Source organism: Miscanthus floridulus, chromosome 17, assembly GCF_019320115.1.
Source record: "Miscanthus floridulus cultivar M001 chromosome 17, ASM1932011v1, whole genome shotgun sequence".
Lineage (NCBI taxonomy): Eukaryota > Viridiplantae > Streptophyta > Magnoliopsida > Poales > Poaceae > Miscanthus > Miscanthus floridulus.
Window position 1 is genome coordinate 92,128,954 of NC_089596.1, and position 70,472 is coordinate 92,199,425.

General features: G+C 46.6%; 5 protein-coding genes, 1 non-coding gene and 2 pseudogenes across 6 annotated transcripts; 3 read left to right on the forward strand and 5 right to left on the reverse strand.

Moving 5' to 3' along the window:
* The first annotated feature begins 16,767 nt into the window (after nucleotides 1-16,767).
* LOC136518709 (ras-related protein RIC2-like) lies at nucleotides 16,768-22,248 on the forward strand. The gene is made up of 2 exons (XM_066512396.1): nucleotides 16,768-17,189; nucleotides 21,804-22,248. The coding sequence occupies exons 1-2, from the start codon at nucleotides 16,957-16,959 to the stop codon at nucleotides 22,231-22,233; spliced, it is 663 nt and encodes a 220-aa protein (XP_066368493.1). The 5' UTR covers nucleotides 16,768-16,956; the 3' UTR covers nucleotides 22,234-22,248.
* A 339-nt stretch (nucleotides 22,249-22,587) lies between these two features.
* Nucleotides 22,588-23,225, reverse strand: LOC136518711 (uncharacterized). Its single transcript, XM_066512398.1, has one exon. It carries the CDS (start codon nucleotides 23,126-23,128, stop codon nucleotides 22,595-22,597), a length of 534 nt encoding a protein of 177 aa, XP_066368495.1. The 5' UTR covers nucleotides 23,129-23,225; the 3' UTR covers nucleotides 22,588-22,594.
* Nucleotides 23,226-24,398: 1,173 nt separating this feature from the next.
* On the reverse strand, nucleotides 24,399-27,042 carry LOC136518710 (ras-related protein Rab7-like). The gene is made up of 7 exons (XM_066512397.1): nucleotides 26,882-27,042; nucleotides 26,772-26,798; nucleotides 26,559-26,658; nucleotides 25,606-25,752; nucleotides 25,436-25,516; nucleotides 25,210-25,355; nucleotides 24,399-24,743 (listed from the first exon to the last, which is right to left on the reverse strand). The coding sequence occupies exons 1-7, from the start codon at nucleotides 26,932-26,934 to the stop codon at nucleotides 24,677-24,679; spliced, it is 621 nt and encodes a 206-aa protein (XP_066368494.1). The 5' UTR covers nucleotides 26,935-27,042; the 3' UTR covers nucleotides 24,399-24,676.
* Nucleotides 27,043-28,396: 1,354 nt separating this feature from the next.
* LOC136515979 (BTB/POZ domain-containing protein At5g66560-like) lies at nucleotides 28,397-30,161 on the reverse strand (annotated as a pseudogene).
* Nucleotides 30,162-30,879: 718 nt separating this feature from the next.
* LOC136517019 (proline-rich receptor-like protein kinase PERK2) lies at nucleotides 30,880-36,330 on the reverse strand. The gene is made up of 8 exons (XM_066510530.1): nucleotides 34,387-36,330; nucleotides 32,808-33,317; nucleotides 32,587-32,673; nucleotides 32,433-32,503; nucleotides 32,250-32,326; nucleotides 31,991-32,138; nucleotides 31,720-31,881; nucleotides 30,880-31,605 (listed from the first exon to the last, which is right to left on the reverse strand). The coding sequence occupies exons 1-8, from the start codon at nucleotides 36,209-36,211 to the stop codon at nucleotides 31,183-31,185; spliced, it is 3,303 nt and encodes a 1,100-aa protein (XP_066366627.1). The 5' UTR covers nucleotides 36,212-36,330; the 3' UTR covers nucleotides 30,880-31,182.
* Nucleotides 36,331-42,099: 5,769 nt separating this feature from the next.
* On the forward strand, nucleotides 42,100-42,772 carry LOC136519019 (uncharacterized). The gene has a single exon (XM_066512689.1). The coding sequence runs from the start codon at nucleotides 42,178-42,180 to the stop codon at nucleotides 42,577-42,579; it is 402 nt and encodes a 133-aa protein (XP_066368786.1). The 5' UTR covers nucleotides 42,100-42,177; the 3' UTR covers nucleotides 42,580-42,772.
* Nucleotides 42,773-45,233: 2,461 nt separating this feature from the next.
* On the forward strand, nucleotides 45,234-45,306 carry TRNAR-ACG (transfer RNA arginine (anticodon ACG)). The gene has a single exon. It is a non-coding gene; the product is annotated as a tRNA-Arg (tRNA).
* Nucleotides 45,307-64,494: 19,188 nt separating this feature from the next.
* On the reverse strand, nucleotides 64,495-67,864 carry LOC136516638 (transcription factor VOZ1-like; annotated as a pseudogene).
* Nucleotides 67,865-70,472: the final 2,608 nt, after the last annotated feature.

Below are 70,472 nucleotides of genomic sequence, written 5' to 3' on the forward strand. Positions count from 1 at the left end.
AGTATTTGAAGCAGGGGACACGTGGCGTGCATCGCACGACCGGACGCTGAGGTCTAGCGTCCGGTCGATCGGACCAGAGCGTTCGGTCGTCCCAACTTTTGCCCAGTGAAGGGGTAATGGCTCTATTTGTTCATGGGGTTATAAATAGAAGCCATGGTTGGCCTTGGGCCGGCAACTGAGCACACTAGAGCCTTGGTGGCTTGTGTAGTAGTGTTTGGGAGCCCTCCATCTCACATACACTTGATAGTGATCATTCGATTGTGTGAGAGAGCGATTCTAGTGCGATTGCATCATGAGGTTGCATCGAGTGGCACTAGGTGATCGTGTTGCAAGCCGGTGGTGCTTGTTACTCTTGGAGGTTGCCACCTCCTAGATGGCTTGGTGATGGTCTCCGTTGAAGCCCACAAGAAGCTTGTGTGGTGCTCCGAAGAAGAGCTTTGTGAGGGGCATTGTGCTCGCCCCGCGGGAGCTACGAAGAGCAACTCTAGTTGAGCGTGTCATTGAGCTACCCTCACTTTCGGGATAGGTTCTTGTAGTGCCTGACGTGCGGGCTTGGCGGGTGATGCCAATTAGCCGCCGAACCACCAAGTGAGCGGTCGACACAATGGGGACATAGCGTGTTGGCAAGCACGTGAACCTCGGGAGAAAAATCATCGTGTCAACCTTGTTCTTCCCATTGGTTTGCATCCTCGTTACACAAGCTTGTAATTACTTTCATATACATTATGCTTGTGTAGTTGCTCTTGTAACTAGTTAGCTTGTGTAGCTTACTAGTTACCTTCTTGCTTGTGTAGCATAGAAGTAGCTCCCTTGCGTGGCTAATTAGGTTTGTGTAACCTTGTTAGTCACTTTGCTTAGTTTGTGTAACTAAGTATTTGCGCTCTCTAATTTGGCATTGGTTGCCTTCTTATTGAGCATTGCTAGTGAGCTTAGTTGGCTTTGTGCTCTTGCTTACTAACATGTGTAGGAACTCCCTTGTTGCTTAAAGTACTAGTGGCATAGGTTTGTGTGCCCTTGCTCCTAGAATTGGTTAGGTGAGCTCTAGCTAGCCCGGCACCTTTGTTGCTTAATTAGTATCTTTGGAAGGTGCTAGAGAACATAGATAGAGGGGTGTAGTCTTGGCTAAACCGATAGTTCTAATTCTGCACTTATTTCGGTTAGCCAACGTGATTAATTTTAGAAAGGACTATTCACCCCCCCTCTAGTCCGCCATCTTGACCCTACAAGTGGTATCGGAGCTAGGTCTCTCATTTGTGGTCTTCACCGACCCGAGAGGATGGCGTCTAATGGGCTAGATGTTTATGAGGCACACATTTTTTATGGCACAAACTTTGCACTTTGGAAAAATCACATGCTTGATCATTTTCGTGTAAAGAGACCTAAATTTTGGTGGGTTGTCACAAGTGGTCTCACCCGTGTCTTGGACCATAGAAATCTCACCAAAGCTCAAAGAGTTCTCTATGAATTTGATGCACATGCTTGTTGTTTTCTAATGGATGCTTTAAGCTTTGATTTGATGAAACAAGTAAACATCAAGGCAACCGCTCGTGAGATATGGGAGTCTATCAAGGAAACCTTCGGTGATTCCTCCACATGGGATGATGGCAAATTTAAGAAGAAGGATGAGCCCAAGGAGGCACATGAGTGTGTTGAGCATAACCACAAATTGGTGATTGTGGAAGATTGCTCCACCTCATGGTCAAGTGATGATGATCGATCTACCACAAGTTCACTTGATAAGGTTGATGATGATGCCACAAGTGTTGTAAGTGATGATGCTACCCCATGCACACTTATTGGTGATGATGGTTCATGCTCAAGCCATGTTGAAGATGCTACTACAAGCTCTCCAACTATATAACCACATTGCTTCATGTCACAAGGTGACACTAAGGTAACAAATGATAATGTGGTTGACCATGTTGATTCATATGATGAGCTTGTTAGTAGACTTGGTAGCATGACCATGTCTTTAGAAAATGAGAAAGCTAAAACATTGAAATTAGAAAATGAAAACTCATTTCTAAAGAACTCTTGTGAAGAACATAAGAAATTACTTGATGCTTATAAATCTTCACATAATGAGCTAAAATTGAATCATGAGACACTACTTGCATCTCATGATGAATTATTAGAACAACATGCTTCTCTCATTAAAATGTTTACAAAGAAACTTAAAAATAATGAGAGCTCATCACATGGATCAAATGATAAATCACAAATTGTTGCTAACCCTTGTGATGTAGGCAAGAAGCATGTATCCACCTCTTGTGATGATTTATTAGATATGCCATGCTCTTCACATATAGATGCTTGTTCTACTTCCATGTCTTGTGAGACTAACATTTTGAAGGAGAACATTGAGCTCAAAAGTGAAGTGAAGAAATTGAGCAACAAGTTAGAGAGGTGCTACAACTCAAAAGTCACTTTTGAGCACATGTTAAAGACTCAAAGAAACTATGGTGACAAGTGTGGCCTTGGCTTCAAGAAGAAGATGACAAAGGATGAAAGAAAGAGAGAAAGAAAGATGAAGAAGCTACAACAAAGAAAGCTTTCTCATACCATGTGCTACCGGTGTCATGAAGCGGGACACCTTGCAAATGGTTGCCCCAACATTGAGAAGCTCAAGAAGATAAAAGAAGATGAGAGGCTCAAGCATGTCAAGTGCTTCAAGTGCCGCACTTGGGGTCATCTTACCTCAATGTGCCCAACCAAGCAATTGGTGAAGCAACAAGTGAAGCCTCAACCAAAGCCACAAGTTGAGCAAGTGAAGACACTCCAAGTTCAAATCAAGATCAACCATGAAGATGGTGGTGATTTGATGATAAAGAAGAAGAAAACAAGAAGGGGTGGAAAGGCAAGGCATCCAATGCAAACTCAAGATGCCAAGATGATGAGCGAGAATGAAGATGAGAAGAAAGATCATGCTCACATCAAGTGCTTCAAGTGTGAAAGTGTGGGACACTTTGCCTCTAAGTGTCCTACCAAGCTTGAGAAAAAGGCTCAAGCAATCCATGAGAGGCAAGGCAATGAGAAGCACCACATGAGCAAAGAAGAGAAGGCTCAAGCAAAGAGAAAGTGCTACTCATACCGGGAAAGGGGACACATAGCACATTCATGTCCCCTAGGTGACATTTCTAAGCCTATTTCAATTGTTGATAATAATGTGCTTAGAAAGGATGGTAATGGTACCTCTATGTTTGCTATTGCAAAATATCCCGCTACTCATACTAAGGCGTTGTCTAAGTATATTGCTCCTAACTTGAGAGGACCCAAAGTTGTTTGGGTACCATCAAAAAGTGGATGATTGTTTGTAGGTACCATCGGCATTGGAGGCTTGGTTCAAATGATATTCATCTTGTTGATTATGTAGTTGAGCCAAGTATTGCTAAGTGATGATTATTGTCCCAATGTCATGACAAATTGAGTAAAGTCCAAATGTGCTACAACATACAAGTGTCAAATTCAAGTTGTTGGTAATTTATTGGATATATTTGATGGGTTATAAATAATTGAGTTGAAGCTTGCAAGTTGGATGATCATGAGCTAACCAAGGTATATCTTTTGTTGATCATTTTATTTGGGTGCATATGAGTTGATTGAATTGGATAAATATGCAATGTTGCTTGCTATAAGATGATTGAATGGATAATTGATTAGTAGTCAAGTTTGAATTGATTTGTGTTGGATTAATTCATGAGATAACTTTTAGTAAGTGATTTGAATGGATATATGTCCTATGGAAGTATTCAAATAAGTTAGTTTCAAGTTTGATTCATACATGATGAAGTATAGCTCAATTGTTGAAATCTGTCCTATAATTGAGAATCTGAGCTAGCTATGATCTTAGCCATGTTTGAGTAATCAACACTTATTGGATTGGCATAAAAATTGGTGTACATGCTCTAGACTTATGGTATAAGATGCTGTACAAATTTCATGAAAAATGGATAAGAGATGCTTTGGTTTTGGAGTAGTTCTTGTCAGCTATAGTGCAGCAGTTTTCAGCATGTAGCAGTGGTGGAAGAATTGAAATCTGGTAGTAATCTAGAAGTCAAATAAAGCTCAAATTTTTACAGCTGCTAGATAACTTAGTGAAGCATAGCTCCAAATTTCGTGGTATTTAGATTTGTACTTTGGGAAATATGCTTATTCCTTTGAAGAGTACAAAATCTGTTAGAAAAGTGACAAATATTGGATTGATCTAGAGTCACTTTGGTTGAAAGGTCCTCAAGATGGAAACATGTTTAATAAGTAATTGAGGCACCTAAGTTTGGTTTTGAGATGATCTATAAGCATGACAAGAAAAGAGTACATAGCCATTTGATTGTGGAGTGCACTTTGCACACATTTGATACTCAAGATGAAGATCAAACTCAAGTTGAAGATATAGTTTAAGTTCTAGATATGATTGGAGATCATTTGGTAGAAAAAAAATGACTTAAATAAGTAGAAAGAAAATGACTTAAAAAAGAAATCAAGGTCACTCATTAAGTTAAGTCCATCACTTGGATCAATCAAATCAAGTCATTTTAAGTGAGTATCAAGAATGATTCTTGGAGAGATGTCACTTCTCCCTAGTGTAGGGGCTTGCCGCCTATGTGTAGGTGAACCAAGTGTGGTACTTGGAAGGCTAACATGGAAGTGATGATCCGAGGAACATTTGAGATGCTTAGTTGAAGCAATCAAAAGGGTTGATCAAGAAAAGCAAGCAACACCCAAAAGAGAGCTAGTCATGATATTTTAAGTGGTATTCTCAAATTGATACTCTCATGCAAGCAAAGATCAAAAGATAAAGCAAGCCAACCACAACAAGAAAGTGCACTTGATCATAAGTGGTATTCATTTCATATGGGTGAAGAATGAAATTCAACATGGTATCTATTGGTCTTCACCAAGCTTATAATTGGACTTTACATTGCTATTGGAGTAATAAATTGGAATCTATGTGACTATCCTCTACTCCAACATAGCAAAGGTATCATTGTAATGTGCATGATCATTTTATCCCTTACTAGTATGCAGTTAGTGCATATAGTATATGCTTCATAGGATCATGCATAACAAATGAAATGCTTAAATTCATAGCCTACCACTATTGTTTGAATGATTACTTGATCTAGTGGTTAGTACATGAATTTGTTCATGAGCTAGTGAACCCAAGTACTTGACTCAATTTGGATTGCTAACAAGTGACAAGTACAACATTGGTAAGATAACCCTTGCAAGAGGTGTGAAAAAGCTTGTCATTGGTTCAAACCGGACTTGGAAGCTTAGGCAAATCAATTTAGTTCAAGTCAATCGTAGAAGCTCATGATAGTGATAAGAGTACAAGCACAAGACAACAATGCAAATGGATATCTAGTTTGTTTGTTTCAAATGGTATCTAGACTCAAGTATTTTATCAAGAATCTACAAATGATGTCTAGATCAACTCACCAGTGATATCCTATAAGTGGTACTCATGAAGATAGCAAATGTTCAAGAAATGGTTTTTATTGAAAAATCCAACAAGTGGTTCCATACTAGAAGATTCTTTCAAGTGATATCACATCTACACATAATATCAATCATGCAAGAAAATGGTTCCACAAGTGATCCTCAACTTTAAGTGATCATCAAATGAAGAATGCATCCCTCACCTACAAGAGCTCAAGTGTATCAAATAGATGACCCATGCTATCACATAGGGAGAGGTGTCACACAAATTGGTATCAAGATCAAAGATCCTATGTGTGGTATCTCAAGAAGCCTTACACAAGATACAAGTGGTATGAATTACAAGTGGTATCTACAAGTGGTGTCATTCTAACAATCAAGTGATGTCCATAAAAAATGCAAGATTCAAGCCTCAACCATCTACCCCAAATGTATACCTTTGTATCAATGAGAAGCTCACCTTTTATGGAAATTGATGACAAAGGGGGAGAGATTGTACAAAGATATGAAAGCTTTGAAATTGAGATTATACAAGGGGGAGAGATAAGATATAAAAGCTCAAAGAAGTAGAGGTTGGACATAGATATGGACAAAGAGGGAGCAACATTGAAGAAAAAAGATGGATCAAAATTTCTTAGACAAGAGAAGCACACAAGTAGGGGGAGCAAGCTCATGAACTTTGATTGATTGCATTTGATATGTGCATATTCATGTGCTTGCTTGCATTGCATAAGCTTTCAAATTCAATATGCATGCTTGTGTGGTGTATGCTAGTTGTAGAACTTGAATGATGATTTGATAACTAGCATGCATAGGATGATAGCTAGACACTTGGTATGCTTTTCAAGTAATGCTAGTACCTTGCTTTTAATGTTGATCTCACAAGGTATCTAGTGCTTTTATTTCCAAGTGATATCTAGCTAACCATGGTGCTAAGGATGAACTTAAAGGTGAAACTCCGATTGGTACACGCTTTAAAGGTTTATTCTATACACCTTAGCATCATTTTGTAGTAATTACTCTCCCACAATTTTAATCTATGTATATGTGCGACCTTCAAATCAAACACTCTAGCACATATGTAGGGGGAGCTAATACTACCATCTTGGGTTTGTGGTACTTGTCCAAAATTATTTTCACATGGTAAAATTGCTTGGGCAAGCAACATAAATCCAAAAGAGCTTAATATCCATATCTTTGTAGAGTTGTCATCAATTACCAAAAAGAGAGAGGTTGAAAGGTCCTTGTGTGGTTTTGGTAATTGAGTGACAACCTAGGTGGACTAATTGTGTTTATGTGAGATACACAGGTGATTAGTCCACAGGTACATGTGTGTGAGCAACATATGCCATGAAGGTGAAAATGGCTTAGAGATGTTGCAAAGCTCACACATGTGACAATGAAGGAGCTCATTGCAAATAAGACATGACATTGAGTTATGTGATCAAGGTGGAGAAGATCAAGACATGACTTGGCTTGATGGACCGGTTGCAAGCGTGAAAGGCAAGTTGGAGGCTTTGGAGGGATGGACCGCGTGGCGGTGAAGCTTAAGCAAGACTTGGCACTGATGGACGAAGGCAACGGTGAAAAGCAAGTGATGTCAAGATCGATGAACCAATATGATCACGTGATGATATAAAGTGGATCATATCATTGTTGATCATGTTGGTGCATGTGTTGCATCAACATTGGAGGAGATGGAATAGAATGCGCAAGGCAAAGGTATAACCTAGGGTATTTCATTTCACCGATTCTAGGTGTGTAGAGAAGTTGATGACTGGGTTTAGGATAGATGGCCGTACTATCAAGAGAGGCAAACTTGTTTGCATATCGGTCATCTAGTGCCACTCGAGTGATCTAACTTTGCATCATCGCTAGGATTGAGTGGCGTGGCAAGTTGAGTGGCTAATCGTTTGAAAAATGATTGTGAAAATGCTAACACACATACACATAGTGGTGTACACTTGGTGGTGGTGTCACATTTATAAAGGATATGAAGTTGGAGTTGATGTGGATCAACTCGGCGTTGGAACGGAGGTGAGAAGGGTTTGAAACTCCACCGGCGGAGTGTCCGCCCGTAGAGTGTGGACAGTCCGACGGTGCCACCGGCGCCCTATACAGAAAAGATAAGGTTTCACAGTGTGGACCGGACGCTAGTCACGTGGTGAACGGACGCTGGGTTCCAGCGTCCGGTCAGTGATGGCAGACAGCGTACAGACGTCGGTCATCGACCGGATGCTGGCGCTGGAAGTGACCGGACGCTGACTGTGTGCGTCCGGTCAGGATGACGTGTGATGATGCAGGCAGAGCAGAGAAGCTGGAAGTGACCGGACGCTGGTGCTGCGTCTGATCGCGACCGACCGGACACGTTCGGTCATGTCTAGTACCTTACTGGAAACGACCGGACGCTGGGGTTGCTGAGTCCAGTCAGTTCAAGCTGCTGCGTCTGGTCGACAGATGACCGTTGAGATCGGGCGAACAGTATTTGAAGCAGGGGACACGTGGCGTGTATCGCACGACCGGACATTGAGGTCCAGCGTCCGGTCGATCGGACCGGAGCGTCCGGTCGTCCCGACTTTTGCCCAGTGAAGGGGTAACGGCTCTATTTGTTCATGGTGTTATAAATATAAGCCATGGTCAGCTTTGGGCCGGCAGCTGAGCACACTAGAGCCTTGGTGGCTTGTGTAGTAGTGCTTGGGAGCCCTTCATCTCACATACACTTGATAGTGATCATTCGATTGTGTGAGAGAGCGATTCTAGTGCGATTGCATCGTGAGGTTGCATCGAGTGGCACTAGGTGATCGAGTTACAAGCCGGTGGTGCTTGTTACTCTTGGAGGTTGCCACCTCCTAGACGGCTTGGTGGTGGTCTCCGTTGAAGCCCGCAAGAAGCTTGTGCGGTGCTCCGGAGAAGAGCTTTATGAGGGGCATTGTGCTCGCCCCGCAGGAGCCACGAAGAGCAACTCTAGTTGAGCGTGTTATTGAGCTACCCTTACTTTTGGGGTAGGTTCTTGCAGTGCCCGACGTGCGGGCTTGGTGGGTGATGCCAATTAGCCGCCGAACCACCAAGTGAGCGGTCGACACAACGGAGACGTAGCGTGTTGGCAAGCACGTGAACCTCGGGAGAAAAATCATCGTGTCAACCTTGTTCTTCCCGTTGGTTTACATCCTCGTTACACAAGTTTGTAATTACTTTCATATACATTGTGCTTGTATAGTTGCTCTTGTAACTAGTTAGCTTGTGTAGCTTACTAGTTACCTTCTTGCTTGTGTAGCATAGAAGTAGCTCCCTCGCGTGGCTAATTAGGTTTGTGTACCCTTGTTAGTCACTTTGCTTAGTTTGTGTAACTAAGTATTTGCGCTCTCTAATTTGGCATTGGTTGCCTTGTTATTGAGCATTGCTAGTGAGCTTAGTTGGCTTTGTGCTTTTGCTTACTAGCATGTGTAAGAACTCCCTTGTTGCTTAAAGTAATAGTGGCATAGGTTTGTGTGACCTTGCTCCTAGAATTGGTTAGGTGAGCTCTAGCTAGCCCGGCACCTTTGTTGCTTAATTGGTATCTTTTATAAGGTGCTAGAGAATATAGATAGAGGGGTGTAGTCTTGGCTAGACCGATAGTTCTAATTCCGCACTTGTTTCGGTTAGTCAACGCGATTAATTTTAGAAAGGACTATTCACCCCCCTCTAGTCCGCCATCTCGACCCTACAACAACGTTTTTGCAGGTACCGACGTCCTTTAGTCTTGAAGAAAGCAGCTCAACCTTCCACATATGCCTGACATTCTGCAGTGACATCAACAGTATTGCGGGCGTCCACCATTATCCTGTCCCCTTCGGCGTGGGCAACAAGGCTTAGAAACGTCCGTACTCTCTCCCCCTTTCACTTATAAAGCCATCCCATTCTTCTATAAAAGAGGATGTGCTCCCTCCAAACACAGGCAACTAACCCAAGTCGACCTCTTTAAGTTCAGACTCGTTAGATCGATAGCTGACAACTCCTCAAGCACACGCTTGGACACTTCGTTCATAGCATAGCTCATATCGATCTCGGCCCTTCCGACCGGACCGACCGGACACCCATCTCTCTCTCTCTTGTTTGTAACCCCACTACAGACTTCGAGCACCTGGGCTCTGGAATAAAGTCACCGACCAACCCACACTGGACGTAGGGCACGTTGCCTGAACCAGTATAAATCATGTGTCATTGAGTGCTAGGCCACCTCCAATCACAACGTACAGCAAAACTACAAATATTTACTAGTTGGTCACTTTGTGTACCGACAATACCTCACCAAAAGGCAGTCACGACCATAGCGCCGCCGACGAGGTAGCAACGACGTAGAGGCGTGGTCCAGTGGCGGCGGCGAAGGCGATGGCGCTTTCCGTCGCTTACAGCGCGCCCTTCTATATTTGGACTAGGGCTAGGACATGGTGGGGCACTGGCGGCTACGGTGAACCTCGTGTCTCGAGCCCCAACCTCCACCTCCTATTTATTGCGCTGCGTGACGGGGCCCCATCAGCCAGAAAAACGGCTGGACGCCCCCGATCAAGACGCGGATCAGGGGCCTAATTAACCATTGGATCAAATTGATGGAGATAACCTAACCTATTGTGTTCTGTCGTGCACCGGGAGCTGGTGGCTCGTGGTGTTGGCACAGACGAACAGTCACGGATTTGCCTGGGGCAGCGGCATCATCAGGTCAGGCCGTCAGGGAGATCAGTCGACGGCAAACGACAACTGTAAGGGCCCCCAGCTGAAGACACAGATGGCTGTGTGTGGTCTCTGTCTATGGGCCTTTATCCTCGTGGACTCGAACTCGTTGATGGGCCAGCGCCCAACCCAACCATCAGCAAGGGAGCTGAACCAGCAGATGGCCCAACGCCATCAGCACGCGCGGCTGTCAGAACGCAAAGTTTAATTGACGACTGGTAGCGCTCGGTAGCGACCGCACGACCTCTCCGAGACGAGCCCGGCCCAATACTTGTTCCACAGTACGTGCGGCCTATCTCCTTTCCGTTTCGGCAGCTCGGCCTCCTCTTTCTCCTTCGACACTCCCCGGTGGAGGCTGCCGCGGCGCGGCTCAAGCGGCATCGGAGCCCCGCCTCGTTGGTCCCTGAAGTCTTCGCCGCTCTGGGTGTCGCTGCCACTGGCAGCTGCGCCGCCTGGATCCGCCGGTCTTCGGCGCCACCTCCAACCGAGCCTCGGCCGCGCCAACTTCCTCGCGCCGCGTCCCGAGGACAGGACCTCGACGACGCGCTGGCCGCCGTGGACACAAGCTCCTCACCCGAAGCCGCCGTTGTTGCTGTTCGCGGCGAGCCGACGTCAATTTCAGGTTCCTTTTTTTTGGTTATTTCAGTTTTACAATTTCAGTATTATCTTTTAGTAATCTTCGTTGCATAGTTGTCAATTTCAGGTTCTTTTTTTATTATTTCAGTTTAATTTTGTATTATGAGTTTTGAGACTCAGTTTTTCGGCCTTTCAGTTTCAGATTTTTTGTTATTTCAGTTTAATTTTGCATTATGAGTTTTGAGACTCAGTTTTTCAGCCTTTCAGTTTCAGATTCAGTTACGACAGTAGATGGATATGTCAGTTTCAGTTTCACTTTCAGCTTCAGTTTTCCTTTCAGTTTCAGATTCAGTTTTGCTTTTAATTTCAGTTGGTCGCGGGATTCCAGCAGATCTTTAGCAACCGGTGTCCTCAAAATCGGCGTAGTACGCCTGGCCCAGTCGCCATCTCCCCGTGTACATGCATTCTGACGAAACGGAGGGAGATGGCGAGTCGGCGAGACGGAGAAGACAGGGCACACGGCAGAGCTCGCGATCGATGACGCTGGAAACGGACACCCCCAGCCCCGCCGTCCGATCAATTCGACGTGCGGCCCGGTGAGGAGGCGGCAGCTGCTAACTGGTGGCGGCTGGCAGCAGATGGATATATCACCTGAAAATAGAAAGGAGCGGGGGTGTGGGATTGGTCGCTGGTTGTCCGCAGGGGCTGGGGGTCGCGCGCTATGCGTCTGCGCGACCGGTCGCGGCATATCGGCGTCCCGAATCGTCGCCCGTCGGTGCGCGGTGGCCGGGTGGGCGAGCCAACGAGGATACCGCCGACGCCGGCCGAGCCGAGCAACCGACCGGCCCGCCGCCCGCGATCTCACGAGCGTATGCTCCAATTCTCCTGGTTGCGCTATCCACCTCACAAAAACCACGTGCCGCTAGCCGATTCATTTATGGTTTTATTCCAAAGTCCATTTTTCAAAAAAAAAAAAAAACTAGTCAACTTAGACCGTGCACAATAATTTTATCTTTTCCGTGTCCGGCTAGGCAGAGCTTCCGAGTTTGCCACACCCAAAACCTGCCGATACGGATCCAACCTAGCATGTTGATGAAATGCGCTCATTGACATGAATGACATTGACAATAGGCACACAATCTTCAAAATTCGCAGCAGCCACAACCTAGCGCTGCTGTATCGATTTATACAGCGACAGTACGTACGATCGCTGAGAACACTTTTATTCCAAAAACTATTTTTTAATTCATCACAAAATATCTCATTTATTAAGTATATTTTTATAAGCTTGGTGAACATAATATAAGTATTAAGTATGTTTTTTGTTACATATATTTTAGAACAAAAGAATTCTCCCCACAATCCTTTTGTCGGGGCTATGATACTCCGGATATCTCAAGGCACATATTAGATAGCCGCTCGGGCGGCCCACGGTACGCTAGCAAGTATAAGCCCAAACGATCGAGGCCCAGCTAAGCTAAGCGGATCGGGCCAAACACTAAGGCCAGGGGTCGCCGCGACCCCTCCATCTGCCTCGGCAGCCGCACGAGGACTCACAACCATTCCACGTCCCAGCCCTTGGGAAGAACGGGGAGAGATCGAGTCTAGCCAAGCGTGCCTGCTCTGACAGGAGCAGTCACGCCGGACTGACCCCGCAAGGTCGATCCAGTCAGACTCCATCCCTGCGCCATGCAGCAGAGATAAGATAACACCGCCAAACGGTGACAGCCAGTACGGTGACCCATCGCCCAAATACGGCCCGACGAGACACATGTACGACTCCACCCACTACGGGATAAGATCCACGACGGTGGCCTTGAATTAGAGGCCATCCAAGCCAATAGGGGCCATGACCCCGGAGCCCGGAATCGTGGCCACCAACTCCACAGGCTAACAAGATGACCAACGACCTGGGGGCGGCTACCAACTCCTGTACGACGCCCCCGGGAGATCAGGAAGCGATGACGAAGGCCACGACGAAGACCACGTCGTGCAGGACGGCTGACGAAATACCGACGTGCCCACGGTGCCACCACAAACGGCACTATGGCACCACGTCACACCATGCCGCGACGTGGACACAGGATCATGACGACAACCACGTCCAGATGTGCACCACAAGACGGCGTTACTTGCAAGCCAAGTTAGCTAGGTTCCCCCCCCTTAGACTCACGCCCCCTCGGTCGGGACAACCTCCTTCTTTGTATGTGACCTAGACCCAGATTCTATATAACGACAGCCAGGGCACCCTTGCAGACATCTCTTTATCATCTTCATCATTCCTGGACCCTCGAAGCTCTTATTCGGGTTGTCCATCTTCTAGCTCTAGCTCTCCTACGTCTTCACCATTCTTGCACCCCCATTATAAGAACTTTAGAGCATTCAAACGAGGAACACACACTCGATCATCTCTGAGACTGAACGTAGGGCTTCGGCCTGAACCAGTATAAATCCTCGTGTCTTTTGGATGCTACCATCATCTTTCTAGAGCAGTGCGACAATCGTATAAATGCATTAGTCTGGTTTACAAAACACCGACACCTTTCTAAAAAGAATTCTCCCCACACTAAAGGAAAATAGACACCTCTAATAACCACATTTATTTATTACTCATACATAGACCAAAGTTTATCAAACTCGATATTTGAGTCCTCAGTGCAATAGACCAGATTTTTTTACCATGTTTCTCTATACCATACTCGTTTGATTTTCCTTTTCTCCAACCAGATCGAGTACCAACTACTCGTATTCATCCTTTGGCTTTGTACTTCTTTCTCCCTTCAATGCACTTTCTTCGAGCTAGCAAACCAATTCACTACCCATCTTCCTATCCTATCACCCGTAGCTCACGTTACTATATCCGTCATTGTTAGCCGCCGCTACACTAGTTGAGCTCATCTTTACTGTTGCATAATGCCCTCTAGCACCTATCAAATGGCGGTCATCTACACCCACGGCCCATAGAGTCATGGTATACTCGACACTATACTTCACATTCCCTACCACTACCAAGTCGCCCATCCATATTGCTCTCTAAGCTTAAGGATGAGAGGAGAGAGCCTTTGGAGATGGTTAGATCGCCAATCCTAATTTGATGCTCCCAAATCCAACCCTAGTTTTGTGTCTAACCTAAACCTGTTCAAGTATCGGGTCGGGTCTGGACCACGCTAAAAAAACATTTTTTGGTTGGACCGAGCTCGACTTGAGGCTGTCCGCACCAGGCAGCGCTAAAGCTACCGGTACGCTACCGGTAGCGTGCGCGTGGTGCGCACCGCGCTCCTGTAAACGGTCCGGGAGTGTACCAGCACAGCAGACCGCCACAGACTGCGCGAGAGCATCCCGTTAAAACACTGTAGCATCACTGTAGCAATAAGAGAGAGAGAGAGTGTTGTGGAGAGAGAAAGAGGGAGGGAGAGAATAAAATATGGAGTAGTTGGTATAGAATATGGGATAGAGATAACATGGGTGCGGGAGAAATAAGTATAGAGTAGAGAATCTCGATGACTAAGATAGAATATTTTTTTTTTAGAAATAGAAATAGAGGTCGACGAGTGCGGATAGCTTGAGAATGGCACCGGTCGTTTTGTTTTACTTGTGCCACCCAATTGTCATATTGGGCTATTTCCTGGTTAGGTCAGATTTTAGGTTCACGTGTCTGATCTAGGCCTTGTTTAGATGCCACCAAAATTCCAAGTTTTTTTACTTTTTCTTCATCACATCAATTTTTAGCCGCTTGCATGGAGTATTAAATGTAGATAAAAAAAATAACTAATTACACAGTTTAGTTGGAAATCATGAGATGAATCTTTTGAGCCTAGTTGGTCCACGATTGGACAATATTTGTCAAATAAGACGAAGATGATACTATTTATCGGTTTGAAATTTTTTCAGCATCTAAACGAAGCCCTAATGATTGTTGCAGATCGAAAATCAGGGCCCGAGCATATTCGATGTACTAGTCAAGTCAGTTTTTTATTGGGTCAAATCAGAGTAGCCAAACGCCTGAAAATGCAAGAGCTCCTCGCGAGAAGCTCCGGATATCGCGGTCTCACACAGTGTCGGTGTCAGACGAAGCCAAAAAAAACGAGCTTCACCGGCTCCTTACCTGCTCGCGAGTCGAGATCTCCTTTTGCCCTCTGCACCGAGCTCGTAGGCAGGCCGTGGTAGCGCGGCGGCGCGTGGACGGAGTAGCCGAGGTGGGACGAAGTCGCCGGCGCGGACATGAATCGCGGCGCAGACGGACCGGAGCAGAGTGGCCGGCCCATGCGAAGGACGCCATGGACGGCGGAGCGGGGAAGCCGGGGCGCCATGGCCGCGCCGCGCGAAGGACGAGGAAGCCGGGGCGCGGCCGCACGGAGCTGCCGGAGCGGGCTGACGCCGGGGTCGCCGGGGCGCGGCCTCGCGGAGCTGCCAGAGCGAGCGGACGCCATGTACGGCGGAGCATGAGCGCACGTAGGACGGGACGTTGGGCCGCGGCCGCACGGAGGTGCCACGGCGCCGGACGGAGGAATCCGGCCGAGACGCATCGTCCAGCCTCACGAGTCGGTCGTTTTTTTATTGCCTTGACCTTCGAATCCAAGCCGTAGTATCTGAACACGTAGTAACTCACAACACACACCTACTCACCTAAACACACTCAGTCCGGTTCGCTTTAGGCCCCGTTTGTTCGTCTGAAACTTGACTGAAAAATATTGTTCCGGCTAGTTTGTTGTGAGAGAAAAACACTGTTCGGCTGAATAGATGAATAGTGCAGCATGAGGGGAACCAGCCGGCTGGCTGGTTTCCTCCAGACCAGCGAACACCACCAAAAAAATAAATTGAAATACTGTTTCATTTAATTTACTGTGAAAGAAAAACACGGTTACGGCTAAACAAACCAGCTAAAAAGTATGAATTATAAGGCAAGCGAGCGTAGCCTTAAACACCTCTAATACGTAAGTTAGATCTACCACCTATATCTAGGGCTTAGAGACAAACACACTTAAACACCCCTAGTACCCAACACAAGCTAGATCTACAACATATATCTATGGCTTAGAGACAAACACACTTAAACATCTCTAGTACGTAAGATAGATCTACAACCTATATCTAGGGCTTAAATAATACGGCTGAAAGATACGACAGTGATGGCACATTCGTACGAAACAACAGAAATTACGAAGAAAAACATTGTTCCCGGTGAGACACCCGGTGCCGATGCTGGGCATCGAACCCGGACGGGTGGCCTGCACACCCGCAGAGCACACGAACTGAGTTCTCCTCACGAGTCCGTCGTGAAGACGGAAGCAAGGGGAAAAAAGAAAAAAAAAAGAAAAGAAACAAAATAAGAAAAAATGCATTATAGACATTTCATTCTCTTTATCCACTAAGAGAAGCCGTTTTACCGAACGTTTTACGAAAACAACAATAGCTCCACTTCTGATGCTCCTCCTCCTTCAGCGGAGCCAAAGCCAAAGCTGTTTTGGTTAGAGTTGGAGCTCAAGCCCTACCAAACGGGCCCTGAAAGGTTGGAGCTATTAGATTCATGCATGAATTTTAAATAAAAGAAACAGAAAAAACAAATATAAAAAATGAAAATAACTAGTTTAAATATTATAAACATAAATATAATTAGTGGTTGCATCCTCTACTAATAGTATACTCTATTTGCCTCAAATTATAAGTCATTCCAATGTTCGTGGAGTCGAAGCATCTCAAATTTAACTAAATTTATATAATAAAATAATAATATTTTTTATATCAAATAAATATCATTAGATTCTTCATTAATTATTTTTATACTGTACCTATTTAATGTTATAAATCTTTATAAACTTTTCTATAATTTTAATCAAACTTGATATGTTTTTATCCTCTAACAAAGTTGAAATGACAGTACAATTTTATTTAAATAAAAAGAGACAGCCATTCCCTTTTATTTCGAACTGTGTAAAAGGAGAAGTTGTGCAGCCTTGTGCACAAGCAAAAGGTCCATCTTCTATATCACCAAAACATGTGGAGTTTTAAAAGTTCAGAACCGAAAGTAAACACTGCCAACCACTCTTCCGTCTTCAACCCTTTGGTAAATACTAGTACTGCTCCACTACTTGATTGCCGCCTCACTGGCACCGCTCCCAATTCCAGTGACACTGCACCACCCGGCTCCAGCGAGATCCAGACCCAAAACCCCACCTCGCCTACGCTAGCAGGCTAGCAGCAGCCAACCTCTGCCTGAGGAGGGGAAGGGAAGCAATGGCTGCCAACGGAGGCGGGTACCGGGCGGAGGACGACTACGACTACCTCTTCAAGGTAGTGCTCATCGGCGACTCCGGCGTCGGCAAGTCCAACCTCCTCTCCCGCTTCACCAAGAACGAGTTCAGCCTCGAGTCCAAGTCCACCATCGGCGTCGAGTTCGCCACCCGCAGTCTCCAGGTCGACGGCAAGGTCATCAAGGCCCAGATTTGGGACACCGCCGGCCAGGAGAGGTACCCTTTGATCTGCTCTGAACATCTTCGCTTGGCGTCCGCGATGCATTCGTGTAGATTTGTTCTCTACTTTCTCGTGCGCTCCGCCAGTGGTGAGCAAAATGTGATCTTGGGAGCCTCCTTTGCTTGATCTTGGGAGGCTGCCTTAGTTTGGTCTCGGTTGCTTGTTTAGGGAGCCCAATTTCGTAACGCTATTTTGTCAATTGCCACGATTGGTGATCTGGAGGCGATTTCCATATATGCTGATATTTACCGCGAGTAAAATCGCTGCGTTGGCAAGATTTTGTGAAAGACGGGATCTTAGGGGTGGTCAATCACTTGTGTGGTTCAGATGTCTATTAGCTGTTTCTACTAGGTAGATGGGTGGGCACATTTTGATCTTTGGTGGTTGATATGTCGTTTCCTGTCTTACCTTGTTGGCAACTGCACAGCAGCACGGGTAAATTTCTTTGTCCTTCGGTGTCTATCCATTCTATTTGTGGCTCTGCTTCCTTCCCAGACAAAATAGGGGCTATGTAGGTTGTCATATTTTGGAACTATGTTATCAAGAGATCTCACTTCAAACTTGATGCCAACTGCTCGCTGTTGAAGAATCAGAAAGTTTAGACAACTAGATGAGTTTGATGCTACTAACTGTTCAGCCATGCTAAACTTTTAGTTTTGTCCAACATTTTACTTTGGCCAAATCTGTAGAAAAATGTACCAACATCTAGGATACCAAAAAAATGCACTATTAAGACATATTTCAGGGTGATTTTAGTGATTTTTTATGCTCTAAATGTTGGTGCATTTTTCTATAAACTTGGTCAAAGTTAGATAAGTTTGTCTTACGACAAAGACTAAAACAACTTACATTTTGATTTTTTAAGGTGGGAGAAGTTGAGGGTTAATGCTCCAGAATTGTATATTTGTGAGAATTGTCTTGCCTCAACTTCAGATTTTTCAGACAGGGGATGCCGATAAACAAACTTTTTTCTTTGTGATGTTTCATTTCTATACAATAAGCAAACATGCAGTTACACAGTTCGTTTATAAGCCAAACAGCTTCATGTATTTAGTCCGGCGCCCGGGTGTAGTGAAAAATGAGCAAGGGTCTTCGCATCAGAGTCGACGGGTGCGAAGGGAACCAACTAGGATCCGTTTAGGTAGTTGGAATGTAGGGTCACTTACAGGTAAGTTAAGAGAATTAGTTGATACCGCGACTAGGAGGCGTGTAAATATATTATGCGTTCAAGAGACTAAATGGAAGGGTCAGAAGACGAAGGAGGTGGACAATACAGGTTTCAAGCTTTGGTACACAGGGACAGTCGCGAATAGAAATGGAGTAGGAGTTTTGATTGATAAGAGCCTCAAGAATGGTGTGGTGGGAGTGAGAAGGCAAGGAGATAGGATTATCTTAGTCAAGCTTGTCGTTGGTGATATGGTATTGAACGTAATTAGTGCGTATGCCCCCCAAGTAGGCCTCGATGAGAGTGTTAAGAGACAGTTCTGGGAAGACTTAGATGGCCTGGTTAGAGCTATACCTAGTAGTGAGAAGCTTTTTATAGGAGGAGATCTTAATGGACATGTAGGTACTACAAGCGCAGGTTTTGAGGCGGTTCATGGAGGTTTTGGGTATGGTAGTAGGAATCAAGAGGGGGAGGAAGTTCTGGACTTCGCGGTAGCTTTTGACCTGATGATAGCCAACACTTTCTTTAGAAAGAGAGAATCTCATCTAGTGACCTTCAGTAGCGGACAACACTGTAGCCAGATTGACTTTGTCCTCACAAGAAGAAAGGACAAACGAGCATGCTTGGATTGCAAGGTGATACCAGGGGAGTGTGTTGTTTCTCAACATAAGCTTTTGATGGCAGATTTTCGTTTTCAAGTGCGTGCCCGTAGGGATAAACAAGCTAAGATTGAAAGAATAAAGTGGTGGAAACTGAAAGGGGAGACGTCAGAGGTATTTAGGGAAATGGTTATCAAAGAGGGCTCTTGGAAGGAAGAAGACGACATAAACAATATGTGGGACAAGATGGCAACCAACATTCAAAAGGTAGCCTCAGAGGTGTGTGGAGTAACCAAAGGAAGGGGACGCGAGGCTAAAGATACTTGGTGGTGGAACGAGGAAGTTCAAAGGGCTATTAAGGAGAAGAAAGAATGCTATAGACTCTTGTACCATGACAGGAGTGCGGACAACATAGAGAAGTACAAGGTGGCAAAGAAGACTGCAAAGCGAGTTGTAAGTGTGGCAAAGGGTAGAGCGTACGAGGATCTTTACCAACATTTGAGTACGAAGGAAGGAGAGAAGGACATTTATAGGATGGCTAGGGTTCGTGAGAGAAAGACACGGGACTTCAACCAAGTTAAGTACATTAAGGATGAAAGGGAGCATCTCTTGGTAAAGGAGGATGAGATCCGACATCGATGGCAAGAGTATTTTGATAAATTGTTCAATGGTGAGAATATGGACACAACCTTTCAGTTGGATGACTCTTTTGATGACACCAATAGGCGCTTTGTGCGGAGAATCCAAGAATCTGAGGTCAGAGAGGCGTTGAAAAGGATGAAAGGAGGTAAGGCGATGGGACCGGATGGTATCCCAATCGAGGTGTGGAGATGCCTCGGGGACATAGCTGTAGTATGGTTAACCAAGCTGTTCAACCATATTTTTCGATCGAACAAGATGCCTGATGAGTGGAGGAGAAGTATATTGGTACCGATTTACAAGAATAAAGGGGATATTCAAAGTTGTATAAATTACCGGGGAATTAAGTTGATGAGCCATACTATGAAGCTATGGGAGAGAGTTATCGAGCATCGCTTGAGAGCAATAACGCGGGTCTCTATGAACCAATTTGGTTTCATGCCCGGAAGGTCAACCATGGAAGCCATTTTCTTAATAAGACAAGTTATGGAGCGGTATAGGGAGAAGAAGAAGGACCTACACATGGTTTTTATTGACTTGGAGAAGGCTTATGATAAAATACCAAGGAATGTTATGTGGTGGGCTTTGGACAAACATAAAGTCCCAACGAAGTATGTCGGGCTCATTAAGGACATATACAACAATGTTGTGACTAGAGTTCGAACAAGTGATGGAGACACGGATGACTTCCCGATTAGGATAGGACTACATCAAGGGTCAGCTTTGAGCCCTTATTTGTTTGCTTTAGTGATGGATGAGGTCACAAGGGACATACAAGGGGACATCCCTTGGTGTATGCTTTTCGCGGACGATGTAGTGCTAGTTGATGAAAGCCGGACATGAGTGAATCAGAAACTGAAGTTATGGCGGGAGACTTTGGAGTCCAAAGGTTTTAGACTTAGTAGAACTAAAACTGAGTATATGAGATGTGACTTCGGCACTACTACTTGGGAGGAGGAAGATGTTAGTTTGGAAGGTCAAGTAGTGCCTATGAAGGATACTTTTCGATATTTAGAATCAATGCTACAGAGGGACGGGGATATTGATGAAGATGTTAGCCATAGAATCAAAGCAGGGTGGATGAAGTGGCGGCAAGCGTCTGGTGTCCTATGTGACAAAAGGGTACCACAGAAGCTAAAAGGCAAGTTTTATAGGACGTCGATTAGACCTGCTACGTTGTATGGTGCAGAATGTTGGCCTACGAAAAGACGACATATTCAATAGCTAAGTGTCGCGGAAATGCGTATGTTGCGTTGGATTTGCGGTCATACAAGAAGGGATCGAGTTCGGAACGATGATATACGTGAGAGATTAGGGGTAGCGCCAATTGAAGAAAAGCTTATTCAACACCGGTTGAGATGGTTTGGACATGTGCAACGGAGACCTCCAGATGCACCGGTGCGTAGTGGAATCCTAAGTCAGGATAGTAACGTGAAGAGAGGCAGAGGAAGACCGAAGTTGACTTGGGTAGAGGCAATAAAAGGAGACTTGAAAGGATGGAATATACCTAAAGACTTAGCCTTAGATAGGAGTGCTTGGAAGACAGCTATTCATGTGCCTGAACCTTAATTGTTTCTGTTGGGTTTCAACTCTAGCCTACCCCAACTTGTTTGGGACTTAAAGGCTTTGTTGTTGTTGTTGTTGTTATTGTTGTTGTGGTGGTGGTGATGGCTTCTGGAAGGTACAAATTAGCTTGTATCCATCACAATGTTAATTGTACTGAATGAGCGTATTTCCTTTTACTTTTTTCATTAGTTTAGCATCTCATAAACTGTTTGAGATGATTAAATATCAGTATGTCACCCAGCTAGTTAAATCAGGAATTTTTTTTTCTTCTTTTTTTTGTGCTAGAACTTTGTTTGGAGTTTGGACAAATCAGCTAAGAACAGCCCTGTCAGAGGTTGGTTAGCAATACTATATTCAGGGCGTGTGTGTTTTCCTAGGCACACCATTTGAAACTACAATTGACCATGTTGCTGAATTAAGTGGATCTAGAATGGTCACTACTTATAAGTTATAACTAGTAGCTGCAAAAACTCTGGAGATGTCCACATCTGTTTTGAGGTGGATTTGCAATTCAGTCTGGTTTACCTCTCTCCTAGGAGATTGACATGTCCGGTCTCATTTGCAGAACCATCACAAGATAGAAAGGAAAGGTAGTGTCCATTTATATTATCTTCTCTCATTGTTTTCTGCTGGTTTTTCAGGTACCGTGCTATTACAAGTGCCTATTACCGAGGAGCTGTAGGGGCATTGCTTGTCTATGATGTCACCCGCCATGCTACATTCGACAACGTGGGCCGTTGGCTAAGGGAGCTCAGAGACCACACTGACCAAAGCATCGTTGTGATGCTGATTGGCAACAAGTCTGATCTCCGCCACTTGGTGGCCGTCTCAACTGATGACGCCAAGGAGTTTGCCGAGGCCGAATCCATGTACTTCATGGAAACGTCTGCCCTCGATGCCACCAACGTGGACAACGCATTCTCAGAGGTGCTGACCCAGATATACCAGATCGTGAGCAAGAAGACGGTGGAGGCACCAGAGGATGGCGCGGCTGCCCCAGGCAAAGGGGAGAAGATAAACGTGAAGGATGACGTGTCTGCGATGAAGAGAGTTGGGTGCTGCTCAAACTGAGGCGAATAGCCGAATACAAACGGTTTGTTCATTTTTCATGTAGGTATGGCACGGTCGGCTTGCGTTAAAACAAATCTGTTCGATTGTCTTTCTGGTGGTGGTACTGAGGGTTAGAGGGTCAGTCAAACCGTTGAGACTATCAGTTCAAATTATTTATCAGCTCTGAATTTGTGCTTCTGTCAAATTCAATCATTTGGTGTTGGCTTCTTGCCTACTATACTGTGATATTTTTGTTAACTGAAGAATTTGCCAACCAATCCTTTTGTCGACAGAGGAATTTATCAGCTCTATAAACTGAAGTTGCAAAACAGTTTATACGCGCAATCAATTTAGAGATCTATAATGGATCTCTGGGACGAATTCATCCGGACCAGACAGAACCAGCGGCCTGGATCAGCTGCGCGCAGGCGCAGACGAGGAACAGCGACGCCGGCACGCCGAGCAGCAGCATGGCCAGCAAGCCGGCGCCGAGCCCCGGGCGTGTGTTCACGAGGAGCACCTCGAGAAGGCCGACCGCGCTGCGCACGCCCGCCAGGTAGCTCCCGTGGTGCCGCCGCTCCAGCTCCGTCCACTCAGTCGGCAGCGGGATGCCGGCGCCGCCGACATCGACGTCATTGTCAAAAATGTCATCGTCCTCTGACGACTCCGCCCGCGCCTCGCGGATGCGCCGCCGCAGCGTCGCCATGCCCTCGTCCACCAGCCGACCGCCCTCAGAGGAGGACGAGCCGTTGTCGGCGCGCCGCCCGACGCCGAGGAGCATGGCCCTCTGCCCGCCGCCGCCGGCGCGACGTGGCAGCCGAATGGGAGGTGGCACCAAGAAGCTGCTGTTGGAGATCAAGCGAGTAGGGGCTGAGCCACCAGTAGCTCGGCTTGCTGCTGCCGGCGCCATCGCCATTACCTGCTGCCGCCGCCGCCTACACTTCACAGCTAGCCCTGCGACGTACGAGTGTGTGCCAAATGCGCGCTGCCACGTCCCACCGTCGTGCGCGGCGCCTGATATATATGGCGATGCCCCGCTGCCCGGGGCCGGGGGCGGCCGGACAGGGAGGGTGGTCAGTGGTGTAACGTAGCGGGATTTGCGCGCGTGATTGGGCGAAGGGAAAACGTGGGGAGAATGGTTAGCTAGACAGCACGGCAAAGGATCTGTCGACAGCCGTGCGCGGGCCGCGTCCTTCACGTTCGTTTAGCCGGTTAGCCCGCCGGCCGTGTTCTCATGCGTGCTCACTGCCCGCCCCCGGCTGCCGGACGGGACGTGCACGGGCCTGCGCCGTTTTTTTCGATTTTTTAAACAAAAAACCTTCATTTTTCCTCGCTTTCAACGTGCCTTTATCGGCGCTGCGCAAACGAACAGGCATATGAGAACGAGTCGACATCGGCAAGGTGAAGTCTTTCGACTTTTGAGAACGTTTTGGGTTTTGGATTTTGATTGCCTATTTGCTCCAAATGGCTTTCAAAGGATGGCTACTGAATTTGCAGACGCGTCTTGCATATAGTGATAACTGGGTGCCACTTTCCATAAGAGGAGGCATTTAACAACAGAAAAGCTACACATCACTAGAGTGTTCACTCGATTTCTCTTTCCTTCTGCATCTCTGACAGGCTTAGAAGAAACTTTTGGAAAGGCAAGAAGGCCAAGCGGCGTGGACGACGGTGGTGCGCCGCCGTAGTGGGCGACAAAGGAGGCGGCCGGGCCCAAACTCGATTTCTCTTTCCTTGTCTTCGTCTCTCTTTTCTTCTGCATCTCTGACGGGCTTAGAAGAAACTTTTGGAAAAGCAAGCAGGCCAAGCGGCGGGGACGACGGTGGTGCGCCGCCGTAGTGGGGGACGAAGGAGACGGCCGGGCCAGGTTTGGACGGGGGCGACCATGGCCTTGACAGCAGCGGGGTAGGGGAAGACAGAGATCGCCGTGGGCACGGTAGCTCTCGCAGCCGTGGAGCTCCAGCAAAAACCTACTACGCCGCAGCAGGACAGTGTGCAGCAGCCACACGTCAGGAGGAAGAAGATGCCAAGAAATAAAATCTGGTGTCCGGAGACCTCAAAACACTCAGGCGAGAGATGTGGATTCTTTAACAATTAATAACATCTATTTTCTAGCGAGAACGGGTGTAGTAACTCGCATTGAAGCAGATAGCGAGGAAAAGGCGATTGCCAGACAGACAAATTCATACTCGTCCCACACAAAACCATAAATGATGAACTTTAGTTTACACTTCCTCTTATTTTGCCCAATTGTATTCACAAGATATGACGCTACTGATGAAACTGCACAAAGTCCACGGATTGACAGCATGGGCAGGCGCCCTTGGGTACATAGCAGGAGACTGGAAGGTAACAAATGGAATACGGATCCGTAGATAGCCATGGAGGCCCAGCAATGTCAAAGGTATTGTTTGGTCACTGCATAGCCGGTGATGATCACAACGCCCTCGTGATGCCTCATGCCTTAACAACAACCAGATGATCTCTGGGCCCGGTAGCCACCCACCACGTCCACGGTATCTGGCACATACCTTCAAGAACAAATCGATAAAGATCAAAAAAGGAGGCACGGAAAGAAATACAACCAAAAGAAAGAAACGAATAGTGCTAATCCTGAAACTATGCAAACATATCCCCCACAAAAAGGACCAGCACATGGTTGATGATTTGACATGGATAATACTGAAAAGTGACCAACAGAAGAAGTTTATTTTTCCCAAAATGTTACTACTGTAGTCTTATTGCAGCAAATGATGCTAGTCCTGGTACGATGCAAATACACCCCCAAAAAGAGGATCAACAAAAAGCGACTAATTTTGTTGATGACTAACAACTGGAGCAAAAGACCCAACTGAAGGACCAATTGATATTCCAAACATAACTACTCTTACTGCAGTGCTCCGTTTTCTAGTACTTGCAAAGACTAATGCCACATAAAAACAGTACTGTCAAATGTCAATCAAACATACAGAGAAAGGAGAATCACAGTGTGCTTACAATTCTTCCTCTGGTTCATTCTTCAGAGCGTTCTTTACGATACACTGGAAGGCATCTTCCACATTCGTTCCATCCTTAGCAGATGTCTCAAAGTAGGGGATGTTCCCTTTAGAAGCACACCAAGCTTTTGCCTTTTTCTCCGATACCTAAAATGACATTTCTAATCAGTACAATCTAGTTGAAGAGAAGAATTTATCCAGAGAGCAAATCGTGTAGTGGTATTTACCACTCGGCTGTTGCCACCATCTACATCAACTTTGTTACCCAACAGAACAAAAGGGAAATTATCAGGATCTGATGGGCTCGCCTGCAAAGGGAAACATCCAAAGTTAGACAAAAAAAGAAAAAAAAAACAGGATTGTTGACTGAACTAATAAAGCATTGGAAATATTTCACCTGAATTAGAAACTCTTCACGCCAGTTGTTCAGGTTATCAAATGATTTCATAGAGTTAACATCATAGACTAGGACACAACAATCCGCTCCCCGGTAGAATGCAACGCCAAGACTCTGAAACCTTTCCTGACCAGCAGTGTCCCATATCTACAAAGACATATTAAACACCATAAACCAGCAGATACAAGATGACTGGTAGAAAATTCTCTTCACATGATATTAATCTGAATCTACACAGATTCCTTATGTACCCAATAGATTCGATGAAGATGGCGCTTTATTAAGAAGCAGCCAAAACATAAGAAACTACTTTAAATAGTTAGACAGTTATGATATGAAGGTCTGAAATGATCTGAACAGTCCTTTGTTAATTAAGCGGAGAACAAGATTACGGGAAAATATAAAGAAGGGTTACTAATGTAGCTGCCAAGTGCCCCTATGCTAATCAAACAATATCATGCCAATATAAGCAGTGAAATCTGGTTCACTAGTAAAGAATGAAAAATAATGCAGATGCCTAGAAGGTCTAAAAAGTACACCATTTACTAGTAGTGTTTTTCTCATGGAAAAATTATGACGTGCATTTTCTAGCAGAAATAGTTCACTATATTGTTGCCAATACAGTAAATCAATTTAGTAATAAAATTGATAAAACTGACTTTTCGTCAACAGGAGCAAGTACTAGAGCTATATATTTCAAGTGCAAGCGAGCGAAATGCCTAAGCAAAACAGCATATGTGTAGACTGAATCAGCCGCTACAAGCACGATGACATGGCCTAACAAGCAAGCATTCAGGTGTTCAATGGCAAACATCCTCTCCTACACTTTTTAAATATCACAGCTGATCAGTTCACAAACTAATTGACTATCGGGGCTGAAGTTGACCTAAAGAAACCGAACTACTCGCATAGCACGACACAGCATATGGCTAAGGGAACCAAACCAATCTTACTTGCAGAGTGAAGAGCCTATCCTCGAACTGCACCTCCTTGGTGAGGAAATCCGCGCCAATCGTAGCCTTGTACTGGTTGCTGAACTTCTTGTTCACATATCTGAATTACATCACAGCTCAAAGAAAACACAGTCCAAACCAAACAACTAGAAGAATAAAAGATTCAACGAAATCAAGTCAGCTTGTCAAGAATCGATCCGAATCGCAGGATACTGGTTCATCAAGGACGTCTTCCCAACCCTAGATCACAGGAAAACAGAGGTCAGCGAGAGACAAAAGGCAAAGTGCCCTCGCAGGGGGGAAGGGAGATCCGAAGCGCTCACCCGCTGTCGCCGAGGATGATGACCTTGAGTAGGGTGCGGCGGCGCGACGCCATCGGGATCTAGGGCCGCCACGGGGCGGCGATCTCGCTCTCGCGTGCGGGGACTGGAAGGGGAAGGGAGAGAGGCCGGCCAGAGAATCCGGGGGGGGAGTTGGGGTTGGGGAGCCGTCGCGATGCGTTACGTTTTTGTGGTGGGCGCAGGAACGACACAGGGAAAGGAAGGAAGGAGAGACTACCCGCGGAACGGGACGGCATGTGTGATGAGGTGGCGGCCACACCGTGGGCCACAGCGGGAGCAAGCGCATCATTTTTATTTGCAATTGTTTATGATTTCTTTAAAAAAATATTTGGAGCTTATCAGCTTGATCGCTGCCTTTATTATTTTGTTGGCTGTTCTTTTATAAAGATTTTGTTGTCTGTTGGTGCAGAGTTGCAGCCTGCAACAACAACCAAACAGCAAATGCAACCGATCAAACTGAATACAAATGCTGCCTCCTCCAGTCCTTTCCACAATTCTAGCCTCCAAAATACATTTTTTATTATAACTTATTATTGTTGTTTTATTAAAGTAGGTTTTATGACTAATCTACATATGATGTCTAGACTAAATCTTTAAAATTAAATTGATAATCAAAATTGTAAGAATTTGAATTTCACCTTGTTCAAAATAACAGGAAATGTAAAATTGGAGGGAGCGTATAAAAATTATAGCCATGAACAGATATGTGCATGATTATATGTGCTATGAATGGATATGTGCCAGTGGACTGTTGATATAGATGGCTTTAACGTGGAAATATAATTCTAATGGGGTTTAAGATTATCAAATAATCACCATGTTCGCTTGTTGGTTTCGGCTAGGCTTATTCAACCGGCCAACAGTGTTTTCCTCTCACAAAAAACCAGCAGCAGCCAGCCCAAACCAGCACCAGCACCAACCAGCGAACACGCTGAATATATAGATATAGATATAGATATAGATAATGATGACAAAACATTATTCATTTATTACTTTAATCAAAAAAATTTCTATGTTTACAATAACAAACATCATTTACAAGCACATTTTTGAAGTGATTTGGGCTATTTTTCAGAGTGTTAGATGTAGTTGTTTAGATGCAGATTTATGCATTATTTTTATTAATATTAGAAATGTATAATTTAGATGCAAATCGAGATGTTGCTCTATTCTGTTTTTAATACTATCAGAGTTGAGTAATTTAGAGGTTATTTTAGATTATATTTTATTATTATGACATACATGGTTAGTTTAGATGACGATTAGAGGCTATTTTTTATAGGGGAAATTGGCTGGCGGCACCCACAGTGGTGGTCGTTTATTGGCGGACACCCAAAGTGGAGCTGTATGATATAAGACACTCTGGTTTGTTGTAATTATGACAGAGGACACCGCGGGCCGGTTTCCACCGGTTGAGGAGAGAGAAAAATTCAGTTTGGACATCCGATGCCCCTGAGCCACGTTTGGGTCTGGTCGGACCAGCTAAGCCTGGTCTAGTTAACCGGCTGGTCCAATAACGTTTGGGCTCATCCCCATCCTGGACGCCCTAGACGCCATCACGTTCCGCGCGTGCGAGTCGCACACCTGCGTATTGAACTCGCACCCGTGCCGCGCCCTCCACTCGCCCGCAGCGTGCCTCGACCCGTCCCTGCCGCCGTCGGCGCTGCGCATGCTAGAGCACTCGCGCTCCAGCTCCTGCACCCGGCTCGCCACGCTGTCCATGTCTAGCCGCAGCACCTGGCTCTCCTGCGCCAGCGCCGTCGCCCCTCGCCACGCCGCCGCCTCGCTGGGGCCTACCCGAGGAGCGCCACCGGCGGAGGGCGCGAGGAGCGTGCTCGTGATGGCACGCCGAAGCTGCAGCTGCTCGAAGAAGAGCACCTGCAGCACCGCTCGCAGCGGGAGCCGCTCGTTCTGCGCTGCGTGCGTGCACGCCTCCACCGTCAGCTTCCGGCAGTCCACCACACCCACCACCCTGTCCCGCTCCTCCGTCGTTAGTCGCGGGTGCGCCTGCAAATTAGCCCGTCAATGGCCAAAAGAGATGAGGTCTTTGGCAGTGACAGCTCAAAAGGAGACAATTTTTTCTTTGTCCTTTAACGTGGACAACATGCTCCGTGGTGCACGTACCTTGAGGTAGATGTCGACGGCGTGGTAGACGCTATCGTCGTAGATACGGGCATGGTCGGGCAACAAAAGCGCAAGCTCGCAGAACTTGGCGGGCTTCAGGTTGGCGTCTGACGCAACCTCGGCGAGGTAACTATCCACTAGCTTGGCCACCTGCACCATGACCACGTCAGACGGCCGTGCCACCTCCGCGGCCACCGCTTCCTCCTCCTCGATCGCCGCCGAAGATGATGCCTCGCCGCCAGGCTCCTCCTCCGCGAGGAAATACCTGATGATCCGCTGGACGCAGTCCACGTCGTAGAGCGTCTCCGCGGTGCCGGAGTAGTTCAATATGAGCACGTCCTCCAGCGTGGCCTGTTGCAGCTGCGTGGCGGCCTTCCGTTCCAGTGCCATGCGCGCTGCATCCGATGCGCGCCGTGCGCAGCAACGCAAACAGAAACTTGGCGGTGACCACGCGCCCCGAGCACTTGTGTGTGGGGAGGCTGGCGACCACCACCTCGAGGAGCTCCTTCTGCTCCACCTCCGAGGACACCGGCGCGGACGCGAGGCGCCGCCGCATGGACCTCGACAACCCCGGGATGGCGCCCCTGGTGTAGGACACCAGGCAGCTCTCCCTGGCCTCCGCCCTGACGTCGTCGCGCGCGGCCATGGCTGCCATCACCCGCTTGCACATGCGCAGGCCGAGCACGGCCAGGTCATCGAACCAGGACTGCGACGCGGCCGATGAGCGCGAGGCGATGGCGTCCACGCAGCGGGACACAATGCCGAGGTCCTCGGCGAGCGGCAGCAGCTCCTCGCAGGACTTTAGCACCTGGGTGGCGTCGCCGGGGTGCCGCGGCACGGTCTGGTTCAGGTAGGCCTCTGCGCGCGCCGCGAGGTTATCCTCGGCGTGCTCCTCCGTCATCTCCAGATACTCGGCCGCGCAACGAAGGGGCGCGACGTTCCAAGCGGTGAGGTCAACGCGGACGCCGTAGCGGAACGTGGTGGCATCCAGGGCGTCCAGATAGTGAGCTAATAACGTTTGGGTCGGTTATTAGCTGGTCCAACCAGACCCAAACGTGGCTCAGGGGCACCGGATGTCCAAACTGAATTTTTCACTCTCCTCAACCGATGGAAACCGGCCCGCGGTGTCCTCTGGCATAATTACAATAAACCAGAGTGTCTTCTAGCATACAACTCCACTTTGGGTGTCCGCCAGCAAACGACCACCACTGTGGGTGTCCACCAGCCAATTTCCCCTTTTTTATAACAGTACATGTGAGTAATTTAGATGTAGATTTAGGGTACTATAGTCGAGAGTATCCATAATGGTAGAGGTTAGATATAAATTTAGATGTTATCTTAGAGTCTTTATAGAAACATAGTTATTATTATTCGCGCCATTCTCTGGTCTGATTTTCAGACCAGCCGGCTGCTTCTCTCACAAATCACTGTGCATCTTTCAGCCGCTACAATATGTCTCTCTCACACAACTAGTCAGTTTCAGTCAAGTTTCAGCCAGCCGAACGGGTCAATTGTTAACAATGAAGTTTTACCGAGCGGCTTGTTCGCTGGTTGGTTTCTGGGCTGGTTTGGACTGGCGGGTGCTGGTTTATTGTGAGAGAAAAACACTGTTGGCTGACTGGTTTGGGCTGGCTGAAACCAACAAGCGAACAGGCCGGTATGGTGTTGGGGACTTAGGGGTCTGGATAGAGATAGATAATTTGACCGGCCGGTGTAGCAATGATTGCAATCAAAGCTTAAACTAAGTGGCCACCAGTGGATGCTAACTATCTGGCAGCACAGCGAAGCAAAAAAGGCGCATGTGACTAACAAGAAAGTTCCATACAGCAAATCTCGATCACGGGACGAATCAAGCCGCTACGTCTCACTCGAATATCCTGTGTTCTCCAAAACTGACTGAAAGTCTGCACTTTGAGCAAAAAATTTACTACCAATTTTGTCTAGCAAACCCTTGGACCAAAATGATATGACCAAGCTAGAAAAGTTCTAATCCATCAGTTTCAAAAAAGAAAAAGTTCTAATCCTACAACTAACCTCTTTTTTTAACATAATCCTACCACTAACTTGAATTCCTGATTGCCTGTATTGTGTACCCCCTAAATAACGAACGTTAAATAAAAAGCCCAAGAAGAAACTTTTAAGAAAAAAAAAACGCTGCGTCACTCGTCGGTGTGTCCCGACCGCGTGCGGCGGGTAATCCCCTCGGCGGCGCCGATCTCGCCGGACCTCTGTCCTTCCCTCCCCGCCACCGCGACTGCGGCGCTGGACACGGCGGTCTGCGGCCGGTTCGTGGCCCCGTGCGCGCTGGCCGCCGCCTCGCTCGTGGCGGCGTCGTCGTCGCTGGAGCTGGACGACGACGGGTGCAGCCCGTACTCGCTCGTCGCCTCGCTCACGTAGCTTCTGCTCATGTTCTCAGTGAGGCGGAAGCCTCCGGTAGAGGAGGTCCCCGGCACGAACGCCATCCGCCTCATCCGCCGCAGCTGCTCGGCCGCGCCGCCGTCGTCCACGACCTCGCTCTGCCCCGGCGCCACGCCGGCGTTCAGGGCCTCCACCGACATCTGCCCCTCCAGGAACCGCACGATCTGCTTTGTCCATGAATGAAAACAGCACGTGCACTGATGTTAGCAAACCTTCCTGCAAAAAATCTGCAGCGAATGAAATCGTGTCTCGCAGCTTGGCCGCGATCGGTCGGTCACCTGGCTCATCCGCGGGCGGGACCGGGCCGTGGTCCGCACCGCGGCGGCGGCGCAGGCGATGAGCCGGCGCATGTCGACGCCGTCGTAATCGGTGCCCAGGCTCGGGTCGGGCAGCTCGTCTAGGACGTCCTCTTCGAGAGCTCTTGTCAGCCTGGGCCTTGACTGCACCAAAAATATTCACCGGCAGAAGAATGGCAGAATTAGTCACCTAGCTCTGCATGAACATTCAGTCAAAATTCAGAACAACGAGTCAGAATTCAGGGTAACTCACCCAAGAAACCAGAGTCTCGTCGTTGTCTGGCTCGGGTGACAGGACAGGCGTCATCCCTGTTATCAGTTCCAGAAGCACCACTCCGAAGGAGTAGACGTCGGATCGGTCCGTTACTTTGCCGGTGGTGGCGTACTCCGGCGCCAAGTATCTGAAAAACGAGTTTATCACTGACAATGCTTTCTAGTTCCTACTAGATACAGTCATAAACTTCTTAGTCACTTGCTGACACTATATAAATGTTACGGAGCAACGGGTTTACCCGAAGGTTCCCATGACGCGCGTGGAGACGTGAGTGTCATCTGCGGGCTGGATCTTGGCCAACCCAAAGTCTGAAACCTGCACAACAAATGCTCGTTTTCAGACAAATGCATCCATGCATGACATCCAAAATTCAGACACCGGCGAAGAATAAATCGATGTGATATGTGCTGAAATCACTTACCTTGGGCTCGAAATTGTAATCCAGAAGTATATTTGCCGCCTTGATGTCACGGTGGATAATCTTAGGATCACCTGATATACCAAGACAGAGTCTCGTCCCATCAACACATCCAAACTAGTCTAAAAATTCAGACAAGCAGAGTGCTGCGACTTACAGTCCTCGTGCAAGTAGGCCAATCCCTTGGCCGAGCCAAGCGCGATCCTCCACCTCTGCTGCCAATCCAGCGCCCGGCGACAACTCCCTGGAACAATGCATGCAAAACCATGTCAGTCAGGCGAGCCGTCCCCGTGCAATGCAAACCGGCGGGCAGCCAAACAAAACCTGCGCCGGCGCAAGCGAGCTACGCTACGCATAGACATGGACATGGACACGTACCGTGCAGGTGGAGCTCGAGCGTCTTGTTGGGCACGTACTCGTAGACGAGCAGGCGCTGGTCGCCGTGGATGCAGTAGCCAACGAGGGAGACGAGGTGGCGGTGGTGCACTCGGCTGATGATCTCCACCTCGGCGCGGAACTCGCGGTCGCCCTGCCCGCTCCCGGGCCGCAGCCGCTTGATGGCCACCTCCTCGCCGCCGGCGGCGCCCTCCAGCGTGCCGCGGTACACGTGCCCGAACCCGCCCTGCCCGAGCAGGTTCGCGTCCGAGAACCCGCCCGTCGCCGCGACCAGCTCCGCGTACGACACCGTGCCGCCCGTGACCGGCGGAGGAGGGGGCGGCGGGCGCAGGGGACCCGAGAGCGCGCCGCTGCCGCTGCTGGTCTGCCACGACTGATGCCCGAGCATCTGCTGCGAGTACGACTGCGGCGTGGACTGTAATGGCGCTGACGACGGCGGTTTCGATTGCTGGTGCGACGACGACACCGGCAGCCGGGGCCCGTAGACGTTGCCTGAGGATGTGAGGATGTTAGAGGTTCAAAATTTCGGCGAAATTTTGTGAAATTCGGTAATTTCGTGGTAGCCGAAAGAAAAATCCGAAATTTTGTAATACACTAATACATGTGTTATATAACTTTAGACTTAATTTTTTTTAGTTTATATTGCATATTTTTGTATTCAATAGATGTGTAGTCATAAATCATATTAATATTTGTTTAGATTTAAATGTTTTTTTTAGAAAAAGCATACTTCATGTGCTAGTCTCTAAAAAAAAATTCGCCGAAATTTCGGCCGAATTTCACGAAATTCGGTAGTTTCGGTGGTGGCCGAAATTTTTGCAATACCGAAATTGAAAACCCTGGTAGAACAACAACAGCAGAAAGCTAAGCTGAAAAAATCGTTGACGATCGCAGTGTCGCGAAACACTAATACGTGGAATTTTGACCTCTTTTGGTCAGCAGTCGTCACTGGGGTCATGATTTGTGACGACGACTTAACAGTCTAGTCGATCTAGAAGCAGAAATGCAACAAGAAAAGAGTATGCGAGAATCAAACACATAAAGTGGGCAATGACGCAGAGAACTCTAGATTGTATACACTTGTATAGCCATTGTCGTTTCCGTCGACGAGTTCATCAACGATCGACTTTTACGCGGCAAAGTTGCCATGGGTCACGCACTTCAAAAAAGAAGCCTTGAATAGGCACATTGAGCAAGAGCACACGGTTTATCCTGAAAACCGGTCGGCCGGCCGTTCAGCTTCAACAAGACAACAACCAGCTCTCTGGTCAATGGTGTACGTGTCGCCATCGTCACCAACACCGGCAAAGGTTCTTGCTGTGACGTACGCCGGCGGCGCACGAGTGGCGAGTGCGCGTCGTGATGCGTCGTCAGAGCCGCGGGCCCGGCGTGCGGGCACGCGATTTCTTACGTTGCTTGACGCCTGCGCGCACTCACGCACTCACGCGCGCGCACAAACCTAAAGCTTGCTAGCTACTGCGTTGGTGCGCTTGCACCGGCCAAGCCAGAGCGAGCGTGTCAAGCGTATGGCGGTATGGTGTGGGAGTGTTGGCATACGTACCGGACGGAGCGCTGCGGCGGCGTTGGCGGCGCTTCTTGGAGCAGCAGTAGATGAGGCCGGCTATGAGGCCGAGGACGACCACCGTTGCAACCGCCACGGAGACGCCGATCACAGTCCCATTTGAAGCTGATGATGGCGATGACGGCACCGGAGGTGTGAATGACGGCGAGGAAGGGCCATCACTTGGGGGCGACGGGATTACACCAGGAGGAGGGGACGATGGAATTGCGCCGGGAGGAGCTGGAGGGGCGTGAGGAGATGGCGGAACAGGAGACGGCGAGGGCCGCCGTCTGGGCGCCGCTGGAGGATCTGGCCGGAGTGGAGATGATGGCGTCGCGGGTGGTATGTTTGGGGCCGGGACACCTGGGGGAGATGGAGTCGCTGGAGAAGGTGGTGACGGCCTTGGCGGCTCGGGCGACGCCGGGGGAGGCGGCGAAGGCAATGGTGGCGCTGGTATTGATGGAGATGGCGTCACTGGAGAAGGCGGAGACGGCACTGGTGGCACTGGCGTTACGGGAGAAGGCGGCGACGGCACTGGCGCTGGCACTGGGGTCACGGGATCAGGCGGCGACGGCAATGGTGGCACTGGCGTCACAGGAGAAGGCGGCGACGGCAATGGAGGTGGCACTGGCGTCACCGGAGAAGGCGGCGACGGCAATAGTGGTGCTGGTGTTGACGGAGATGGAGGAGTGGGTGCGGGTGGTACCGGCGTCACGGGAGGAGTAGGGGACGGTGCCGCTGGTGCTGGCACCGCAGGGGATGGCGGTGATGGCGTTAGTGGCGCTGGCGTCACTGGAGGCGACGGAGCGGGCGTTGATGGTGAAGGCGGCATGATCGGAGGGGACGGCGTGGGCGTTGTTGGTGGCGCAGGGATCACTGGAGCCGATGGAGGAGGGAGTACTGGCGGAGACGGCGTCGGTGTTGATGGCGCAGGCAACGGCGGTGGCATCACCGGCGGGGGTGTCCCCGGTGGAGATGGGGGCGGTGCTGACGGCGTGGGCGGCGCCACTGGTGCAGGCGGAGAAGGTATTGGTGGCAGCGGTGGTATAGAAGGTAACGCCGGTGGAGCAGCTGGTGTCGCCGGTTGCTGCGGCGTAGGAGGAAACGCCGGTGGTGCAGCTGCTGTCGCCGGTGGCTGCGGTATAGGAGGAGACGCCGGTGGTGCAGCTGGTGTCACCGGTGGCTGCGGCGTAGGAGGAGACTCCGGTGGTGCAGCTGGTGTCGCCGGTGGCAGCGGTATTGGAGGAGACGCCGGTGGTGCAGTTGGTGTCGCCGGTGGCTGCGGCGTAGGAGGAGACGCCACCGGCGGCGGAACAGCAGGCGTCACTGGTGATTGCGGGGGAGGAGCCGGCGGAGCAGATGGTGTTGGTTGCGGGGGTGGAGTAGATGGCGCCGGCGGGTCAGCTGGTGGTGCCGGTGGAGGGGAAGACGGCGGCGGATCAGTTGGTGCCGCTGGCGCCAGCGGTGGAGGTGAAAGTACCGGCGGAGCAGACGGCAGCACGGGTGGCGAGGGAAGCGGCGGGGCGGGAGGCGAAGAAGCCGGAGGATCAGGCGGCGGAAACACTGGCGGCAAAGGTGCCGCCGGTGGGCCAGCAAGAGGAGAAACAGCCTGCGGAGCAACCGGGGTCAGCGGCGGCGGCGGACCTACTGGCGCCTGCAGTGGTGGTGGAGCGGCCGGCGGCACCGTGGGTGATGGAAGCGACGGGGCGGCTGCAGCGGACGTGGTCGACGGCTCTGGAATGCTTGGAGAAGGAGGCGACCGGGCTGGGGCTGCAGGAGTAGTAGTAGTAGATGGAGGCGAAGTATTGGACGGCGGGGCCGACATGGCGGCGCCTGCGCGGCCACTGCGCCCCGTCCGTCACGCGTCGCCGTGGGAGGGGCGGGCGAGGAGATCCCGTAGATTCCGTTCGCTTTTAAGCGTGGCGCCACTGTAAACCCCCCGAAATCTTAACAACCTTTTATTTATTTCGTTTGGATTGGATTCGATTGTGGTTAAGTGAAAACTGAAAACATATCCGGACAAATTTTGCAAGGCATTTTGATGAACAAAGCAAAATTCGCAACAAACCGCCGCCGCACGGGCACGGCCAGGCCACAGACAGGCTCTGGGATGCGTGTTCCACGCCTCCACGGGCCGACGAGAAGAACTAAGCTGGACCGTGACGGACGTCGCAACCTGAGAGAAAACATCCGTAGCCCGTGCGCCTCGCCTCTCCCATGCCATACCGGCCCAATTGTAGCCCGACTACTGGACCCATCTGGCTCGCGCGATGTGCCACAGTACGAGCGGGCTGACGGCCCAAAACGTTGATGGCAGCCCGTTCCAGATCATGTTTTTCTGTTTACATAGGAGACGGCATCACAATCGCATGGTGTCTTAGGGCGTATTCGGATTCATTAACACTAAAAATTAGCTGACTAATAACTAATGGTCGTTAATTTTTAGCTAGCTAATTTTAGCCGTGGCTGTTTGGATCCAACTGCTAATAGGTGGTTGGATAGTAAGTTGAAGGTGCATATAAACTATTAGAATCTATTAGCAACTCCGAACTTGCTAATGGAACTCCGTAGCTTTTCAACTAATAATTAACAAACCTGTTTGATCTAGTAGTACTAATTTTAACTACTAATTTTTAGTGCTAATTGAGCCAAATAGACCTTTAAATTTGTCATCTTGATGAGTCATGACGGCGTCTGCTGTGGCTCCAGAACATAAGATATATATAGAGAGAGTATATTACGTAGCTGGCTATAAAATGTAGCCAGCCAATGCAGCGCACCAGGTGTCTCCTGCTGGTCCTCACGATCCAGTTCCGTGCCGCTGACACAGGAAGCCGCGGAGGCGAATGAGCCGATGTGCTGAGCCACACGGTTACGTTGGTCCACCTACAGTTACTGCCTGCCCATGATTACCGTTGGATTTAATTTCCTACCTAAAAAGCTTGCATAGCTATTATATTATCTACACGTACGTGCGTGCCAAGCAAGTACATGGTTACTAGAATACGTTAGCAAGGTCGTAGAATTACCACAGTTTGGTGTCAAGCAATTCCGAACTAAAATTTACCATACAATAATTTGGATATTTTAAATGACTGGATACGGTAATCAGGATGGGTAGTTACTAGAATTTGGCGTCATGTCAGGAAATTCTGATAAACTTGTTGCTATCACAACAACACTAATTTACCATGCATACTATAATTTTGATATTTACAATAAATTGAATTACGATAATGCAAATGTTCGTCGCGGCGTCCATGTGCAAAGGTACCGAAGTGTGTACATGTACGTGTTACGATAATACAAAGTGCAGCTAGCTAGGAAGTATTTGGTTACTATAATAATAAGGCCCATGTGCCATGGTAATTTACGATAATTTGAATAGGGACATGTTGGAGCAATGCTTGCAAACTATGGAATTGTTATAATTCTTATTGCTCGGACTACAATTTGAGTAGGAAGTTACCACAATTTTATGCCCTGATTATTTGATTACTATAATAATAAAACAAATCTGTCATGATAAATTTACGATAATTCAGGATTGAGGTTGCCGCAATTTATGTTCCTGAGTATGCTTCTGATAACCATTTGCAGTAATATCAAGGCTAATAATTTACAAAAACACAAACAATAATATGAATTGATCAGGATGATGATAATTGGGGCCTCTCCAGCAGCCAAGAACAGCAGCGAACTGCACTAATCAGGAGGCCGTGGTAGGAGACTGCAGTAAAGAGGAATCCGGATCCGCACGTTGAGATGCCAGATCCGCCGCCTATCTTCAAGTTCGCCGCCGCGGGGAGGGCGGCACCAGCATGGAGACAGGCTCCGCCACCACTACCAGAGAGAGGGCCGCCACCTCGTACCGATCGTTCCACGCGAGGTGAGTCGCTCCACGGTCGGGGCCGGCATCCACGCGAGGCGGTCGCTCCTCCGCCGGGGTCACCATCCGAGCGAGGCGGGCCGCGTCGCCGCGCAGATGCCGGACCGCATCCGCGCGAGGCGGGGGCACACGGGGGAGGAGCAGCCGCGGCCACCGGTTGGAAGGAGGAGCTGCCACCACTGTGGGGGAGAACCTGTCGCGGCCGCCGTGAGGTAGGAGGCACCGCCGCCGGTGGGGAAGGAGGAGGAGGCGCCGCCGTTGCTACTCTGCCTGTGATCCGGATGGGGAGAAAATGAGTGGTGGAGAAAATATTAAAAAAATAGTTTATAGCGATTATATACGAAACAAATAAATGGCAGAGTCTATCAATTGGCTTCGGCTACAGAAGCCAAGCGCCAGCCGAGCGGGAATCACGGGAGCCGGAGTGCATGTGTCGTGTTGACTCGGTGCCTCGTGTCTGGGTCGGGATAGCCGTGTTGGGTTCGGCTATGGAATTAGTCTTCAACACCAAATAAATTGCTGGACGACCGCGCTAACCACGTGTCCTCTTTTTACCTGATAGAAAACACTGTTCAACCAAACTTTAAATACTTCCCATCCTCCATTCATCCAGTAACTGTACTGCCCACTTCCTGCTTTACTGCTCACGCAGATAATATGGGCGCAGCGGAGCGCGCCGTCCCGTCCTAGTATATTCCAGACGATGAGCTTCCAAAAGACAATAAGTTTATCTCCATTGCACGCAGACTTGTAGTGTCATAAGCCCCGCTTGGCATGGCTCAAAACGCTCTTAGGCTTTTGCTATAGTGCTCGGAGGTGAAGCTAGTGAAATAAAAAATAATAATGATTTCAAAATGGATAAAAACGATTCCTTTGCTAAAATGCAAGGAGGAGCTGAAGCCGGACGGAGTTTCACCAAACAGGATTTTAATGTCTAACTGCCAGGTGCCGAAACATTATATTAGTATATGCGCACATTTGGCAAATTTTCATCAAATTTGTTTCACACTTAGACAAGAGTTACATGCAACTAACTCGCAACTCAGCTCGTGTTATGGTAGGCCGGGTTCCCGTTATATACAGCTAAGGATGCAAATGGATGTTTAATGGTGCTTAATTTGTTTCTATAGTAAAACTAATTATGTGGCGTGTCATATTATTTTATTTTAGCAAGTTTTCGGTTGACCCAATAATACAAAACACATACTTCATCTGTCCCAAATTATTTTATTATGTATGTAGACATAATATATATATATATATATATATATATATATATATATATATATATATATATATATATAGGTGCGTAACAAAAGTTATGAATCTAGAAATGCTAAAACGTTTTATAATTTGGAATTGGGATAGTAGAACTCTTACGGAGTATATATCTCTATATACAACGTTATTATTATATACAATAGGAACCTTCTTTCTTTTTCAGTGCAGTGACTGGAATTCATCTCCATCATTAATTAATGTTCCTTTTTTTTTTTCCTTTGATACCGAAGCCCTGTGTAGGAGCATATTGGAGTGGGTTGTGCCACTCCGAATAATGTAGCTGGTGTAGTGGTGTGTCTATGTACTTGAGAGTTGAGACTACATGTACGGTCCACATTTTAGGTGCAAGTGTACAGCGGGGTTGGCACTATCTTCAGCTAGCTAGCAATGATCCTTTCATAGGAAGCACCGTCACATAATTGGGGTGGTCCTCTCTCACTAACTACGGAGTATGCATTTAAGCTCCAGTGATCATTGCTGCTAATGATGGGTGATCAACAACTTTCCAGAAAGGATACAGGATAAAGCTAGTAGATATTCTACACCTCCGTTTCCTTTTTTTTTATTTATTATTAACGTTTATCAGCCGGAGTAGCATTTTGGCTTGATATATATTCAGTGTCGTGTCTATCCGGTCTCATTCCGAACCCCACCCCACATCCCATCAAAAAGAAGACTAATACATTGTTTTATTGTCAAACATGTACTCCCTCTGTTATAAAATACAAGGTATTTGTAACTCCTTATGTTTTTCCTTATGCAGCAACCCCCTAAAAAATTGAACTTTTTAAAAATGATACAACAAACTAAAAAGATGTTTCCTTGTTTACATGAAAAATCATTTTTGAAAATGTTTGTAAAGCTTGCATTAAAATGCATTTTTTGGAGTTTCTGTGTTTTCCTAAATTCATTGTGGCACCATGACACCTCTTTCAAATTCCAAATCAAATCCCTCAAAACACTTCTCTCCTAGGGCCAACCACCACTTCTCGCATGTTTTCTTGTTTTGACTTGTTTGCTGTGTTTGGGGTTTTTAGACTTCTTTGCTGTTTTAAAACTACTTCCCCTTTGTTTTAGAAAACCTCTCCTCAAAATCTTGCTTTATCCATATCTTGAATTCCCTCTGCAAAATCTTGTTTTATCCATATCTTAGAATCCCTCTTCAAAATCTTGTTTTATCCATATCTTGAAGTCCCCCTTCAAATCCTATTTCTTTCTTATTTTGAAAATTCTTTTTTTTTAAATCTTGTTAGTTCTTATTTGGAATGTCTACTTCGAAATCCCGCTTTACTTACTTCTAAAACCTCCTTTCTTTTGAAATACTTGTTTTTTTAAACCTATCTTTTTATTCTGTTTTGTACAACTTTCTTCTCAAATCAATATTTTGAAAACTAGCTAGCCAGTTACCGCATTCAGCATACCATTCAGATCATTCTCTTCTGAAACCTAAACCCCTTCTTAACCAACCCTCCTCCCACCTAAACACCCTAAAATCCTACCCTAGCTAAACCCCTCTTTGGTTAGAGCTTGCTGAGTACTTTATGTAGTTAATCCTATACTATGTTGTGTTTTTAGGAAGGAAGTTATAGGATCGGAGCGTATACAAGGATACATGAGATTGACGTCATAAAGCCCATAGAAGGGGAAGGCGCAAGCATTCATATAAGAATAAAGATATAAAATGCACAATAGATCCGTCCTCATTCCAAAAATTTATGTTCCCATGCGTTCGGTTTTTTTAAGTCCAATTTTCTTTTTCGGTCCTCACCTCTTTGTAAAATTCACTCTTCTCTTGGGTCATCTCCTCTCCCTAGCTTCTCTCTTCCTAGTCGCCGGATGCTATGCCTCTGCTTTGGTTCTCCCTAAGCTAGCGGCTATGCTCCTCCTCTCAATGTCGGTACTCTCTCCCATGCCATGCCCATGCCCGTCCCTACTCAATTGCTCTGGTGCCTGCTCCCCTATGTCGGTGACCTACGTCTCACTCCTCCTCAATCATGCCAACGATGGTGCAAACGGGAGAAAGAAACATGTGTTCGCAGCTTCGCACTTCGCAGGGCCGATGAGACGGTCACATGGTGAGATCTACTTGATCACGTGCCGTGAAAGGCCAATAGCGGCTCTCGCGAGGTTCAATGACAACTTTTTCTCTTCCTTTATTTTCTGTCTTTTTCATGTAAGATACAAGTTGAATTAGGCCCTATTATCTCCGGCCCCGCCCCGTCTCCGGCTCCTCGTGTACTTTAGTAAGGAGTCGGAGTAGTTTGGAGTCGTACTAAATGGGGTCTTAGGTTAGACTCTTTATAGAGAAATTAGCGTGGCAATGTTGATGATGCTCTTGTGACAAAACTAGATGGATTCATATTTGTGATCACTGATCGGAGAAAATACTATACTTTATTAGAGTAGCATTGGATCCTAAGTTTGGGAACTCACGGTGGTATGCATATATGCACGGCCGCTGGTACTGTCTCGCAGCTCGATATAAAGTGAGCAGTGAACGTGAGCCACCTCGACCTCTCCATCCCACACTGGCGCAAGCGCAGCAGACACACACACCTTCCTCAGCAGCCGCCTCTCTCTCTCTCTCGGTCTTTCTCACCCCTCCTCTCAAGTCTCAAGCCATGGCCCTGGACATGGACAGCGAGCCGTCCACGCCGACGACCCAGTCCTCCTACTTCTCGGGCTGCATGGCCTCCCCAGCGTGGCTGCCGCCGGGCGTGCGCCGGAGCCCCGCGCGCTTCCAGCTGCTCGCCCGCGGGGATGACGCCGGCCGCGGCAGCGACCGGCGCGCGTGGAGAGGGCTGCTCCGGCGGCTGGTGCGGGAGAGCAAGAGCATCGTCTGCAGCAACGCCGGCAGGGCGCCCGTCGCGGCCACCTTCAAGTACGACGCCGACAGCTACGCCAAGAACTTCGACGACGGACGCTGGCACCGGCCCTGCGCCGCAGCTGCCGCTGGCTGTTGCCCCGCGCCGTCGCCGCTGTCGAGCCGCCGCCCGGTTGATCAGTCCACCGGAGAGAGCTAGCTTTTAGCTGTATTAGATTCTTGCTTATCTTTTCCTGCACTTGTATTTTTGGTTAGTTGAGTTGTAGCTGTTGATCTTGAAACGGTGGTTGCAAGTGGCAACGCCGGTGTCGAGGATGATGGATTCATCAGTCATCACCATGCCGTTGCTTCTTGGTTGTACAGAGGATTGGAGATGTCTCAAACAGAGCTCGTTCTTGGCAAAACTCCTTGCATGAGTGCGTCCCACCCTCGCTCTCGATTTAGCTTGTGTTCATGACTTCGATTTCGCTTGTGTTCATCACCATGTTCGTTTGTTGGTTTCAGCCAGGCTTATTCAACCAGCCAACAGTGTTTTCCTCTCACAAAAAATCAGCACCAGCCAGCCCAAACCAGCACCAGCACCAACCAGCGAACACGCTGCATGACTTCTTGTGAATTGTGATGAACTGCTGATCCGATTTTTTTATCCAAATAAATAAATAAATCAGCCCACTGTCTTTGAAAGGAGCACTGAAGCACTCATCACTCATTAGAGAAGAATTAATTTGGTTGGAACTTGGAAGGGAATGAGGTTATGGGAGTGGGGGTGACGAATTGTTTAATAACAGGAAAGTGAACCAAAAGCAACGCGGCGCAGATCAACGACCTGAGGAAAAACTCAAGCAGTAACCAATAAATACAATATAGCCATGATATCGATGCATCATGAGCGAGATGATCGAAAAAGCAAAGCCTCACTGTCAGAGTGATGTCTAGTCAGCATCAAGCTCAATAACTAAACCGTGTGGAAATGATCCACGGATTTGCTTTGCATCTGATGTCAGTAGCGTTAGTGCCACCATATCTGATTTCTGATATATCTTCAGGGCAAGCAATAGGTATCCCTTGCTTTGCTTGCAAAGCGATCGAAACAGCCGGTCCCGACGTAGACGAGGGCGGCCTTTTGGATCTCTGGCGCCCTGTTCGGTCAAATCCGTCTTGACCTGGCATTTCCGGCACGGCATTGCTTGTGGCGAGAGCAAGAGCCATTGGTCCAATGGTTGGTTTGGTTCGTCCTGAACTTTGATGCCGTGCCATCTGAAACCGAACTACATGCGGCTGGCAGTACTGATGACACTAGCTTACCAAACAGCATATATACGTCCTAAACCCGTAGCAACAGTAGCATCACTGTAGCGCCCGTTCAGTTTAGGGGGGGGGGGGGGGTGGTGGTTTAAATCTAGAGGTTAAAGTTTAGGGGTGTTACATTGGGTGTCACGTCGGGGTGTTACATCGGAGTATTCAGATAGTAATAATAAAACAAATTACATAAGTCATCGATACTCCACGAGACAAATTTATTAAACCTAATTAATCCGTCATTAGCACATGTGTTACTGTACCACCAGATTGTCAAATCATTGACTAATTAGGCTTAAAAAATTCGTCTCACAAATTAGTCGCAATATGTGCAATTAGCTATTTTTAGTCTATATTTAATACTCTATGTATGTGTCAAACATCCGATGTGATATGGACTAAAGTTTAGGAGGGGTGAGGCATTGTTTAGTTCCTTCCCTAAAATTTAGTCTTTATTTCATCGGATGTTTGGACACATGCATAGAGTATTAAATATAGACTACAAAAATAACTAATTGCACAGATTGCGACTAATTTACGGGATGAATTTTTAAACATAATTAATCTATGATTTGACAATGCGGTGCTATGTGCCAGTGACGGTTTAATTAGGCTTAATAAATTCATCTTGCGGAGTACCAAAGACTTCTGTAATTTATTTTATTATTACTATCCGAACATAATACATGTGCTAGTGACGGTTTAATTAGGCTTAATAAATTCATCTTGCGGAGTACCAAAGACTTCTGTAATTTATTTTATTATTACTATCCGAACATTCTCACGTGGCACCCGACCTGACTTCAGCCTTGGATTTAAACACCAGATTGTGAGCAACAGTACTGAAGAATGTCAGGCCGACACGCCGTGGCAGCGCCAGCCAGGCCAGATTGTAGTGAAGCTTTGCTGGAGCTTGGGCTCGTCTGGACCAAACAGCCAGGCCAGATTGGGCTCGTCTGGACCGAGCTTTGCTGGAGCTTGGTGCAGCCAAGGTTTTTAATTTCGGTATCGCCAAAATTTCGGCCACCACCGAAATTACCGAATTTCGCGAAATTTGGCCGAAATTTCGCCGAAATTTTTTTAGAGATTAGCACATGAAGTATGTTTTTTCTAAAAAAAATTGGATCTAAACAAATATTAGTATGATTTATGACTACATATCTATTAAATAGAAGAATATGCAATATAAACAATAGAAAAATATAAGATTAGAGTTATATAGCACATGTATTAGTGTATTAAAAAATTTCGGAGTTTTCTTTCGGCCACCACCGAAATTACCGAATTTCGTGAAATTCGGACGAAATTTCGCCGAAATTTTGAACCCTGGGTGCAGCGTTGATTTCGCTTTGAATGGATGTCCCAAGCAATGAAACAGTACCGACAACTGTATGCTTCTTATTAAGGCTATGTTCGGAGGTCTGACCAGGACAGACGACTGCATAGTCGCATACAAGCACGACCTCGATTAACCGTGGCTTCGCGTGTCACTGTGCCTGCTCGAGTTCATTGTAGTGAAGGTAAATTACAACATTTGTTACTCGAGACAACAACGACTCCGTGGCCCAATGGATAAGGCGCTGGTCTACGGAACCAGAGATTCTGGGTTCGATCCCCAGCGGAGTCGATTCGCTTTGTTTCTTTTCACCAGGCGAAACTGAATTTCTTTTCTATTTTCACCGCAGTCGATTCATTTTGTTAACCATGCCAAACTGATTTATTCTTTTCACCATGCCAAACTTACTTTTCTATTTTCAGCGGACTCGACTCTTTTCTCCTTTTCACCTATATCTAGATTTTTACCATATCAGACAGAATTATCTTTTACCTATATCCATTTTTTTTACCATGCCAAACTGATTTATTTTTTTTTTCTTTTTTTTTCACCGGACTCTTTTGCGCAAATTTCCAGTTACTTCCCTAAACAGTTCAATTTTTACCATGTTATAAGCTAGAATTTTTTATTTTACCAAAAAACTAATAATATTTTAAAAAGAGAATGTCTAAAACTAAATTTTCAATAACTAGTACTTTTAGTCAGGTTAGAGACCGTGCGACTCGTAACTTTGATCACGTCACATGTGTTAACGTGACCAACTAAACACGCTAACACGACTGTAGATACTTCTAGGCAAGCCGGGTCTGTTCGCTCGGAGGAATCTGGATGGTTTGAAGGAATGCTGGAGGAATTTGTGAGAGAAAAATACTGTTCCGGATAAAAAAATAAGCGGATCAAGTCGGGTTTAAACACGAGTTTGACAGCATGTTTGCTCGTTGGTTTTAGTCAAGACTTATCAGCCAATCAACAGTATTTTTCTCTCACAACAAACCATCATCAACCGGGCTTATCAGCCAGAAACCAACCAGCGAACGTGTTGAGTCTCACCATTGTAGATCACACGATGGCCAGCTGAGCTACACCATAGTGGGTGCCGTGATAAGGGCCAGGGATGTCACATCAAATCCCATGGCGTAGCAAGCCTGTAAATGGAGGAGGTGCTGCCGTAGATGGAGGAGCTACACCATAGTGGGTGGCGCACGGTGTGTAGGAGATGGAGGTGTTGCGGTAGAGGGAGAGCCGGCGAGGAAGTGTCGGCGCCGATGCAGATGGAGGAGGTGGCGGTGCAGGGGTCCGAATCTGGCCGTGGGAATCTCCGACAGCGAGGAATAAGGCAGTGGCGACTGGGCGGAAGGCCGAGGTCATGCGTGAGCGTGAAACAGGCAAACAAGAATTTGTGTAGCCAGTTGTTGGCTCAACAGAAATGAATATTGTGAGGAGAAAATAAGAGAACCACAAATTTGGGAGGCCTAAAAGGTAGCGAGCTGGAGCTGTTTTTTTTTCTTCCACTACAAAAAAACAGAGTATGGGTCTTGATCGGCAGTGCTGCTGGCTCTTACGTTGTATGCTTATATTTATTTCATGTTTTGATTTTTTTTATAAAAGACTTGTATATTCTAAAAGTTATCAATTTTTTTTGGATAAATGCTAGAAAATTAGCATAATCCATTTTACTTGCATTTGTCATCATCTCTTATAGTTTTGAATTTAAAATTCTTCTCTAACACTATATTTGAGGCTATAGCCTCAAAATGGACTCCAAAGATCCAGAAAAAAAATACCTAAATTCATGGTTCCTAAATTCTTCGATCGCAGCAGAGTTGCTTTCCTTTTTCCTTCCTCCATATTCGAAGCATTGTTTTGAACATGGACTCTTACATGTACATGTACGTGAGGAGTACACATACGTGCCGAACTCAGACTTTAATCTCCATGCTCGCGTTCATAGCCAAGTTCCTAGGATTCGAATACGGATACAGATCTTGTCGAATACGAATATAAAATGAATGTCTCGGATTCGAATTTCTATTCGAATTTACTCAATTCAACAAATATATAAATCAATATAACAAATAATCAATCATTATTTAAGATTTAATAAAAGAAGGTGGATACCTTCAAACTAATGTAGGCATGCATACATCCACATATAGCACGCGCAGATAAAGAGCAGATCGCCAGTACGATATGAAGAGCAGAAGAGGCCAATGGCACCACACGGGAAAGTTTAATCTGCACTTAAGGGCATATGCCCCCATGTGCAAGACCGTTGGACTGAATTCAATGGTGAGCTTCTAGCCAGAACTCCTTCCGAACACGATGCAATGATTGTTCTGCGTTTCATGATGCATAAGGACAATTCGAACTGGACGGGATCGTTTAAGCCATAGGAGGTAGCGTCTCCTGCTGGTTCCTCCTCAGCGTCCTTGTGAGAACACCTGCAACTTGATGTCTCCTTGGCGACTCCCCAATCTCTTCTTTTTGTACCGAGAGTAGCAAAACCAGCAAACAGCCGCAACCGCCAAAACTACTAACACGGACAGGACTGACACAATGACTATGAGCAGGGTGTTGTTGCTTACATCCCAGTGTGGTGGGGGAGTGTAACACCCCTGGTGTTAGTCTTGCCTAATTGCACTTGCATTTCCTGATCATGCGCATCATTCATCCATTCATGAGCATATATCACTTGAAACATGGGAAATATGACTTTGAAACAAAAGTATCATTTCAATTGTTTTTCATCGTTTCAGTACCTTTAGTGCTTGATTATTGTACGACCAATGTGTGGTCTGGCTAAATACATTGTTAAACATCTTAGCTATGCTTAGAAAGTCATTAGGAACAATGTTCATGTTGATCATTTTGCCTAATTAAGATTTCCAAATTATGGTTTGACTTGTTTCGACCCTAGGACTTTTTGGTTTGACTGTTCAAAAAGTACCACTTAGAATGTTTGCATGTTTGAGCAACCTAAAACAAAGTTGTAGAAAAGTATATGAGGAACAAAAAGTATTTTGTGACCAAGTCATGAAAATATGCACAACATGCTCAAAATGGTCCCACAAGTCAGAAATTATGTTGAGTTCAACACTTAGAATATTTCTAAGTCAAAAGTCAGATTCCAGTTTCATGTACTCAACTTTGGCTCGATATAACTTGTGATCCAGTGAGATTTAGGTCTTGGTCCTGTAACATGATTTGTAGCCGGTACTTAGAGCTATAACTTTCATTTCTACTATTTTCGCTAAGGACCAACGGATTAGGAGTTAGAGCCTCACCAAATGGCGCTGTCAGTCAGTTCATTGTTCGCTGAATCGTAGCTACAGTACCCGACCGTTTCAGAACCTCACCGCCGCGTGGAGGGACACTCATCGCCGGCCTTCTGCTCGAGCTGGCCACGCGCCACGGGCTTCCTGACGCTGCTGGCCGAGTCTTGAGCACCCCGCGCGCCTGCCAGACCAACTCGCCCGCCCATTTTCATTTCCTTCGCCGCAGCGCTCTCTCGCAGCAGCAGCGCGCCGGCTCCTCCATCGACGCCGAGCAAGCGCCGTCGCCCAACGCGCTCACCGCCGCGAAATCGCCACCTCCAGTTAGCGCTCAGCTCCGCCTTCACCTCCCCTAGCTATTCCATCTCGCCGTCGAGCCGGAGAACCCAAGGTAGTGGCCCCATTTGAGTTTCCGCCGCCGCCACAACTCGCCGGAGTTGGAGCTCACCGTGGCTAGCACAGCACAGCTCCTCTCTTCCTTCCCTAGCTCCCGCCTTGTCTTCTCCGTCGCGCACTGTTACTCGGGTGATGATGCCACCGTCCCCGCAGGCCCAGTCTGGCCGGAACGCGGCCGCGCACCGCCGTGCGCCATGGCCGAGCCGCCGAGCTCCGTGGCTGGGGTGCTTAGGGGTCAGTAGGGAGCGAGGTTAGAGTACCAATAGATGCGGTTCATCACGTAGGGCACGCCGGTGCCGTCGGTTTCGTCGGGGAGATCACCGTCGGCGAGCTCGACCATCACCGCGCTGTCGTGTGCCGTCTCCCCTGTTCTGTGTCAATGACACGCGGGTCCCGCGCGTCAGTCGCCGAGCCGAAGGCGGGAGCCAGGCTTGGGCTGCGCTGTGTCGTGGGCCGTCGGATCCCTTCGGGCCGGCCCAGTATTGTTTAAGTGATTTGATTTCCCTTTATTCTTTATTATTTGAAATCTAAAATGGTTTGAAAAATGTTTGGGTGATCAAACTTGCTCCAAATTTGTTGAAACAAATTTTGCTAGGTTCCTTATCATCAGATCTACTTGGGAAAAATTATTGCATGTCATTTTTGGGATACTTTTCTGTAGGATTCTATTTAATCATGTATATTGCTGATAACTTGAAAAATATGTATAAAAATCTATAGGCTTCAGAAAAATATGATTCCAAGTTTGTTAATTTTCTTGTGTCATGTACTTCTTAGGAAAAATATGTTTCATGCATGTGCTGTGAGAAAATTTTGAGGTGTAGTTCAAGTACCTTTAATGGCTGATTTTTGTTATTTTTGCTAGAGAGCAAACTTTGTATAAAACATGCATGTGATAATTTTTGGACAGTCATTATATGCTATGAAGAACCTAGGAAAAATATTAATTCTGTTGTTTGACACTTTTCATAGTACAAAGTAATTTCATGCTCATTTTTATGCTATAGCTTGTCATTTTTGTGTAGGATAGTTTACTTATCCAAATGCCATGAAATTTCTATGGTAGTCTGTTTAGGATAGTATTATGCTACTGTAATTTTCTCAGATTTTTAGGAGCATCAGAAATATATGTTGCTATTCAAACCTATTATTAATTAGGGTTTAAGTAAGTGTTGCTTTAAGTGTGATTAAGAAATTAGTAAAGCTTTGGTGTATCTTTGAAGCATTTAATAAAATATGTTGACTTAACATATTAGTAGTAGAAGAGAGTGCAGTAGATGACATGTGCTTATAGTATAGTTTCTTGGATGATGTTGACTACCTTGCATTTCAACATATCCATTGCATTCATCTCCTTCGATGCACCGTTTGCATAATCACTTACGCGCATTGCATCATACAGGATCACAAACCGAGAACCCAGTCATCATACCCAAGGAGCCAGAGGAGCAGCTCGAGGTGCAGCAGCAGGAAGTGCCAGAAGTCGACGAGGAGGACGTTGAGGAACTTCCGGAGTGCCCCGATCACCGTCCGAGCTCCTTCGAGAGAGGCAAGCCCCGGAGCATTTTCTCCCGGTTTGCGATTATTTAATTAAATGCTTTACTTTAATTGATGCATTACGTTCAGGAGTTGTTTGCAACCGTTGCTGCATTATACCTTGTTTACCTTTGTTATACTATATCCTTTACCCTGGTATCCGCAGTCGAGTCAATGCTTAGCTGGCTTAGACCGGTAGAAGTCGGGTGATTTCCTGTCACCTACGAGCTATAGGTGGTTACCTGGATCTGCTTGGATGACTATGAAGTCATGGTATAACTAAGTGTTAAATGAAGTTGAGACCGGACGGAGACTTGCAGAGTTTCGGACTGTAGTGTTTCCGTCTGTGTCGATTAATGATCGACCGTTGTTGGGCCTCGAGTCATGTTGAACGCATGCCTTACATTTAGCTGGCCGGATAAAGTACCTTCCGACCGCGAAACTGGGAGATTTTTCGGACCGAGTAGATTGCCCGCAGCGCACTGTGCCGGAGCAGGTGTGGTAGGACACGGGGGCGGGATGATAAGACCAAAGTGCAGTCAGTCGGCCCCCGGGTACATGTGGTTCCTAGCAAACTCGAGATTCCTAGAAAGTTGACTCGGTGATCAATATCTCACTTTAGCGGGTGAGTGAGGTTTGTGTAAGGAATAAATCACCAGCTGGTTAGGATCGCTCCTGGATAGTGAGCACTTGACTTGAGTTACTTCATCGTAGTAAATGTTATGGGACACTTGGACAGTTATAATGAATATGACAGTATGGAAGTTGTTTAATGATCATTGGTTATCATTATCTGCTCAATCACATGTTTACTCTAGTATAGGTGCAAATCTAAGTTGACAGGTTAATAATAATTAACTTGGCAATAATGCTTTTAGAAAGGTTCTTGAAATGCTAAAAATGCTTCTTTTTGCAAATGAGTCAGCTACCCTGCTATAAAGCCCTTCATAATCCTTGGTGTCATTTATTTTCGGTTATGTCGGGTAAGTCTAGCTGAGTACCTTCCCGTACTCAGGGTTTTATTCCCACTTGTTGCAGATGGGCAGATGTATTACGGCTACTGTATCAACTGCCTTTATCCTGCGATGGGTGATGCTTAGGACCATGGGCGTGGTCATTCCTTACGTCTCGTCTGATGCTTTTGTTGGAGATGATCATTCGCTGGCACTCTATTTAAACTCCGCGTGTGGGTGTGTGGTTTGAACAAATGACTTCCGCTACTTTCATTCGAACTGGTTTGTAATAACTATGTTGAAACTCTGATGTATTTGAGATTGCGAACTTTTATGTAATATGTGATGGTGACCGCTAAACTTATTACGATCATGGCTGGGACACGAGTTGGTTTGAAATCCTTCGTGATTTCATGGACTATCGGGTTATACGGGCTTAAGTTTGTTCAATCGTCTGCTCTGGTGGATGATTTTCTTACTTAATTTCGTATAATTGGTCGGTTCTGTTACAGCTGGTATCAGAGCTTGGTTTAGCGTGTTACTGTTCACAAGTGTATTTAAAACAAAAAGGCATTGGAAAACGTGATTTTAAAACTATAAAGTGTGCCAGTGATCATATCCTTTATGCCCAGTTAAGGACTTTAGGTGGCTTAATTAAGTACTGACTGGGTTTCTTGCATCATATTTCTCTTTCGTCGCTCATACGGCGTGCTATTGTATGAGTGCCACTTGTTTGGGTGGTAATGTATGGATCAATTGCCTCTACGCCTCGGTAAGTGTGAGTTGTGAGAGCATGATCGGATACACCGCCGATCTAGGGTGAATGCTTATATGATGCTAGAGTAATTACATGTTCTACGCATGTTTTACAAAGGTATCTCATGTATGGGTCTTCCGTCTGTGAAGGCGATGCCGTTAATAGGACGATGGTTCGGGTAGTTACTACCGTTGTACACGTATCTGGGGATTCGTGTAGAGCGTGTAGATAAAATTTTACTGCTTTTATGCATTCATTGGGAATTGGGCTGAAATGAATTTTCTGCAGGTACATAACAACGCTATCATGTAGAACGTATTAGCTACGTATGAGAGATCGTTGTATGCCACCGAATTCGTCGTTAGAAATTATTTATTTCCTAAGTTTGTGAGAACGTACGACACGTACATACATCATGTTACTTGTGCATCTCATTCATCTCATGCATACCTCCCCTTATAAATTGATTATCTCATTTTGATAAAAGTTGTATCACCTAAAATATGTTTCCCCGAAGTAATAAAAGAACTTTTGCTACAGATGGCCCGCACGAAGCAGACCGCCCGTAAGTCCACCGGAGGAAGAGCACCCCGACGTCCGTTGGCCCTGAGGGAGCACCGCACCACGGACACCTTCTTGAGCGAGTTTGGCATGCCAACTTTGCTTTGGAGAGTGCTCCATGATGTGGGGTACCCAGAGGGTCAAGAGCCGGTGTACTCATGGAATGAGAGCCAGTTAGCAGAGGATGGACTTGCAGTGGTGGAGATCACGGTTTCTGCTCTTGGTGATGCTTCAGATTGGGATGGTTGGCATTTGGAGTTTGAGGGTCGCACTCCAGCTGAGGGTGCAGAGGGAGCAGCCTTCCGTGTCATCAGGGACATTATGAGCAGATTTCCCAGTGAGCTTGCTGCAGCTCTAGCTGGTACTTTTCCTAGGGATGATCCTCGTGATGCCATTTGGGTTCAGCCTCAAGGAAGTGCGTTAGTCAGAGGTCCAGCTGAAGGACAGGCTAGCGACAACCAGGCAATGAGTGCTATGTTCGCCGCCATCAGAGCGTATGAAGGTCTCGAGAGTACCTACTGGACTTTGACTGGTTTGCGTAGTGAGGATAAGCTAAAAGGGAAAAAGCAGAAGAAGAGACAGGCACGTGCTATAGCTAGCTTGCAGGAGCAGTTGGCTGATATGAACTTACACCGAGATTAGGTGGTTGAGAGAGGTGATAGAGCTATGCAGCGAGTGCATACGTTGACTCAAGCCAACAACAATGCAGACCGTATGATTGGACAGTTGGTTCAGGAAAGGAATGAAGCCTGGAACGCAAGAAACCTTCTGCTACAGAGGGTCGATGAGCTAGAAGAATATAACGGCAACCTGCACGAGGAGTTTCACGCGCTCTACAATGGGGTTGGCCCATATGCTCCACCGAATGCCGCTGGCATGGACATCGACGACGACAACCAGGACGAGCCTGCAGTTTCACCTGGAGGTGATGGTGATGTCTCCGATCCCGACGATGGCCCCGAGGAGTAGGCTAGTTGCCTTGCGCTAGTATCTAGGTCTTGTCGCGATGACCTTTCTTTTGTTGGCATGTAATCTATCGTATGTTGCTTCGAACGTATGAGACTTGGCATGTGGTTGGAACTTGATTTTCGAATGCGATATCTGAACGCATAAAAAGTCCAGTGTATGTATGCTGGCAATTTCATTGTATGGACGCGATGTTTGCCGTTTAAGTAATTTGATTAAGTGCTGTTGTTTTAATTGAGATGCGATTGTTGTGCCTCTGTTTTATTGTATGAATTTATTCTCTCCAGTAAATTCAGTACGGCATAATTTTTCCTTCACTCGCAATTATTATAGCTTCACTCAATCGTTACTTGTTGCTGAAATATGCAGATGACAAACACTCGCCGAACCACGTATGAGGCCACTGAGCCCGGTGCTAACGGTGCGGGGACTGGTGGTGGTGGTGGTGGTGGAAACCATGGCAACAACAATGAACCTCCCCATGAACCACATTTGCCACCTCCTCCCCCGTTTACCCCCGAGATGTTTCTCGCACAGCTGCTCGGGAGTCAGCGCAACGCGGAACAATCTCAGAAGAACATGGAAGATTTTCTGCGCACCATCGCCAACAACGTGCAACGTGGTAACAATAAAGGTGGTGGAATGGGAGTGAACCAATATAGCAGCTTCAAAGATTTTATGGACACCAGGCCGCCAGTATTCAAGGAAGCAACAGAGCCACTCGATGCTGAGGAATGGATCAACACGATGGAAGATAAATTCCGTGTGTTGAGGATGACTGAGGTTCTAAAAACGGAGTATGCTGCACTTCAATTGCAAGGACCGGCGGGAATGTGGTGGAAGCACCATCGCACCACCTTCCCTCCAAATGCTCAGATTTCTTGGAGAGAGTTTGCTGAGGCCTTCCGTGGGGTCTATATTCCACCCGAGCTGACAGAGATGAAGTTGGGAGAGTTTCTGGCGTTGAACCAGGGTACCAAAACCGTGACGCAATACCTGCATGCCTTCAACAACTTATGTCGCTATGCTCCCGACATGGTTGACACAGATGCTAAAAGAATAGCCAGTTTTAAGAGGGGTCTCAATCCAAAAATGATGAAGCATGTTGGTACCAACAACCGCGTCAGATTCAATGACTTCATCAGCGACTGTCTGAAGCAGGAGAAGAATAACAACGCCAGCACCGCAGCCAAGACACGCAAGAGAGCCTTTAAAGGTGGGCCGTCTCAAGCTAGAGCACCTATGGGAGGTCGTCCTCCTTATCGCCCATCGGCACCTGGCGCTAGATTCAGGCCACCTCAGCCAAGAAGTCAGAATTTCCGTGGACCTCAAAAGCCGTACAAGATGGCAGTACAGCCCAACAAAGCAGCCGCAACTGCGGTACAAGGCAGTTCCAAGGGAGCTGTGGGATCTGCCGGGACAGTAAGAGGACCTTGCTATAACTGTGATCAACCCGGCCATTTCTCGAGGTTTTGCCCTTATCCGCCCAAGAAGAAGCAATAGACCTATAATGCTCGAGTGCATAGCACAACTGTGGATGAGATTCCTGAGGGAGAGCCCGTCACTGCTGGTAAGTTTCCTGTCAACGAAAACCCTGCAGTTGTTCTATTTGATTCTGGATCATCACATTCTTTTATGAGTCAAGTATTTGCATAGAAATATGGACAACTATGCACAGAATTGGGTTATGGGTACCGTATAAGTTCAGCAGGGGCTGATGTTTTGACCAACCGGATGGTTCGAGGGGCAACCCTTGAATTAGGTAGCAAGAAGTTCTGAGTGAACTTGATAGTTATGCATGGGTTAGTCTTGGATGTCATTATAGGGATGAATTGGATGAAGGATTGGGGAGCAGTCATAGATACGGGAAGTCGAGTACTTACCCTTAAGGATCCCCTGGGTGAGGGTACTTTCCAAGTACCATTGCCTCGAAGAACAGACCTTATAAGTGTTACATGTGCTACGACAGTCATTCCTATTCATCAGATTCCAGTAGTGTGTGAATTCTCGGACGTATTCCCGGATGAGCTACCTGGTCTTCCGCCAGATAGGGAGATTGAGTTTGGAATTGAGCTAGTCCCCGGAACAGCTCCGATTTCAAGGAGACCCTATTGGATGCCTCCAGATGAGTTAGCTGAGCTGAAGAAGCAATTAGAAGATTTGTCAAAAAAGGGGTTTATTCGGCTAAGCAAGTCTGAATGGGGATGTCCCGCCTTATTTGTGAAAAAGAAGAAAGAGGGCACGTTGAGAATGTGCGTAGATTATAGGCCACTTAACGCTGTGACCATCAAGAATAAATATCCCTTGCCTCATATTGATGTTCTGTTTGACCAATTATCCAAGGCTAAGGTGTTCTCAAAAATAGATTTGAGATCCGGTTATCATCAGATTAAGATTAGGCCATAGGATATACCAAAAACTGCATTTTCCACCAGATACGGGTTGTATGAGTATCTTGTCATGTCTTTTGGCTTGACAAATGCTCCTACATACTTTATGTTTTTGATGAATACAGTTTTCATGCCAGAATTGGATAAGTTTGTGGTAGTGTTCATCGATGACATTCTGGTGTACTCCGAGAATGAGAAAGATCACGAAGAGCATCTGAGAACTGTCTTGACCAGACTTAGAGACCATCAATTGTATGCTAAGTTTAGCAAATGCGAATTCTGGTTGAAGGAAGTTCCTTTCCTTGGTCACATTCTGTCAGAGAATGGAGTTTCAGTCGATCCAAGTAAGGTGCAAGAAGTTATGAATTAGAAGGCACCGACCACAGTTCCTGAGATTAGGAGTTTCTTAGGACTAGCGGGTTATTACCGTCGCTTTATACCAGATTTCTCGAAGATCGCCAAACCAATGACAAGCCTCCTTTAGAAGGATCATAAGTTTGTGTGGACAGAAGAGTGTGAAGCAGCTTTCCACACTTTGCAGAAACTGTTGACCACTGCTCCTATTCTAGCACAACCAGATATTGAGAAACCATTTGATGTGTTTTGCGACGCATCGAAGACTGGATTGGGTTGTGTTCTTATGCAAGAAAGGAGAGTCATAGCTTATGCATCACGTCAATTGAGAAAGCACGAGGTCAACTACCCAACACATGATCTTGAACTTGCTGCAGTTGTGCACGCCCTAAAAATTTGGAGACATTATCTACTTGGTAATGTGTGCAATATTTTCACGGATCACAAGAGTCTTAAGTATATCTTTACCCAACCAGAGCTAAACATAAGACAGCGCAGATGGTTGGAATTGATAAAGGATTACAACTTGAATGTGCAATATCATCCTGGTAAAGCCAATGTAGTGGCAGATGCTTTGAGCAGAAAGTCACATTACTTGAATGTGCAGCCATTACTTGAAGATGGGTTCGATCTAATGTATCCTGCTGTGTTACATAGTATTCAGATTAGTTGCTCTTTGGAGAGTAAGATAATAGAAGGTCAGAAAACTGACAAGGGGATATTCCACATCAAAGAGAAAATAAAAGAAAAGCCGTCTCAACACTTTAAAGTAGATGAACAGGGCGTGTTGTGGTTTGACGACCGTCTTGTGGTTCCCAAGGATCGAGAGCTTAGGAATAAACTCATGGATGAAGCTCACCTTTCTAAGCTATCTATCCATCCCGGAAGTAGTAAGATGTATCAAGAACTAAGATCTCGTTATTGGTGGACCAAAATGAAGAAAGAAATTACAGCATATGTTGTCAGATGTGACACATGTTGTCGAGTGAAAGCAAATTCACATGAAACCTGCCGGTATGTTGCAACCCTTATCAGTCCCTAGTTGGAAGTGGGACGATATCAGTATGGATTTTATCACGGGTTTGCCCACTACTCAAAAAGGACATGATTCGATTTGGGTAATTGTGGACCGTCTTACCAAGACCGCTCATTTCTTGCCTGTCAAAACAGATTATCGACCACCTCAATATGCCGAGAGATATATCGCAGAAATTGTGAAGTTGCATGGTATACCAAAGACCATAGTATCTGATAGAGGCTCACAGTTCACGGCTCACTTTTGGGAACATTTACACAAAGGCTTAGGAACTAGTTTGATTCGCAGTACCACTTATCATCCTCAGACAGATGGTCAGACTGAACGAGTGAATGCTGTTTTGGAGGATATGTTAAGAGCCTGTGTATTATCTTCTAAGGGATCATGGGAGTCATGGTTACCATTAGCCGAGTTTTCTTATAATAATAGTTATCAAGAAAGCATCAAGATGGCCCCATTCGAAGCTTTATATGGCAGAAAATGTAGAACACCATTGAATTGGGTCGAGCCTGGTGATAGAAGGTATTATGGCATTGACTTTGTAGAAGAAGCCGAGAAGAAAGTTCATATTATTCAGCAGAATATGAAAGCTGCCCAATCACGTCAGAAAAACTATGCAGACAGAAGAAGGAGACCCCTTGTGTTTGAAGTTGGTGACTATGTTTATATGAAAGTCACGCCAATAAAGAAGAAAAGGTTTGGAATCCGAAGAAAGCTTGCCGCGAGATTCATAGGACCATACAAGATCTTGGAACAAAGTGGTCCGGTAGCCTACAAGTTAGAGTTACCTGAAACAATGAGTACCGTTTTCCTAGTTTTCCATGTATCACATCTCAAGAAATGTTTGCGTGTTCCGAAGGAAAGAATAGAACCTCGAGGTATTCAACTCAAATCAGATTTGGTGTATCGTGAACAACCAGTCTGGGTGTTAGACACGAATGAACGTGCTACTCGGAATAGTGTGGTGAAAACATACAAGATACAGTGGGATCATCATGATGAGGGAGATGCAACTTGGGAAACAGGAGAGTATCTACAAAAAGCTTATGAAGAATTTTATAACAAATGGTTCGTAACCCAAATCTCGGGACGAGATTTTTATAAGGGGGGAGGGCTGTAACACCCCTGGTGTTAGTCTTGCCTAATTGCACTTGCATTTCCTGATCATGCGCATCATTCATCCATTCATGAGCATATATCACTTGAAACATGGGAAACATGACTTTGAAACAAAAGTATCATTTCAATTGTTTTTCATCGTTTCAGTACCTTTAGTGCTTGATTATTGTACGACCAATGTGTGGTATGGCTAAATACATTGTTAAACATCTTAGCTATGCTTAGAAAGTCATTAGGAACAATGTTCATGTTGATCATTTTGCCTAATTAAGATTTCCAAATCATGGTTTGACTTGTTTCGACCCTAGGACTTTTTGGTTTGACTGTTCAAAAAGTACCACTTAGAATGTTTGCATGTTTGAGCAACCTAAAACAAAGTTGTAGAAAAGTATATGAGGAACAAAAAGTATTTTGTGACCAAGTCATGAAAATGTGCACAACATGCTCAAAATGGTCCCACAAGTCAGAAATTGTGTTGAGTTCAACACTTAGAATATTTCTAAGTCAAAAGTCAGATTCCAGTTTCATGTACTCAACTTTGGCTCGATATAACTTGTGATCCAGTGAGATTTAGGTCTTGGTCCTATAACATGATTTGTAGCTGGTACTTAGAGCTATAACTTTCATTTCTACTATTTTCGCTAAGGACCAACGGATTAGGAGTTAGAGCCTCACCAAATGGCGCTATCAGTCAGTTCATTGTTCGCTGAATCGTAGCTACAGTACCCGACCGTTTTAGAACCTCACCGCCGCGTGGAGGGACACTCGTCGCTGGCCTTCTGCTCGAGCTGGCCACGCGCCACGGGCTTCCTGACGCTGCTGGCCGAGTCTTGAGCACCCCGCGCGCCTGCCAGACCAACTCGCCCGCCCATTTTCATTTCCTTCGCCGCAGCGCTCTCTCGCAGCAGCAGCGCGCCGGCTCCTCCATCGACGCCGAGCAAGCACCGTCGCCCAGCGCGCTCACCGCCGCGAAATCGCCACCTCCAGTTAGCGCTCAGCTCCGCCTTCACCTCCCCTAGCTATTCCATCTCGCCGTCGAGCTGGAGAACCCAAGGTAGTGGCCCCATTTGAGTTTCCGCCGCCGCCACAACTCGCCGGAGTTGGAGCTCACCGTGGCTAGCACAGCACAGCTCCTCTCTTCCTTCCCTAGCTCCCGCCTTGTCTTCTCCGTCGCGCACTGTTACTCGGGTGATGATGCCACCGTCCCCGCCGGCCCAGTTTGGCCGGAACGCGGCCGCGCACCGCCGTGCGCCATGGCCAAGCCGCCGAGCTCTGTGGCTGGGGTGCTTAGGGGTCAGTAGGGAGCGAGGTTAGAGTACCAATAGATGCGGTTCATCACGTAGGGCACGCCGGTGCCGTCGGTTTCGTCGGGGAGATCACCGTCGGCGAGCTCGACCATCATCGCGCTGTCGTGTGCCGTCTCCCCTGTTCTGTGTCAATGACACGCGGGTCCCGCGCGTCAGTCGCCGAGCCGAAGGCGGGAGCCAGGCTTGGGCTGCGCTGTGTCGTGGGCCGTCGGATCCCTTCGGGCCGGCCCAGTATTGTTTAAGTGATTTGATTTCCCTTTATTCTTTATTATTTGAAATCTAAAATGGTTTGAAAAATGTTTGGGTGATCAAACTTGCTCCAAATTTGTTGAAACAAATTTTGCTAGGTTCCTTATCATCAGATCTACTTGGGAAAAATTATTGCATGTCATTTTTGGGATACTTTTCTGTAGGATTCTATTTAATCATGTATATTGCTGATAACTTGAAAAATATGTATAAAAATCTATAGGCTTCAGAAAAATATGATTCTAAGTTTGTTAATTTTCTTGTGTCATGTACTTCTTAGGAAAAATATGTTTCATGCATGTGCTGTGAGAAAATTTTGAGGTGTAGTTCAAGTACCTTTAATGGCTGATTTTTGTTATTTTTGCTAGAGAGCAAACTTTGTATAAAACATGCATGTGATAATTTTTGGACAGTCATTATATGCTATGAAGAACCTAGGAAAAATATTAATTCTGTTGTTTGACACTTTTCATAGTACAAAGTAATTTCATGCTCATTTTTATGCTATAGCTTGTCATTTTTGTGTAGGATAGTTTACTTATCCAAATGCTATGAAATTTCTATGGTAGTCTGTTTAGGATAGTATTATGCTACTGTAATTTTCTCAGATTTTTAGGAGCATCAGAAATATATGTTGCTATTCAAACCTATTATTAATTAGGGTTTAAGTAAGTGTTGCTTTAAGTGTGATTAAGAAATTAGTAAAGCTTTGGTGTATCTTTGAAGCATTTAATAAAATATGTTGACTTAACATATTAGTAGTAGAAGAGAGTGCAGTAGATGACATGTGCTTATAGTATAGTTTCTTGGATGATGTTGACTACCTTGCATTTCAACATATCCATTGCATTCATCTCCTTCGATGCATCGTTTGCATAATCACTTACGCGCATTGCATCATACAGGATCGCAAACCGAGAACCCAGTCGTCATACCCGAGGAGCTAGAGGAGCAGCTCGAGGTGCAGCAGCAGGAAGTGCCAGAAGTCGACGAGGAGGACGTTGAGGAACTTCCAGAGTGCCCCGATCACCGTCCGAGCTCCTTCGAGAGAGGCAAGCCCTGGAGCATTTTCTCCCGGTTTGCGATTATTTAATTAAATGCTTTACTTTAATTGATGCATTACGTTCAGGAGTTGTTTGCAACCGTTGCTGCATTATACCTTGTTTACCTTTGTTATACTATATCCTTGTTACCCTGGTATCCGCAGTCGAGTCAATGCTTAGCTGGCTTAGACCGGTAGAAGTCGGGTGATTTCCTGTCACCTGCGAGCTATAGGTGGTTACCTGGATCTGCTTGGATGACTATGAAGTCATAGTATAACTAAGTGTTAAATGAAGTTGAGACCGGATGGAGACTTGCAGAGTTTCGGACTGTAGTGTTTCCGTCTGTGTCGATTAAGGACCGACCGTTGTTGGGCCTCGAGTCATGTTGAACGCATGCCTTACATTTAGCTGGCCGGATAAAGTACCTTCCGACCGCGAAGCTGGGAGATTTTTCGGGCCGAGTAGATTGCCCGCAGCGCACTGTGCCGGAGCAGGTGTGGTAGGACACGGGGGCGGGATGATAAGACCAAAGTGCAGTCGGTCGGCCCCCGGGCACATGTGGTTCCTAGCAAACTCGAGATTCCTGGAAAGTTGACTCGGTGATCAATATCTCACTTTAGCGGGTGAGTGAGGTTTGTGTAAGGAATAAATCACCAGCTGGTTAGGAATCGATTCGAATCGCCATCGCTCCTGGATAGTGAGCACTTGACTTGAGTTACTTCATCATAGTAAATGTTATGGAACACTTGGACAGTTATAATGAATATGACAGTATGGAAGTTGTTTAATGATCATTGGTTATCATCATCTGCTCAATCACATGTTTACTCTAGTATAGGTGCAAATCTAAGTTGACAGGTTAATAATAATTAACTTGGCAATAATGCTTTTAGAAAGGTTCTTGAAATGCTAAAAATGCTTCTTTTTGCAAATGAGTCAGCTACCCTGCTATAAAGCCCTTCATAATCCTTGGTGTCATTTATTTTCGGTTATGTCGGGTAAGTCTAGCTGAGTACCTTCTCGTACTCAGGGTTTTATTCCCACTTGTTGCAGATGGGCAGATGTATTACGGCTACTGTATCAACTGCCTTTATCCTGCGATGGGTGATGCTTAGGACCATGGGCGTGGTCATTCCTTACGTCTCGTCTGATGCTTTTGTTGGAGATGATCATTCGCTGGCACTCTATTTAAACTCCGCGTGTGGGTGTGTGGTTTGAACAAATGACTTCCGCTACTTTCATTCGAACTGGTTTGTAATAACTATGTTGAAACTCTGATGTATTTGAGATTGCGAACTTTTATGTAATATGTGATGGTGACCGCTAAACTTATTACGATCATGGCTGGGACACGAGTTGGTTTGAAATCCTTCGTGATTTCACGGACTACCGGGTTATACGGGCTTAAGTTTGTTCAATCGTCTGCTCTGGTGGATGATTTTCTTACTTAATTTCGTATAATTGGTCGGTTCTATTACAGGGAGGTGGAGGTAGAAATATAGGAGGAGGAAACAGGCAAGGAGGAAGCATTCGCGCCAAAACTCGTTCGCTCAGTATAGGAGGACAGTGGGCAGCAGGTGGGAGCATCTCGGCAGCCGCAGCCGCGAACACATGCTGTTTAACAACTAACCATCCGACTATGGTTATATTGTACATTGAAGGGGCTCAGGGGTGCAAACACAGCCCCCCCCCCCCCCCCCCCCCCCCCCCCCCCCACTGTCTGGGCACGCGAGGGCAGTGTGATGTGTTTCATGTGTACTTATATAGGCAAAAATTTAGCATGTGTGAGAATTCAGACTTAATGCAGAGAACCACACAGCTGCACCGAACTGCCATACTCCAGTTCAATCTTCAATCTTGGTGCACCAGCATCACTTCACAATCTTAATTGGCGCACCCAGAGAAGGCGAGGTAGTTTGCTCTTGTACTCACTCATATTCTTTGAAGCCGGACGACAGACAACTGTACTATACTTGTATCTTGGCGCACCAGTTCTGTTTGAACTCGATGTAAAAAATATTAATGTGTGACATGTTTGGACTCGATAGTTGCTCAGTAGGAGTATATGCGTGTCCCTATCATTTGAGTCTGAACCCATCTATAATAAAGATATTTATTTCTGTATTTAAAGAAATGTCTATGATATATATGAATTTATATATCGAGAATTCAATTAATATTCCTATTGCATTTGAAATATTTTTCGTAAACATGTGTGTGTCGCATGGGTATATTTGCTAGTCTAATAAAATACAGAGTTAGTTTCATTAATAAAATACATGTGTGTGTGTCGCATGTTTATTTGAACTTGTAGGTGTAACATATTTTTCAGGAAAAAATCGATCATTACTAGAGAAGTTTGATTCAGAAAAAAAATAGGCCTATAATTTGAAACCGATGTGGCTGTCTATTGATATTTTGGACCGTTTGGCTTGGGAACCGATGGCAAAACCGCGTACATACTCCAGGCAGTTTGATTAACGTATGGCTTTACGGAAACGCTAGGATCAGGGTGTCCGGGCGGTTATCTTTTTGTCGGACGTCTTATCCACCGCTAACTCTCCACTCTCGAGTTATTAATAAAAAACGGATCCCGCACTCGTTCACGCCACCCCGCCCGCTCGCTCTGCTCGCGGGACAGACCCTGTTCTCGCCCGCGCCGCCCCAGGTCGCACCCGCGTACTCCACAGGATGGCTTCACGACCTGGCTCCAGTCCAGAAGGGTCACAAATGGTGGATCGGGGTGAGGGGCAAGCGGGAGGGGAACGGGCGGCACCGGTGTGAGAGGAGGCGTCGGAGAAGAGCATGGAGGTGGAGAAGGGAAGCTGTCACCTGGAGCGCCGTATGTGGCAACGAGCCCTCACCCTCGAGGTTGAGGATCCATTAATCAGGACAATCCATGGGAGGAGGCATAGGAGTCTAGGAGATGGGGAGGATTGGCTGCGTGATTGACGGGGACACAATGGATCGTCGCGGGATTGATGAGGCGGCGGTGACGTGGGTAGGTTAGCGGTAAAGGAATTACTTGGTGACAAAAAAATCGCCGCGGAGGATGGCTGATTGGCTTTTTCCATGGCAGGACACACGTAAGATGTAGGTGTAAGATGGTAGGTGGCGCACCGCTAGATTGATATGAAGCGTTAGATTTAGGGATACTCTGTTATCTAAGGGTTTATATTAAAGGTGGGTAAGTATTTTAGGTGAAAAGCTATTATCAATTCCTTCGCTCTTTTATAGTATATAGATAGAAGGTTAAGTGCATTTCTACTATTTACGATTATTGTATCCCTAGAAGGAATTGTCCCATTTATAGCGTATTGTATCCCTAATTCCTATATATGATTATCATGCTTGATGTACTGTTATGTAAACTCGATAACGATTCTTGAAAGGTGACGTGATCAGGCGAGCGGGACTATTCTTCAGAAAATGGAATAGACAGGTGCGAGTCAAAGCAGGAGTTCATTCGCTTCGAGTTACAATTTACTGCTCTGGGTGCTGCTTTGACTGGGGACTTTGGAAATGGTGTGGCATAGACTATAGACCCAATCCAGCTTCACAGATTTCTCACATATAAATAGGCACATAAAAAAGAAACGGTCAAGAATATATCCATCTCAATTCAAAACAGAAAAACGGCTCAAGAAACTTAGGACTCAAAACCTAAGTACCTAACATACCCGAGCAGCAACTGCTACAGCAGACTCTATTTTACATTCAGATTGGCAGCTTGGACACCAGGCTATATTTTACGAAGTTAATGCAAGTATACCTCTGTATTTCAAAATTCAAATACACCGGCCAGCCAGGCCCCCGTGCAGAAACCAATCAATTAGAATTTGGAAACGTGAAGGACCACGCTATTCAGCCCCATAACTTGGTTGACGATGTTAGAGTTTTTGCTTGACAAGTGCCATACAATGTATGAGCAGCTACATGATGCTGCATCTTCAAGTCCCGTCGCTTGGGTTCCAAAAGAAGCTGCTTCCTTTGGCTGAGTATCCATGTGGAAGATGAGGTCCATAGACGACATTTTCAGAATGTGGAAGATGAGGTCCATAGACGACGTTTTCAGAATGTGGAAGGTGAGGTCCATAAACAACGTTCCCATTCAGAAACGTTGTTCACCTGCGGCGTTGTTTGATAAGCATTTGGAGCATTAACTTGACTGGGGGTGTTAACATGTGGATGAATATTTGCATTGGTATCCTTCTGGTTAGCCTTTGGCTTGCTCCTAGCAGTCCGTTTGTTTTCCACTGTCTGCAGTCAGCCTGCCCATTTGCTGCTGGATTTCATTCAGTGGACTACTAGACAGTTTTGACTTGGCACTCTTTTTGGAGTCAGAGGACTTGTACTCAAGACGGTACAAGGCGAGGGCATCAGAAGCATTGATCTCATACTCGAAAAGATGCCACTCATGGCTGCTTGATGGTTGTGGGTCCATGTAATAGGACCTCTTCAGACCTGAGAAATCTTTCATTACCTGCTTCCTTGATTCATGCCACCCACGACCACTGTAATCTGACAATGACCTTTGCTTTCGGTTGCCACTCTCAAATGCTCTTCTTGGAGTGTCAAAGAACAGCCATTCTCTAAGAGATTCACCCTCCAGAAGAGAAAGATCGAAAAGTTCTGCAACAACAGCACAAAACAAAAGTTAGCAAAATAATTTGATACTATCAACATTAACCAGACATGCTAGCACTAATATAACAATACTTACCAGGTGCATTCCATGGCGATTTAGAAGTAGCAGCACCTCCACACACAGGAATACCAACATTCTTTCCTTGGACTTTTGCAATGAGAGCAGCAAACAGTGGCCCATCTTTCAAATCAATACCTTTTGGGCGCATCACAGGTCTTGTCCCAAGAAGACCATCATCATTCAAAGCCAAACCAGCATGGTAAGGGTTGCAGTAATCTCCAGAGTCCTCTGTCCCTCCAACTGGCCTACCACAGTCCCAAAGTGCACATTTTGGCCCCAAATACTGAGAGGGTGATGGCCATATTGTTGTAAGCAAGTCTGACATGTGAACAAAGACATCTCCAGTATTTTGCTCAGAGTTATTTGCATCAGCATATGAATGGGTAGGTGGTAGATCTAATGGCAAATCAAACTGTTGATGTTCCAATTGGCCAATCCCATGCAGGTTATTGAACTGATCTTCATTAGAACCAGAAATATTTATTTTGTAATCATCATCACAAAGAAAATCATCAATACTAAGTTCTTGGTCTATATAGTACATCTGCAAGCAAAGTAAGACAGGCTCATTAAAGCTATCAATAGAGATGGTAAAAGAAACATGATCATCTACATGCACCCCAAAAAAATGGAATGGAATGAAACGGCTTGTTGTCGGCTAACCCAACCCCTGCCGGTTATTGTCCTCTGTTTTGTGTCTAGGTTCGTAGTCATGTTTCAATCCTACAAGTAACATAAAGTGTACATATGCTCCTTTGTCACAAACTCACAAGGTACAGTTTAGAGCCCATAACAATCGAATTGTATCAGAAACTCGAAACTCTTGAGACATGAGGCCTAAACTTGCGATTTTTGAAGAGTATCATTATTTTTGATTTACAACTAGCCTAACTACACAAAGATATACTGTCATGACTTTGTACTCTTCAGAAGCTTAACAAATAGCACTAGCACATCATTCCACATGCATCGAACATAGTTGTCTATGCTAGCATGCTCAAGTACAGCACTCCAGTATCCGACACTGCAAGTTGAAACAAGTCATTACTCGTGAATGAAGTTTAGTTTATGGTGCTGATCTATACTGTGGTCTATAATCTGCAACTAAACAACATAACAAGATGAAAGAAAATTAGTGGAGTTCTTATGCAAAACTGTAATTTGGCAACATGATACTGTATCCAGTTCACATGTTTTTTATCGTGATGATTCGTGATGATATCATCAACATAGTAATTAAAAAAGGCCATCCTACACATATAGATATCCTTTACAGCGAAAAGCCTCAGTTGACATGCTTGGATTCTTAGAATGACTATAGCAGTACAATGTTAGTAATTCGTCAACAAAAAAATTAAGTCTAACAGACAAGCTCCTCCACGTTATCAATCTGTTAAAAAAAAAGAACAGTTCCCAGCTCGATAATTGAAAATGCAAATACTACCTGATCATTGAACATTGCATTAGCAACAGCAGCCACTTCTCCACAATCTCCCTCCACTCCCTGACCTAGAGAGTGCTGCGCAGGAGCAGTGCCCCCATCCATAGCTTCACACTGCTGATCAGTATTGGCCATCCTGCTGTCCTGCGCGTGCTCGTGGCTCTGATGAGAAGGCGGCGCCTGCTGCGTCGATTGGGGCACCAGGAGCTTACTGGTGGCGTCGTCCTCCTCCTCGGGCACCACCAGCTGCAGCAGTCGCAGCGTATCCGACGGTGGATCCGAAGCCTCCCGGTTGTTCCCCTGCGAGTTCTGCGCCGCACCACAACTACCCGTCAGCACCAATCTAACGCGCACGAAAGGGGAACGGTGGGACGGCCGGAGGGCTAGGGTTCGGGGGACTTGCCTGGAGAGAGGAAGCCGGGGATGGGACGCTGAGCTCGGCACGCCACTCACGGAGCATCTGGTGGACCTGCTCCTCGAGGACAGCGGCGTCGGCGGAGCGGCTCTCCTTGCGAGCGGACTGGAGGCCGCAGAACATCTCCTGTAGGTCGTCCACGCGGACCTTGGCTCGGTCGCGGAACTGCCGGTGCCGCGTCGACGAGCGGGAACTCTTGCTCCCCGACGCGGGGTGGGCGTCACCGCCGCCCGGGGCGGCCGGATCTCCCGCCATCGCGCTGATCAAGGCGGCTCTGGTGGCGGGGCTGCGGTGGGCTTGGGGACGGACGATTGACTCGATTCGCCCTTTGAGTTGGTTTTGTAAAAAGGGGACGTTTTCCCCTTCTTTTTCTTTCTTCTTTCTTTTTGTGTAAATAAATATTAACTACCTATCCTTACCTAAAGTTTCGTTTGAGGAAATTGCGGGGAAGAAACACCACCCTTTCTCTTTGCTTAATATTATATTGTTTTTTCTTTTGATTTTCTAAATGCAAAATGCTACGCTAGTTAAAATTGAGAAATACACATATTATATTGGTAAGAATTTTGGTGAATTCTACACATGTGATGAAAATTTCAGGGAGACAAAACAAGAGGACTTTGCGTAAAGGATATTATATGGCGACACCACACTCTGCTCCGGTCACGTTCAACCATAATATAGACCTTTGTTACATGTACCTCTGTCCCATAGGCCTTTTCACTCGAGCCATTTGTTGGTTGTGGTGTGCTCTTGTGGACTATTTAGTGTTATGTCCTCTCTATTTATTGACAGGCGTTTGATCTGTTCGGATGGGCGAGCGTAAGTGTTTGCTTTGAAGATACGATCACATGGATGAACATAGACAATTTGTCCACTGGATGGGCTAGTCCCATCGCTTGCTTTGGTGGTCCGGTTGTGGATGAATTTGCAGCTACTTCTTGAAACATCATATTTATCTCTAGTTAGAGGCTTTCGTACCAATCCGGAGTCACTTTGGCATTGACTCATGGAATCTCTTATTCGGTTGTTTCATCATGTCCTTCCTATGGACCTGCATATACTAGGTTATGTCTATTCGCTAGCTGACAACATTGTCATCATGGGGTGGCCTAGTGGCGGATCTAGGAAAATATGTTAGGAGGTGCTTCTTCTATTATCTTTCATCTCTAGTCCATCCTATTAAACTTCCATGGATACTAATTTGTAAGGGGGACTAAGAGGGGGCTCTATGCTTCGAGTAGCGGTAGCGGATGTTTGAGCACACTCCGCTCTAGTGCTAGATCCACCCTTGGGGTGGCCCATCTAAAAAATGTTAAGCACTGTTCGGGTCTCCACCAACCAAACCGGACATTCGGTCGCCGCTCCTCGCCGTTTCTTCCCAATTTTCGCTCCCTAGAGCCAAATGAGATCGAGGAAGCTAAAAAAGTAGCTTCATCTGACTTCTTGACCGTGCACTCGCATCTTCTCCAAAATGGCCTCCGCAAGTGAGGCGCTGGGTGCGAAGCCGCGAGGTTGTGGAGTTGCTAGGGCATCGAGTGCGTGGCTGCCAGTGTTGTGAGTCGTCATAGCACTGGGCACGGAGGCACCGAGGCGCGCAACCGTTGTCGCGTAGGGGGGCGCCGCCGCTAGGGCTTTGAGATGCCGAGGCGCAGGGGCTTCGCGCGCTGGGCTTCGATGTGCCAAGGTCGGATGAGACTGGAGACACAGTGGTCTCATGGGTGATAAGGGATACAAAAATTGAAGAGATGAAAAAGAAAGGGAGAAAACAAAGGTAGAATAAGAAAAGGATACTATAGAAATTTCATTCTTTTATATAGAATCTGTTTAACCAAATGTTTATATCGGCTACAGCGATAAAAGGAAAGTTGTACCAAACGGAGCATTCGTGCACGTTAATTCGAAGGTGTCTATTTGGGCCTCGGTTTCTAGTGTCTGTCTAGATAGAAATTCCTATGTATAATCTTAGTTAGTCTTACCGGGCAGTGATAATATTGTTGTCGATTTTTTTTATGAAGGCCTTGTGCCTGTTCGCGTGCCCTTAAATTCGGCTTGATCCGTTTATTTTTTTATCTGAAACAGTGTTTTTCTCTCACAAATTCATCCAGCATTCCTCCAAACCATCCAGATTCCTCCAGAATTCAGACAAGCGAATAGGCCAAAATTACTCACAAGGGTAAAAATACAGATTTGCTATGTGATAACCGGTTGTTTTGGACGTACGATCTAGACTGGCGGGCATCGGATCCCCGCTCCCTCCTTCGTCGCAGAGCTCGCAAGCCGCCGCCGCCGCCAGGCGCGGGCTTGCTCCACGCTCATTCCTTCGTCGCATAGCTCCCAGACCGCCGCTGCCCAGGCGCGGGCTTGCTCCCTGCTCCCTCTTTCGTCGCAGAGCTCGCAAGCCGCCGCCGCCGCTAGGCGTGGGCTTGCTCCCCGCTCGCTCCTTCATTGCATAGCTCCTAGACCGCCGCTGCCCAGGCGCAGGCTTGCTCCCCGCTCCCTCCTTCGTCGCATAGTTCCTAGGCCGCCGCTGCCTAGGCCCAGGCGCGGGCGCGGCTGTCCAAGGCGTAGGCGCGGCTGTCCAGGGCGCAGGCACGGCTGTCCCCGGCGCGAGCGCGGCCCTCCACGGCATCGGCGGCGTCCCCAGCGGTCGGTCCTGGTGTGGGCGCAGGTGCAGCTCCCTCCCGTCCACCATTTGTGCGACTCCCTCATGTGCACCATTTGTATTTTTTTAATTTTTTTTTGAAGAATTTGTGAATAATTTGATATATATTTATATGATGTCTAGAATCATAGAAATAATATGTATTTTTTTAAAAAAATTGGCATATATTTGTGTTATTCTCAAATTACGTCACCATGTCCAATAAATTATATTGAAGAAATTATTGTAAATATAGTAATAAGATGGTGTAAATATAGCTATAAGACTAGTGTAAGGTGCACGGAAAAAA

Excerpts from the sequence above, each read along its gene's own strand:
- LOC136517019 (XM_066510530.1), bottom strand. The coding sequence starts at position 36,211 with ATGTCGGCCCCGCCGTCCAATACTTCGCCTCCATCTACTACTACTACT. Across the intron at positions 32,327-32,432 it reads ATTACAATTTCGAGCCCAAG|GTTTCAGACTTTGGGTTGGC; the intron begins GTAAGTGATTTC and ends TTTGTTGTGCAG. Across the intron at positions 31,882-31,990 it reads ACGAGACTCTGGTTTCTTGG|TCAAGGCCCAGGCTGACAAG; the intron begins GTGAGTTACCCT and ends TTTTTGGTGCAG.
- LOC136519019 (XM_066512689.1), top strand. The coding sequence starts at position 42,178 with ATGGCCCTGGACATGGACAGCGAGCCGTCCACGCCGACGACCCAGTCC.
- LOC136518710 (XM_066512397.1), bottom strand. The coding sequence starts at position 26,934 with ATGGCGTCGCGCCGCCGCACCCTACTCAAGGTCATCATCCTCGGCGAC. Across the intron at positions 26,799-26,881 it reads ATCATCCTCGGCGACAGCGG|GGTTGGGAAGACGTCCTTGA; the intron begins GTGAGCGCTTCG and ends CCTGTGATCTAG. Across the intron at positions 25,356-25,435 it reads ATGGTGGCAACAGCCGAGTG|GTATCGGAGAAAAAGGCAAA; the intron begins GTAAATACCACT and ends ATGTCATTTTAG.
- LOC136518709 (XM_066512396.1), top strand. The coding sequence starts at position 16,957 with ATGGCTGCCAACGGAGGCGGGTACCGGGCGGAGGACGACTACGACTAC. Across the intron at positions 17,190-21,803 it reads GACACCGCCGGCCAGGAGAG|GTACCGTGCTATTACAAGTG; the intron begins GTACCCTTTGAT and ends CTGGTTTTTCAG.
- LOC136518711 (XM_066512398.1), bottom strand. The coding sequence starts at position 23,128 with ATGGCGATGGCGCCGGCAGCAGCAAGCCGAGCTACTGGTGGCTCAGCC.